Raw genomic sequence first — 72,089 nt, 5'->3', positions numbered from 1 at the left:
ACTTAGATGACTGTCAGCAGCCATAAGAGGCACCCATCCCCCCACCTTTGGTTTTAGCAGACAGTTTTACACTTAAAAGGAAGTTTATTTCTTTAAGCCTTAAAGGTAAATCTTTTTGCTTGAATTTTTAGCAGGAAGAACTTAACTGTCTCTTACTGAATAAGTAATGATTCAATACATCTTAATCAGAGTATATGTCCTTCAGAGTCTGAGGGTCTTGTGAAATTTCACCTGCAGCCCATTTGTAATATCAGTTTGACAAAGTTCAGCACTTGTTTGGTACCATCAAAAATGCAGACTCATTTCATCATCATTTCCCTTATGCTTCCTCTGAAGGACATAAAGTTACCAGCCCAGATCTCTTGTCTGGTTTAAACAGGTATCAGATGTATAATTCCTCACAGCAGTTACACTCATTATTTACTACCTCCTTTCTTGTATGGTCTGATACAGTACCCAGTCACTGTTGATCAATGGGAATGTTTTTATACTGTCTTCCTACATAATTTACATGGAGCTTGGCATCTTTGGCCCCGGTTTTCCATGACAATGGAAATATCTGTTCAAGTGCAGACTACTGCACTACTCTACTCTCTTTCTGCCTAAGAAACTTTAGTTTTCTTCTCCGAGGAGCTAATTTGTTAATAAGTTCAGCCAGCCATTCTTATTCGATGCAAAATAATTAATCCTCCAAAAGCATTTCTTCACAACATTGAAGGATTTTATCAGATCATCTCCATTTTTATGGGGAGTTTTGCTGGGAGTCTGGTGACTGGCAGAAGACATCAGCATACCATGGATATGGTCACCAGCAACTTCTGAATCCAAAGTCCTGTAACAGAAGCTGAGAGCTCGGCAGCCCAAAACCTTCTCTGAAAAATAGCCAGTTCTGTACAGCAAATGAAAAGCCAAGAGCTTCAGTAGAGGAGAGTAATAGATTTTCTTCTTCGTGAACATTATCATCCTGTAAAATGTCCCTCAGGACTGATTCTGTGGGTATGAACAAGAGGCTTAAAAAGACAAATTTTGCCATGCAAGTGAATAATCTGTCACTCACCTTCCTTCAGTTTTACTGCGGCTAGTGGGCCTCATATGGGTTCTGCTGGCATGTGATGTAAGGTTCTGATAACTTTGAGTAGATTTTTTTAAAAGGCTGGATAATTTCATGCAATCATTAACCACCTCTTGCTGCTTGGCATGCTGAAATAATAAGGGTAATTGAATATCACACTTCTGGGTGTAAGCTAATTGCCTGCAGGACTCTGGAAGGATGTTTCTTCCCTGTATACCACATAGCATAATTGGATAGGTAATAGGCATTATGGGAGCCTTCCACCTTCCTCAAGAATATCAGTGCAGGAGGCAAAATGTCACATTAGATGAACAAATGATTTAATCCAGTATGGTGAGCCCTCTGCTCCAATGGTGCCATGGTGAGCAACCAGTTGGATCGCAGGATATGCACCTGCCATTGTGTAATGAGGTCCTGAGTAACCTGGGTCATGATTTTTAACCTGAAATGCCAGCAAAAGCCCCAAACTTCTCTAAGTGCTCATTTCTATGGCAACCTCCATATAAAGTATTGTTCAGTTGTGAATTAATATGTATTTATGCTTAAATGAGAACCAGGAGTGACTATTCCTGGTTTTACAAGCACACCATCCCCTGAATCCCTTTAATCTTCTCTGTGTGCTGCTGAATGTCAGGTAATGGAGAGGCACAGTGTGAGCTCAATTAGTTTAAAATCTTATCAGTGTAATTGGGCAGGATGAGCTGTATTAGCTTGCCAAATAGGACTCAACACTTTGAAGTTATTTACTCAATTTTATATTCTTCCCAATGCAATTAATTGCATAACCATTAGCAACTAATATTAATTAATTAACAGGGTTCCAAAATAATTGTATGTGATAGACATCACCAAATGAGTCCTCTGAGATGACTGGAATGTAGGGAAGGGGATTGCTATCATGAATACCAAATCTCCTCAGCAGATTGACTCACCTAAAAATCATGTTCAGGAATGATTGGAAAAATGGCCAATGCTAAAGACAACTCTGGAGCATGTGCTGCCACACACATGGTCTCAGCATGGACGTGTGGAGTGTTATTTAATCAGAATAACCTTGGTGAAAACGGGACTTTCAAAAAGCTATGTACAAGAGTGACCTCACTACTTTCATCTGCCTTAAACAAACAGCATTTCACTGACTTCAACAAATTTCTGTCCTTCAAGCTCTTTTTTTCTAGCTAAACATTCTTCCCTACAATTTCAACTAATTGGGCTGAAATCTTTCCATGTAACAAGCCATTTATTTGGGGATTTTTTTGCCAAGAAGCCCTGCCTGTGCTTGTCAGCACACCACTGATCTGTTTCCTTCCCTGCACCACCAGAATAGCCTCCGTCCGAGGAAAGCAAGCACACTGAAGGTGTGTTCTGGGCTGCTGTGCTTGCTGCTCTGTTTTCTTGCAGACAGCAATGCAGACGCTACACAAAATTACATCACTGCCCATCCAGGTGCTGAATTAAAATTCCAGAATATTGTTGCTATTATGCCATTAAAAGTGCCATCATTTATAGCAGTTGTAAACCCTGAACGCCTGTGGTTATCTCAGGTCCTGAACCACCTTACTAGCTAGAACAGGCTGTTATGATCCTGACCAATTTTCTGACATGTGTCCGTCGTGCGTTAGCAGGGTACTGCTGTTATGATCAAAATTTTCAGGACCAAGTCTTCATTTGACATTCCTGACTTGGGCTATCTAGGGAGCCTGTGTTTAGGTGGGATGAGTATGTGAGCTGGGCTCCATCAGTACCCACTGATTTTCTGCAAGGACATGAGCACCTCTCAGACTCAGAAAGCATATTGTATGTAAGAAAATTCAGAAGCAACTAGAAATTAGTGGGGTTTGATCAAAATACTAGCTACAGGGTGTGATAGGTAGACCAGATACCTTCCACATGATACCTGTAATACAAATAGGCTTAAAACAGGTAAGGGATGAGATGAAGTGAGATTTATTTTCAGAAAATTATATTAGTTGAATATTCATTTTTAGCTACACTTTTATCTGAAGGTCCCTTGCTGTTTCTGCTGGATTCTGCTTTGCTTCTGTCCTTCACTGTGGGACAGTGTTGTTATACACAATTAAACACATTTCCAATTTGTGCTCCTGAGACTGTGGCAGCTGTACTTCAATAAAGGGTGAAGACAGACCAGATGGATAGAAGGTGAAGTGCTGTCAGTCCTTTGGGATGGAAGATGCCACAGAAATGCAAACAGAACCTAGAGTCTATAAGGGAAAATAATGTCCTGACAGTCTGATGAAAGACTAACCCAGAACCCCCTTGTCCTCCCAAAAAATTAAGATCTGGGAAGATTGATATAAGTGCACTGTCAAGTACTTCATCTTTTTTATCCTTTTTTAGCTTTTTTTTTTTTTTTATGAGAAACCGTACCAATCTAATCTGAATGAGGAAAGTCACCTTCCCTGATGCTCAGTTTCATTTCCTCAAGCAATAGAAATGAAAATGAAAATTCCATTTTAAAAACATGAAAAGGGGAACATTCTCGTGAAGGTAGAAAAAAAATCTTCAACAGCCCCACTTATAAAACTTTAAAACTATCACTTATATCCTTAAAAAATGAAGCCCTACGAGTCAGGCTGTTGAAACCCATATGTGGGTGCTACTTTTTTTTTTTTTCTCAGAGACCAAAAGAAACTGCAGTGACTTAAAAATTCAGTAAATGTATAACAGGGGAACACTTGGGAAGGAGAGAGGGGAGACAGAGATGAAGTCCAGTTAATTTGGAAGACACTTTAAGAAAAGAATACGAACACTGTTACAACAGTTCTTCTGGGACTCCCAGTCCTGCACATTATTCAGTAATGAAAGAAGGTGCTGATGTGTAGATCAACATTTAAATCCATCACACTTTTGGCAAAGCATCTTAATCTTTACTTCTCACTTTTTACAATGTATCTATTTCACTTGTGTCTGCTCCTATTTCTTATAGGCCAGATGTTGCACATCCAAAGCAGTGCTAAGTCCTGTGAGATCAATGAAACTTTTAACCTGAACTACAAAGCAGGATATCATTATGTTTCCATGTGTTAATCTTTATGGTCCTGAGCAAAGCAACCACCTGTGGCAGGGTATGAATTCCCTGATCCCAGCAGTAAGCAACTCTTCACCTCGCCAGTTCTAGCCAAGCCAGAAGTAATGAATTGTGTGAATATCTGCTCCCCTGTCAGGTTTACAGATCGGCCCTTTGTGTATATATTACAGCAAAGATTTCCAGTCAGCCAGCTTGACATTATTCTACGAATTGACTGTGAAATGATACAGATAAAGGGCAGTATGCCCAGGAATAACCGATTCAAGCTTGGCGAATACTGACTGAAACAGAATATTTCAGATTATGAGGGGCTTGCTTGGATTTTTCCATAAGCACCTGAGACACACTCACCATTTGCATTCCCAATATCCCCACCTGCTTTACAGACATGCCACCCAGCCCCAGCAGCAAGAGGAGCTCATTGCACTGGCTGCTCTGTAGACAAAGAGCTGAAAAAATTGCCCTTGCCCAAAACTATACAAAGAAATATGGGTTTCTACAGGTACACGTTTTTACCCAGTTTTGGAGAGGTAAAAGGAACAAAGGAAATAAATCCTGGCTTGCTGAGGTCTGTGACCTGAAATCTCCAGGGAGAGAGGATGAGCAATGATGGAGGAAACCTGCTCTCACACACGTGGTGCCTTGGGGCCACGTAGCCCTGGCACAGTCTGCTCCATCAAGTGAGACCAAGACAAAGGTGCTTTTAGGTGGGTCTCTCAGGAACTTGCCCTTTCCACAGCAAAGTGTTTTCCCTGCAAAATGTTAACGGAGCTCCCTGGGCTCTCTTGTCAAGATGTCCCTGTTAGAGAGTTAATCACGGAATTTATGTGAGATATGAGGTAAATTGTAGGGGAGGTTCATCCTACCTCCTCTTCATAGTAACTTACAGATGTTAGAATGTGAAATATTGCAACATGAGAATGTATTATTCCCTTAGGAGTATCTCGGGGGGAAGTAGAAGAGAATATGGCTGAATTTAAGGAAATTTCCCAGTTACAATGTGGCCACTTGCAGGGTAAATGGCTGCTCTTTGCCAAGTGCAAAAGCATTATGATACAGCATAGAAGAACAAGCCTATGGCAAAGGCAAACTGTAAGCACCGCAGAAGGTATTATTAATAAAAGGATCTTCTGTGGATTTCTGTATTTCCCCCATATCATGTATATTTTTCAGTCAGCAAGACACAGGACAAAACAAAAACCCCAAAACCCAGCATTTCGTGTTTGGGCCCATATGTGGACAGCAGACTTTGATGACTAGGTGGGCAACAGACTTTTTTATTAGGATCCCACAAACACCAGGATCTGTAAAGCTAAAGCCTTTTTCCCCCTACTTTCTTGGGTATGCTGGGAACATTTTGACAGAGTTGCTAAACCATACACACACAGGTGTTTGCATAGTTCCTTCTCCTGGTGTGCTTTCCCTCACTTTCCAGGTCTCTCATTTCCTTTTCAAGCTGGTTTCTCCAGATATCCTATTTTTATAAAATTAAATAACAACTGTTCTTTGCATTTCTCTTTGCCTGTCTGCCCAGACAGGCAGTGGGCTGGCTTGGTGGGCAGGCAGAAGGTCTGGGCTCTCCCCTGCTCTCTGCAACCTGCTGGCAGGAGGCTGAGCAGGATTTCATCGCGATATCCCAAACACATTTTGTGACGACTCTCAAAACCTTCCTCATATAAGAAGGTTCGTGTGGGTTTTTTTTTTAAGCATTAGTCTGTCTCTGGTTTTGTGCCAGGCCGCAACAGCTGACATTTCTATAAACTCTGCCTAACGCTAATCCCCGCGGACAGATGTAGGGGCACGCTGTGGTGAGCGAGGGGCTCCCTATGCTGGCTTTGCTCTTGTTTTCTCCGTTCCTTTTTCTCCCTGAGGGCAAGACGTGCCCCAGGCGAGGAGTCTGGACTGCCAGTGCCCACAACACCACTGCAGTGGGCACTCACCAGCTTGGGCCCAGGGTATTTAAAGATTGTTTATAGCTCTGCAGTGAGGGGTCGGTCTCTGCTGTGAGACTGCCCTCAAATCTGCTCCCCTGGCACATGGGCACTGCCCACCAGGAGGGCACAGCCCGTCTGTGCACAATGGAGCTCTCCCAGACTGCAGTGAACTCCGACAGCAACCGAAAAATCATCCCTCACCTTGACATCCACTTTCAGGTCATGATTTTCTATGTCCTGTTTTTCATGAATATATTTCCTGAGGGACTTCAGCCTAGTTCAGAATTCCCCACTGTGGCACAAGCTGTTTGAGGGCAGCAGATGAAGAGTGTGGGAAAGGCTACAAAGGCATGTGCCCTTTCTCTTTCCTTTTCTTCTTTCCCCCGTCACTACCATTTTTAGAAAACCACCAGTAAACTGGGTTTCCTACGACTGCTCTGCAACTATAGTTTTCCCCTTTAAATTTTTATTTAAATTGTTTGGTCATTTGGGGAAAAGAAGAAAAAGACAACAGGAAAATCAAATTCTTTACATTATGAACCTATGATGTTTCTCCATTCTGAACTATAGCTTTTGCTGGCAGTATTTGGTTATCTTATACGGGCTAAGAGGAAGAAAGGAAACACTTCCCATTTGGTGAGCAGCACCCAACCTTCCCTCTTCTCCTTTTTTTTTCTTTCTTTCTAGCAAATGTTTGCTAGCTATTGAATAAAACAGGGATTGCACATACACACATTTTTTTGTCTCTGATGACAGTTGACAGCCTCAGAAGGAGCCGAGATCCAAAAACCCCCTTAGTTTCTGGGGTGCCAGCAATGCCAGCAGGGAGCACTTCCACATCTTCTGTACATCAGCCACCAGGGATGGGATTTACAACGCTGAAGACACTTCAGACAGTTTAGGCTTCAGAGCACAAATATCATTTACTAGCTGTGGGTATCTTAAATGCTGATGTGAGCATATGCCACCACTTCTCTCATTTCTTCTGAAATATCAGGGATTATTATGATATCTTTGGCATAATAGCCTACTCATAAGAACGCTTGCTTTGGAAATGAGCATAAAATCTGCAAGTTGATTTACCACTAAGCTCTAGGCTAGGCTGCAGTATGGTGGGATCAAGTCACCTACTCCCCCCCAGCTCCAGCATCACACCTGAGCTGTGTCAGCCTGCAAGAACATATCTGAATTTTCATTGGGCCAGAGAAAGGAAAAGCACAACAGAGATGGTGGTGGTGGGATCTAAAGACAAGGACGCTCATGGTTGACAAGGAGTTTGGTGGTGTCCTTCCTGCTCTCCAGGATGTTTCTGGCTTGTTAAGGCTCTATAACATAAATTTCCTTCACATGCTATACAACTCAGTGTCTAGGGCCACATCCTGGGAGGCATGGTCTGAAACATTTTGGGCAGAGCAGTGAATTAAGCCTAGGGTCCCATTTTCTAGGCCAATATTTTAAGCCCTGGATAATCATGATAAGCACTACAGCTGTCACCCCCTCCCCACCACCCTGAAAGACAAGGGTGAGTTAGCAACTTCATTACAAAGGAGAGGTGTCTCCTCCGGGAACGATGCGATGCTCCGTGTCCCAGGTGGCCAGAGGTGTTTACCTGAAGTTGTCCCAAGCTAGGCGTAGGCATCAGATTTGCATCTGCCCTCTGATTTTCTTTTAGGTGTCTCCAGGTGACTCCTCGGTCAGCATGCAGGTGGCATATGGCGGCTGGGACACCCGATAATATAGCTTCATCTGGTCCCTAAAACTTACGTGGTTTGATTCAGTTTTCAGCTGTAATAAAAAGAAGAAAGCTTATTAAGAAACTTCTTGCTGCCTGCTCTGCAGTTGAGGTACTACAACTGCTGTAGGTCACATATACTGAGAAATAAAGCTCTGGGGAAAGGGATGGGGATTGGGACAAGGACTTTAGGAGGCATTAATCAGAAACATGCTTGGGCACATACATGAGGACTCTCATTCCTTTAAGTTATCCTTCATTACTTCTAGGTCTTTTATCTATGCATATATGCATCAGGATTTTTATAAATAAAATAATTCACCAGAATTACAGTAGTGCAAGCACCAAAGGAGCCACACAGCAATGCTAATGTAATGATTGCTTTCATTTTGTGGTTTAATCCCTCAGAAGCACCATTTGGTTCCTGCAGGATTTTTGTATCATCAGGCCTCTGTGAGACGGCCAGATGAGTGCTGGTGCTTACTTTCCTCTTTGTGCTGGTGGCTTCTGACCAGGGGCAGTGAACAAATGGAAATCAGAGGTAAGCAAGAGTTAAAAGAATGAAACCTATGTGGGAATGGCATGCACACTTTATTTAATACCTTAATAAACCAGAAGGTTTTTGTGGCAGCAGATAACAAACAGGGATAGAGGGAAAAAGTTTGTCTCAAGGAAAGCAGAGGTTTAGAAGTGACCTTTGAAATGTCTACACCTAAACAAAGGCTCAGAGCAGGGAGTTCCACTTTAAAACAGAACAAAATGAGTTTAGCTCCGCAGCAATACTGTTGGAGCCCTCATGGTCAGCAAAGCATTTGCAGATGAGCTTGTGTTTATGTTTGGGATAAGGTTTTGTTTATTCCCATTGGACTTCATCAAGTGTTTAATATTCTGTTATGTATGTGCTTAACAGAGCACATGCTTCTCTGATGGAAAAGGTGGAGAAGAGATTAATTACACTCCGCTCCAACTCTTTCAGTACAAAAACTAGGGGATACGAAATGCACTGCAAAACAAACAAAATAATGTGGCTATTCCTCCAGCGTGTATCAGACTTGTGGAGTCAGAGGCCACTGTGAATGCTTGAAGCTTATGCCCACAGGAGACTGTGCAAGGACTTGAATAGAGATATATTACAGATTAATAAACAGAGAAATTACACCAGCTCTGGAAATCCCTTGAGCTACAAATGGTCAGATCCTGGGGCAGCAGAGTACCCTCTGTGTTTGCCCTGGTCTAACTCTGCCCTTGGCTTCTGCTTGCAGCCACCGTCCAAGTCAGGGTGTCAGGGGGTGAACCCTCAGTGTGATCTCGTGCAGCCATGGCCTACGGGAAAACAACGTTATTAGCCTCCTTTTAGACAGAAGCCAAGATTAAGTCTCAGACCCTATTTCCAGGATAGCCCCAGGATGCAACTCATGTTTTCAAGCTAAGCAAACAAGCTAGGCCTAGGGATCACCCCAGAAGTCAGAAAAGAAATCTTATTCTTACAAGCCCCTGGGAGACACCATGTATAAATCAAACCAACCTCCAGCTGTTGGCAATCTGCTGTCACCGGCTGTCCTCACTGAGCCACCCACTGACCTGTCGAAGCTCCACCGCCAAACAGAGGTCCACGGGCTTCTGCCACCTCCCCTCCAGGACGGACAAGTGGAGGACAGAGCAAACTCAACGCAGCCCACTTACCGTGAGGCACTTCAAAACGCCTCTCAGAAGTCACTAGGCTGTAAAATGCCAAGGCACCGCTGGTAAAGAGGGCTGCTTGTCTTAGCATTTGTGCTGGGTTAACCATTAAAAAATTTGACTCAATATTTTATGAAATCAAACAGCAGAATAGCCTTGAGCTCGGTTCTGTCAGGGTCAGGTAGCCCCTTACAGCCCTACTTGTCACTTGCTACCAGGAGCAATCGGCTCCTGCGCAGCTGAGGCATTCTGCAGGGCGCAGAACTGCTGCTGGCGACAGCCGGGAACACTGGCTGGGGGAACTGCAGTACAGGACATGAGCAGAGGGGAATGATAACCAATGGTTATCAGTCAACAGCTTCAACACATCCATGCCAAAACCTAGGCAATGAAAGAACTAGATATAGAAAAATACAAAAATAAACAGAGAACCCTTCATAGGAAACTGCTGTAGCTCTGATATCTGGTATGCAGCTCCAAAGGGCTCTGCATGAGGCACACATCAGAATTTAGTAGTATTTGTGTGCTGAAGAGACTAAAAGACCATTCACAACCATTGCAAGTTGCCAAGTGTTCTTCAAGACTAGCTCTCTTCACCGAAGGAAAAGGAAACACTTAAGGGTTTCCTGAGTAGCAACTGGTGTGGGAAAAAACAACGCATTAGTTCAAATTATGTCTAAGGACTGATGGAAAAATCATGCCTAACTGTAGTTTTCAGATTCTTAAGCAGGGAGATTTCTATCTACCTATCTGCTATGATTTCTGCACATCTCCTGGAGGTGATCCAGAGCCATGCAGAATCATTACACGGTTTTGGGCTTCTCCCCACCGGGTTCAAGCACTATGAAGGAATAGGTGAAAAGAAGGAGCTGTGGCACTGCAGTAAGTACAGCATTGCTCTCATATTTGGCAAATCTGGAATGAGCAGTTACCACGATAGGGTAAGGAAGCCCACAGAGAATAAAAATTGCACAAGTCAAAGAATTTCCCTCAAAATTTCTGTAGTATTTGAGTCTGTTTCAAATGGGAGGAGAAGCAGGGGCAGAAAGCAAGCGGAAAAGTAGAGGAGTAAATGTGTACAGACTACAGAAATGTGTACAGGTTAGAGAAAATCACACTCATGCATAACATGACAGAAATATTGCTAAAAACTGCAGGCTCTCCCCAAGACACTGCAGAGCTCATTTGCATTTCCAGCCATTAAGTATCTGACACATACTGATTCATCCTTTTAATTTGCAGTCTTGAAAACTCTGATCTTTGGTAGGCTTGCTCTTCATTTTCTTTCTTTTCCAAGCAGACGTGTGGCACATGAACACAGATGCTCAGACAAGTCTGCTGATGTGCACAACACTGTTGTCAGGTACTGTATTTGCAGTGAAGTTTCAACACTTATTATCACCCGTTCCCTTGAAAACCAAAGGCACTTCACTTTACTGCCTTACACAGCTTGTTTGAGTCACAGTCATGTAACAAGCAAGTGTCCTTATCCTTCTCTAAGGGCTCACAACTCATGGCATTTGCTGGGGGCATTTTGGTTGCAGCAATGTACCATTTTGGAACTTGTCTCATCAAAAATCAAGGTAGAGAATGCAGCAAAGCACTTAGGCACCAAGTGTAAAATTTGCAACTTGAAATCCCCAGGACTATTCTTGCACTTAAATTTCCACAAGCGGTAAGTGCTTTGTTAGATCATTTTCTATCTAAAGGAGATGTCCCCTGAGAAGAGCTTTTCAGATCACAGAAGGAGACTCAGCAGATCGTCTGCCCAAACCCACAGCTAAAAAAAGGGAGGAAAGGTATGTTGATGTGTGTAAACATGTCTTCTGTTTGATTTAAACAACTTTTCCCAAATCATTTTCTCTCTTGCCTTGTCAAATGAAAAGTAGATAGTAGCAGGATAAATATTCTGGTAACTACTGCATTTCTCACCAGTGTTTGTTTTACAGGAGTGGGGTTTTTAACACAAATTTGCACACGGTGAACCCTGGATCTTCACAGCAGCACAAAAACCATAACAGTTTCAGAAACAGTGTCAAACCTAGCTATTTTTTATATTTTCTGTGCTACCCAAGCATAGGTTTTAGTTTGGAACATAAGACAGTAGTTGAATAAAAAGAAGATAACTGCACATTCTAAGCTCAGTAATGCCCCAACAAACCAGGATGATCATCATTAAAAGCACAGAAATTACCCTGGATACATATAATTTATATCAATTTCTGGTATGATTCCTTGTGGGCTTGTTTTTTTTTTCTTTTTAAATCAGGGTGCCACTGAAAGACACCTTGAAATTACTGCTCTTCAGGAAACAAAATAAAACCATGTTTACAGCTAAAATTAAGTTATTGATTCCAGTTCCATAAGCAGAGCTCAGCATTTTCCGAAGTGTACTCAACTCATGTTCCCAGCAATCAAGAGAGACCTAATCAAATTTTTTCCTCTCAAAAATAATGATCTCGGCAGATTTTGTCAAATAGCTTGCCAGGCTTTGCTGTTCCTGTGGATATTGTGTGCTTTCGGTGATCGCTGGGTGCTGAGACGTATTTGTGTCTCACTGCCGCAGTTCCTCGGTCCCTCTGCTCGTGTCTGCTAACTGCTGAATGAGAGATTTCCAAGTGCGCTGAAAGAAGAGTGACGGTGTGACTGCGGCGGTCGCACCGCTGCCTCCAGGGAGCAAGCCGTGCTCGCACCTCACCTCTGAGCCTTTGCTCTGAGTCCTGCCTATTTCCCAGCCGCTCTTGGTTCCCCCAGCTCTGCCGGAACTGCCTGCCTTCCGTGGCCTCAGCCCGCGTCCCAAGCCCTCGCTCTCTCCTCTGCTTCCTTCCATCTGACATGAGACCACTGGAAGGAAGGCCACCTGGCCACTTGCTCTGCCTCATCTCAGCAGACCACTCCTTTCTGCAGTTCATATATGTTCCTACTCCTGCTTCTAAATCTTTCACTGGTGGTCTAGTATATCTAGTCACTGCCTTATGAAATGTTTTGTAGTCCTTTGCATGAGAATTACTGCAGAATAATGCATTTATTTTACCGTTTAGGAAGAGTGGAAGATATCAGAAATTCAGAGCAGCATTTTCTATTTTAGTTGCCCATAGTTGGGTATCTAAATTAAGTTAAATTTAAAAAACCCCAAACCTAAAACCACACCACAAATGAGATTTTCAGTGGTGCTGAGAACACCCTATCATGATTGCTTTCGTTATTCTCTGAAGAGGGCACTTGGATGGAAAGTGCCATGTAAGGCAGCAAGAAAACTACAATAAGTCTGACTGGAGATGACGGCATCTGTTCATGCATCCTTATTTCCCAGTGAGTAAGATATCCCAGTTGGGAAGAAGATATCCCAGTTGGGAAGAAGGCCAGATCAGAGTCCTGGTTCTTATCGCTAGGCTGTGTGTTGCCTGTGAGTGCCATCAAACTGCGATGCTCACACACATGCCAGGAAAGTGTGTTGGGGACATGGACAAGTAATTCCCAGTGAAATTCAAGCCGACCATTTAGACCATATTAACATGGAGTTTCAAAGTACTTGAAATAGTGTCTGATCAAGTGCTCACAGGCATCCACACTGCCACTGTGGGTCAAGGCATTGAGAAGAGCAGTTGTCCCATCCAATTACTGGCAGAGGACTGAGGTTGAGCATCCTTTGTGTCATGTTAAGAAACAGAATAACTCAAGTATTCTTGAGAATAATTAAATAATCCATTTCACCTGCAGGGGCTAACTGGTGTCAAGGCCACTGCTACTCACAGTTGCAATTTCCCATTCTGGCACTCTGGCTCTTCACACAGGTGTTGCGGGGCAAAAGACCTCCAAGAGGCTTCAGCAGGACACGTGTGAAGAGAAAGACTCCATCAAGACATACATCTGTTTAGATTTCCATCTGGAGCATATTTTAAGAGGTGCCTTCCCATTAGTTCATCTAAAGCATAGCCTTATCGATCCTATTTCAGAACAACACATCTCTATGCAAGGAATTTATATGACTGCCAAACCACAGTGCATCAGCAACCACTTTTGTGCTCATAAATCTTCACCGGCTTGAGTACACTCCATGAGTTAGTTGCCCAAGAGAGGGTATCCAACTGGTCTGTGTTCTTGAGAGCTTACCCTTCCACATTTCTTTCTTTATACAGCTAAATATTGTAACTGCTTTTTAAGCCTAAATAGTTTGGTGCTACCCCTTTACTTGGTCAGTGAACTTTAAATACCAGCTATACTTCTATCTAACACATTGATTATATTTTCAAGTGAGTTGCAGTGTTTGCTATCCCACTACTAAATATTTTTCCCTTTGACATTAGCTAGGATTATACTTTAGATATTTTTGCCTTTCTCCAAATACAATCTTTATATTCATTTCTTAACCTCTGTGCTTATGTATTTTATTGAATTTTTGAAGATTGGATTCATTTTCAGCATTTGATTTGTTGCAGTGACTTCGGGCTGGCTGCCCAACTTAACCATGGCTGCTACCCTTGGATGATAGCCTGACTGTTAATTATTTCCCTGCTGAAACTGCATTAGCACAAAACAAATTTTGTTATAATGACATTAAGTAAAGACCACAGAAACCTGCCCAGCATTAGCATTTTTTTCTTGGCAGCTGTTTTATGCTTTTTCCTCACATCACCTAAATCAAGAATGAGATATCATTTAATATTTTACCAGCTCATGAATAAACAGGCCTTCTATTTTCCTTGATGTAAATATAACAACATCAGCATTGAAGTAATTATCAAATCACAGACATTATCCTGCAATCTTTATAAATTCAATCTCCCAAATAAGACAACATGTTAAAGCACAAAAATGTTGAATTATATAGGGCTAAGGTTCACAGTGTCACCATCCTTGGTTTACAGGGTATAACAGTTCTTACTTCCTTATCCCCAGACAAGCCTTGATATGTAAAAAAGTTTTAATAAAATACTTAGCACTCATCTTTACAAATATGTCAATTTTTAGCCACAAAACCATTTCTAAACCAGTCAAGACTGGAATGAAGGATCTTGAGGTGAAAGGGTGGAACAAGAGGAAAATATGTCTCATTAAGAATGAACACCCTATAGATTCACTATGTAGCATAACTGAAGGGCCAACAACATGTATTTTGGTTGCTTATATCACAACCATGCAATTATGCTAATATACGGTAATGTCATTGCCCTTGAAAAAAACGCTTTTCTCTGTTAATTTAGGAAGAAGATTGATTATGAAGTCATATGGTTTGGTCTTGCTGTTGGTGATGTCATTGTGCTGCTGAGCAACCGAGAAAGGATTAATTCCTTTATACGTCCACCATTCCAAAGTCTGCTCCCTCAGAGCAGCCCCTTTCCCTTTAAGCTACATCCATGTGGAAAATAAAACACTTTTTTTTCCCAGCAGAGTATTTTTAAAGAAACAACCGTAGAGGTGTTTATCTACCACTGAGAGTGTAAACAGTTAGAGTTGGAGAGAGTCATCTATATCCTGTCCTCTGCTACATTAATCCAATTCCATTTTAGCTAAGGGCAGCCTGATGTTCATTATCCTTCAGGAAGGTAGGGCTTGCTTGCCAAATATATGCTTTTGTGGTACTTATTATGCTTCTAAGTATTTCTTCATAGTTTTCTGTTGCACAGTCCCTCTGTATTTTTTTAAAGAATCTTTTTTTTTTTTTTTTAACTTTACCATTGGTTTGAAACCTCTCACTGCAATTTAATGATGAAGAAGAAAAGAAGCAACAGGGTAATACAGTTATGGCAAATGTTTTTGACTACTTCAAATCAATATTTTTTTTCTCAATTACAGACTAGTAAAGTCAGTTGGTTTTATAAATCAGAATTCAAAAAGGCCATCATAGTAGGTAATGGAGCAAGTCTGACTTTTTGCATTCTTGTTTTAAATAGGGATTTTCTTACCTGCTCCTGCATGGCCTACAGCCTATCTTTTTCCTTTATCTTTGCCCAAGACAGCTTGGCTGGCAGTCTCAAATTTTAATTGACCCTGGAGCAGAGACACTGTTTACACATGTTTTTGCACAGCACACACAACTCAGTTGCCAGGTGTCAGACTTTCCAACTACTCCAGAGTACAGCCTGGTATAAAGCCTGAAGTCCAAGCCACATCCAGAGTGTCACTGTGCTTGGTGCTGTACAAACAGAGAGGGAAGACCATAAATTTACAACCTAAGTAACTAGAGCAGACAAGTGCCAAAGGGACCAAAGATCGAAGTGTGAAATAACAAGTAAGGAGTAAGGGAGAAAGGAAGGTATTCAACAGTCGTGCCAGCCCAGTCTCCTTTCACCAGGCTGCATTGCCTACCTAAAAATGTCATGCAGAAGATTCTCATTAGTACTTTTGTGATGTCAAAAGGAAAAATATTCATGAAACTATAGCCCTCAAAGCCCAACCCATCCCTCAAGGGGCTGTGTTTGCTATAAAATCACTTATAAGAGTTAGGATTGCTTAGCTCCTTCATGTACATAGCCCTGGGAAAGAATATATGCTATTGTTTGGCCTAATAATGACACTGAGATACTCTAAGTACCTGGAGTTATAAATGTTTCCATTTCATGCAGCAAATTCTACTTTCTTCTTTAATTTAACAGAGGTAAAAACCTGGCTGTAACAGGGCAGAGAATACTGATGCTCACACCAGCAGAAAAGCATTTTCCCCAACTGATGCTTTTCAGTGATGAGTTATCAGAAATTTTCTACCTGGTTCCCATTATAGCGTGTGTATTATTTTGGCTTCTTGGCCCCACTTTAAAATAACCATTACTGTTTATCTGTTTCTAGTTCTTTCTATAGGAGTTGTTCTTCTCTAAATTTTGTGGCACTTTTATGACTAAAATAGCAAGGAAATATACAAGTCTACAAACAACAGACTGTCTTCATCCTTTCATTCAAATTGCATCAAGAGGCTACTCTGTGGAAAGAGCTAATGAACCAATCAGCATAAGAACATACTACAAATTGGAATGGTAATAGATAATCTCTTGATGTAGATTTATTGTGTAATTATACAGTTGGAGAAATGCAATATTTTTATATGATTGCTTTTTCTGTTGCTGTAGCCTTTTGCAAGGATCTCTAGCATTTAAATTCCTAGTTGCATTCAAAAGACAAGGCTTTGAATGAATGTTACTCAACAGGGTGGTCTTCAATGAGGCAGGCAGGAAGGTGGCAATGAGGAAAAAAAAATGCTACAAATAGGTACAAAGGGAGTGCAAGCCATGGAATCTCTGCATTCTTTGTTAACATGATGTTGGCGGGTTGTTTTCATGCAGTTCATCGGCTAACACAATCTGTCTATGATATAGTCCCCCAGCAGTTCAGCAGACAAGCACACTGAAATGACCATAAGCAATGAATCAACCCCTGGCTGAAATGACAACAAACAACAATTAACAACCCCTTGCTAGGGCTTCCTTGAATCTGTAGCTTCTGTATCATTTGAATTCCTGCCCTACTCATGAAGCACCAGTCTGCTTCCATTGCCGATATCATCAGAATTAGGAAATAACCGATACAGCACAGTTATACTTACTTAGTCATATACTTACTTGTTTGTGCCATGTTATGCGCTGTTCAGTCCCAAGAACCCTGAAAGAGAAATATAGTTAGCTGTGAAAGAAGAACCAAACCCACAAGTACGTGTCCCAACATATATTACAAGTTGCATCTGATGGCAAAACTTAAGTGAGTTCTACTCTCTACTTCCTATGCCATCCTCTTCCTCTCAGCGCTTGATTTTGAGAGGCAAGCAGTAGCAAGAGCCCACCATTTTTATCTGAAACTGAGTCAAAACAAGGTAACTCCTGGGTGGTCAGCTGGAGCTCCGCACCTTCACACAAGAGCCCCACAGCCAGGCAGCAGCGCTGACACCCTCCCTCTGCTCTCTGCATCGGGCTAGGAGAAGAAACCCTTTTTTTTGTCTTTGGAGGTACCAGAGGTGCCATATCATCCACACACCTTGGCTGTGCTGGTTTTTGAGATTTCCACCTCAACAGCCCATCAAAACTGACACAGCATAGCAGACAAGAAATGGGCTGTTACCATTAAAGTGTCTGGTCCCACCTCTATATAGAAATATCAGTCATGACCCTTTTTGCTACTCATGAAATTGGGCACCAAAGACATATGACAAAATGGGCTGCTAGAATTGTCGTTATGTTTTTATTTAATGGAGAACTTATCCATTTTCTAAACAGGCAGTGTCATTTTGAAAAATCAGACACGAAGTAATGATCAAAACCACAAATACAGAATAACTTAAATAAACTTTTTTCCTTTTGAAGATGATTGAAGTATAGGATAAATAAAATATATTCTATTATTCTGGACAGTCTCTATAAACAGTTCATATCTAATAGTTTCTTCATTAAGTATTCAGATAATCAAAATACATCAGCTAAAGTACTCTGGCACTGACTGGGTCTTTAGAGGAACAAGTTGGCTGGAAAAAAATGAGATTTCACTGAAGAATAAACCTATAGAAATTAGGTTTCTTACTGTTTCTGCATCCTTAATCCTCTGTTCCTTAGGAAATGTTTTCTCTCCCTTCTCTCTTGGACTTAACCTACAGCAAATTGGTTTTACCTGAGCAGGGCTGGAAGCTGTTGATGCCACTGCTTAGTTTAGCTAAGGGACTAAGCAGTGCTGAAGAACATTAGGAATCATCCATAAAGCCAACAGGGATAGCCCAGCATTAGCTTCAGTCGGTTAATCTACCATCTGTGAACACCCACACACTGCTTGCACAAGGAGAGACCTTTGCTATAGTGAAGAAATTAATCTAGGTCAACAACACAGAGGCTGTGGTGTCAATCATGCGCAGAGGCTTATCATATAGTTGCTATAGGTCCTGTTTTAGCCCAGTGGTTACTGCTGAGATTGACTTGGCACCTAGGGAGCCCAGTGTACAGGGCTGCATGGACCAGAATGTATCTTTGACTTTGAGATCTCACAGCCTAGAATAGTGTAATAAATAGTAGTCCTTCCCTGCAACAGAGTAAGGCTGCAGTAAGTGGAGCTGTTTCCTCTCTTCATCCCACACCCTAGCATAACCCCAATGTCATAAAAGAATATAGTTGTAACTCATAATATTTAACATTAATGAGATAGGCAAAGAGAGCAAATTTTAGCTCACTGCATTAGACATTAGCTTTTTGTTTAAACACTTCAATAACATACACTCCACTTAAAATAATTGAGCAGCTTTGACAATGATCAGCTCCAACCTAACCCAAACCTTAATCCAGTCAGCTTTTGTATCTGTTTTTCTGAGATGCCTTCTCTTTCTTGTCACCGAAATATTGCCAACTCTATTTCACCTCACATCTTATTTAGTGTCTACCCTAAAACCTCTAGTTCCTGTAGGCAAGTAGTTAAAAGAAAATCTTAGTTTCCCTTTGCAGAGTTTCTAGGTCTCATACTTGCAGCAAAAGGCTTGAAAACGTGAATCATATGAGCTTAAAGAAAGCAAATACAAAACCCTCAAAGGCAGTTTTTTAACAAAATTCTCACAACTTTTATGACAAGCTTATAATCTGAAGAGGAGAGGCAGGAGTCCGACTCATGATTTCCAAGTCCTTAGGGTTCAAATGTAAGGATTCCTCTTCACCTTCCTTTTTGGCTTCTGCTTTTCTACTCTTGTATTTTGCATGAAGAACGAAGATGCCCAAATTTCTGGTAGAAATCATCTTCAGCACGATTCAGAGCTTCCTCGTCTATGTAGACAGCTGGTCTCCGAGATGCCAAAAAGTACTGCACTTTCCGCAGGCTCCATCCCTTCACGTACTTCAGCCAGCCACTGACAGCAGCTGTAGACCTGCCAACGCCAGCGTTGCAATGAACGTAGACAGTGTGTCCATTCTCCAGTAGCCCGTGCAAGAGGCAGACAGCTTGCGGCAACATCTGTATTCTTCCTAAGGTCAAAAACAAGGCACGTTCATTTGCATTTGAGAAAGCTAGGTTCACAGTTGAGATTTTGTCTGTACAGCCTGATGAACCATGAATCATAATGGCAAACCTGACATAATTGGGGAGTTTTCTTTTTTTTTTTTTTTTTTTTTCCAAAAGACCTTCTACCCTAACTTTGTTTTTTCTTGCAACATAGATTCGGATCACACAAAATTTGTAAAACACCCCAAGTCTTCTCTAAATCCACATTCTGATTAACATTGGATGTGTGTGGCATATTCGTTTTCACAGGAACTGAGACAAGTCAGCAAATTACATCAAACAGCACATCTTATGTAGCATTAAAGTTAGCAGGCCAAAAATGAAATGGTTATTAGTACTAGAGGCTTGTGAAGCTACCTACGTACCGCTGCTTTCCAAAACATTGTAGTGAAGGCCATTATGTCAATAATAAGGAGGGGGGGGAGAGCAGAAGAGTATTTTCCTGTACAACTTAATATGCTATGATTTAATTGTGTACTATGCATGTGGTTAAACAACACAGAACAGCCTTTCTCACTCCCAAAGGGATGAATATACCATATTTCCTGATGCCTTTCTCCCTGTTACCCTGGGAACTGAAGCTGCAAACATCAGAGCCTAACTTTTCCTCGTGGCACAAATGAGCACTGACATTAAGCCCTTTCAAATCCCTTTTTTAAGGTCTCCTGTCTTCCCCGATGTCCTATTACTGATATGACAGTTCTCTCTTTGTGGCAGCAGTATTTCACTCTATTGAAAGCACTCTCTTCTGCTGGTAGGCTACTCACTTGAAAACATGCACACTTTCTAACCCACTGGTTGGAAACAAGATTTTGAACTGAGCATTGCAACGGAGGAATTAAAATAATAATATATGCTACAACAGCAGGTGCCATGGGTATTCTAAATTAATTACAAATAATTATATAAATGACTCTATGGAGATTCATCAGACTGGGATACTATAGTTAAAGAAAAACTGTTTCTTGGGGGAAGGGAATAGCAGAGGCAGACATACAGCACTGCCTCTCCATTTTTAACCAGCAAGGAGGGCAAGCTGTCCTGCTGTGCAAGCTTGCAGTCTTCCACCTACACAGCATATTTTCATTATGCAGGCTGAATTCAAGCTGAAAGCAAAAACAGTCAAGCAGTTATCGATGTCGGACGGCTTTAAACTCAAATACACATGTACTGCCAGACACAAAGTACTTTAGATGGCCTCTCTGCCTACAAGAAAATGTGAATAATTTGTTAGAGACAACACACAGAGAAATTATACCTTGTGTGTTAGCTATATTTTTACGCAAAATTTACACAGAAAAAAAAGAAAAACCAGTTACAAAAGTGACAGATTAGTAACTCAAACAGTTTGTTACTATTAATGTACTGCAAGAGCGGCCTGAGCATTACCTTCAGTGCTCATGTCTGGGGTTGGCATCCAGACATAGGCAAGACCTTCCTCTTTATACAGTTTCATGAGGATTTCGGGGCTCATGGGTTCTGGGTAGCGGTTGCAGCCCCAGGAATTCTGAACAATGTCCCATTCGGTCTGGAAGTTCATCACAGCCGTAACACCCAGCTCGTGCTTCAGCTTCACGGTTACATGCTCCAGCTGCCGAGGGCAACTTCCTAGCCAGATGTTTGGCAGAATTCTAGCATTGAGAAAACATTGCAGTGGAATTGATTAAAATATCTTAACACGGAAACTGCCAAGTTCAGTGGTGTTCCAGCTCCAACCGGCTTAGCACCATCACACGAACACTGCTAAGCGCAGCCTTTTCATGTCACGCAGTAAGCAGCTTCTTATTTCATTACAGTTGAGTTGGTAATTTTTGATGCTGGGGATCAAGTTCCTAACCTACTGCAAAGAGCAGACAGTCTAAGAAAAAATTCACAGCATAATTAGTAGCACAGGTCTCCAAGGCATCCATCATTAAGCTTGCAGTAGAAGCTTACTAACATCACAGATTAGAATAAGACAACTCTGAAGCAATTTGCACAAAAAAACCCAGATCTAAAAGATTCACATGATCCAGATCTGAATTACTTAGTAATAAGTCAAACACATATAACTCTTCCAGCTTTGTAGCTACCACTATAATGAGGAAAGTAGACAGAAAAAAAACCCCAACTTAAACTACCCTTCTGTAAGGAAACTCAAAAATGAATGAGTGATTTTCTTCTCATTTTTCTCTGCTCTTGTGGAATCTAGTGAGAACCAAATGCAGAATTACAATACATGTCTAGCTTCCCTCAAGGCGCGAAGAACCAGAAATTTTGGAAGAAAACTCGAGCGATATGTGTAAGATGGATAAACAACCATATTTCTGGTACTTATCTAAATCAAACTTTAAGACTTCTATGGTCGTCACATTGTTAATTATCATAAAACTATTGTATGTCTCAACAGATTTTGACATAAATATAAACTGAATATTAAGAAGTTTGTTTTCAAATTACAATATTTTAATCTGCACATGCAATTAAACTGATGGTATCTACAATGGATTATTTACATGCACAAATTATTAGTGATCTACTTTGATTTTTTTTTTTTGTTTGCATAAACTTCTATTTTGAATATGCAATCCACAAACTACACAAAATATCCCTGCAGTTGAACAAACAACTGCAAAAATTATTAACTGAAAAAAAATGAAGCCACTCTACGGCAAAAGCAAGATCCTCAAACCCAAAATGTCTGCCATGCATTTCTTATGTTTTTTTCCAATTTTAATCTCAGAGACAAATAAAAAAAGTTTTATGTTTATTCAGGAGCAGTTACTCCTATAAACAGCCCTTAAACCATCAGGTAGCTATTTCTATTCCACTATCACAGTAATAAGTACTTACTAGTGTTTAATTAAGACCTGTAATTGACAGTGATTAAATCCTGCTATGTTATTACTGAAAGATTGTCAAAGAGAAAAATTCAAATCCAGGACCCACTTTCTATTATTGTCTCCTGTATTTCAGCTGCATCCACAGTGAGTTACATACCAGCCACACAAACAGAGTCTTTGGCCTTAACAACCCCTGTTTCAGTGAGACAACACGCTTGATCTCAGTATACGGTAACTGAGTCCACTTTAGACAAATGTGTTCCATAGCAAATAGCCATTTCAACCATGAGATTGTTTGAAGACATTTGATTTAGCTGATATTTCACATCCATGTTCTGGTCTAGACTGCGGTGAGAGTATTTCCCACTGCTAGTAGAGAATGCATTTGTTCCTAAGCAGCAAGCAAGTTTAACCCAAAATTTCAGAAATTAAGATTCACACCTTTGGCACTTTTCTCACACTCCTGAATGCTACCTTATAAAGGAGAGAAGACATGGAAAGAAAGAAGTTCTAATACACAGGCTCTGGATTTCTTAAGCTACAAATTGAATTCAGTTCATATATTAAGAAATATCAATCCTTGGTCAACACTGGCTTCCACAGCAACCTGAAGGAAATGTAATAAAGTGCAACAATTGTGTATTACCATTATGTTCAAGGCACAATCCCACATAGTGCTACAGGAAGGGAGCTTCTCAAAACTACCCAAAATCCAGCACAACCAGCTCGAGCATTCCCACTGGCCAGAGGGGTTTGCAAAGGTCCATGGCAACAATTGCTTCACTGCCCCACTTCCCATGTGCCAGCCCCACAGCAAACCCCATCCTAACCTGAAAGGGTGGCCGCTGTCAGACTTCTGCCACAGGAATCCGCTGCAATGATTACAGCACTTCAAGGCGGCGAATGTAAGAGAAAGTGCCCTAACAGATGCTGATGAATGGCTGGAGATGAGCAATACCCACAAAACTCCATAGTCGGAAAAGAAAAGGGGCAATATCACTAATACCTTGTGACAGCATGAGGATATTCTTTCAAGAACAAGAACATTAGCATCCTTCCTTCATGAGCTTTCCTGGAGACTCATGCACATGTAATTCTCTCGATATTTTGGGAAACATCTAATACAATAAGTTACCTTGACAGCAGAGCAAAACTGTGTTTTCTAGCATTTGATTGAATCAGGAATGACTGAAGAGTTCCTGAGGTAAATAAAACTCTGGGTAGTCCTCTTGCTTACAGAGAAATCAATACTTTATAATTTTTTCCCCAATGATTATTTAGTGGGCAAACATCACAGCTGCGCTATCTACAAGACCACTGGGATATACATCACTTGTTTATTTTGTTCTTGTAGCCTAAAGGGTCTTGTCCATGAAAAGACCTCCTGTATTGCACAATAATAATTGCATTTACAGAACAATTGGATGGGTTTACCAAGTTTTTATCACTGTCTTTCCCTGTAATTAACCAAACTAGTGGTGGCATTCAGAGAATGACCAAACCAACATATTTAGGACAGCCAATTCTTGTGAACTATTTTTCTAATCAGGTCCTAGATTTTAGCCTTTGAGAGGATCAAGCTGCAGCCTTGACCTTGGTCTTCAAGCCCCTTATTTACCCACCTCCAAATAACTGTAATGTCTTGGTCTTGCCAGACAAGGCTTAACCACTCTTTTACCGGGAAAACACTCCATGCAGAAAACACTACTGCAGAGCTGTCTTATTGGCCAATTTACATCAAAGTTCTGGGATAATTCTACTGCATAGTACCTATATTTCCATTTGCCTTTATCTGGTTCATACCTTGACTTTGTCTTACATCAGAAGGAAAGAATGAAAGGGTCAGTGCACATGCGAGTACAGAAACTGATGGCGAGTTTAGCAGCTGTATTTTATATATTGGTTTTTGATAGCCCTACTGAGGGCTTAATTATGCTGAGGACCAGGGAAATGTACATATTAAACAAAGCAGGAATGTGGTAATTTCATTTTTACATCTCTTTCCTTAATAATGTGACTTTTAGTTTTCCTTTTCCAGTGTGGCCTTTCTTCTTTAAATTGCCACTGTACCTCAGTAGGTAGCTAGATTTTAGCCACAAGACTGTTTGGCATGAGAAAGAGACGTCTTTTACTTTCCCCCTCTCAACTGTCATGTAATAGTGCTCTCAGCTCTCTGACAGCTGCTGCCTTCCAGCTCACATGGGGTTGTTTTCCAGCAGCAGCTTAAGTGATGCCTAAATACAGTTCAAAAAACATTTAGGGATTATGTGTGATCAATAAACCTATAATCTTTCCAGCCATTAACCCCTGTCATATTCGCCAAATATCACAACAGGATGGTGTTCTAACAAAATTATACTTAGAATTCTGCTTTAAGATAAAAATGGCACTTTTTCATTGCACATGTTAACTCCCTGTGTTACTAAGGTCAGTAAACCATGCTTGGTCCCAGAAGACATGGTCGATTCAGTCAGAGGCAGTTTATCAATGAAGAAATCACCTAGAGTAACATGAAAAATATTCAGCTAACTTCTGAGATTAAGACTTGTAGATTGTCTAAAAGCCCTTTAAAGCTACTTTCTGCAAAGTTACTTTCCACGCACCCTATGCTTCAGTTCTCCATTAGTAATATGGAGATAATGTTTATCTAGCTTAAGGGGACTTTGGGGGATTAAATGAATGAATGAATGTGAGAAGCTTGAATTTGTGGTAACAAGGACTAAATGTTAGGCAGGTGTCTGCTCAGTTTACTTGATTTACGAGCCCAGACTGAAGGCTGATGTGTTAAAAACCTGCCGTTTCACTTGTAAACTGAGAAAATCAACAACGATTTATCATTACCAGGGAATAAATATGGAACACCCTGAAATCACTTGTATGGTTATTTTCCAGCTGTCATCACACTTAAATTATTTTTAATGATGCAGATATATATTGCACTTGGTTGCTTCCCCCCAGGACCCTGCACAGCCTAGATTAAATTATAACAATTCACTATGAATGCATCTGAAACAACAAACGCATTCCATTTAATCAATGCATATGCAAATAGTCTTCCCATCTTTAAGGAGCAAATGAGTCTGAGGCAATGAAAGATTAGCATTCTGGTACTTTTGTTTTTATTGGTGCAGATTGTAATTTTCAGGCTAGAGGAAATGTTCCCAAAGCGTGATGCACTGTACGTTTCAGTCTTAGACCTCCACAGACAGTACAAACCCAACCCAGCAACTGTAGCTGTAGGGATCTGATTCACAGGGAGGGTGACTTGCCCTTGGGGAAAATACCAGGTTACTGCCTCGGGTGGTCAGCTCCTCCTCCAGATGTCTACCCTGCTTCTTAGGCAGCTCCTGTGTTACTTTTGTTGATAATGGGAAACGGGCAACAAATTTAAATTTCTTTAAAATGCTGAGCTGTAAGCTGGGATGACTCAGGTACTGTTTCCACATCTGTTCAATCATCAGTGTACTAGGAACAGGCATCTTACAATCTCTCCTAAAATCAGTCAACCCTTCTGAGGAGTCACAGTTCTTGCAGAAAAGGGTAGGATTCAAGCCTTTGGGGAACACGTTTCATCAGAACTTCTATCAGGTACAATATTTCAGATGTCCTTTTATCCCTATAGTTGCCAGCTTTAATCAAGAAAGAGGACTTTGCCAAACTAAGGGAAAATACTCAGGTATTTTTCATTGGTTATTGGCAACAGAGTGATCCATCAACCGTGCCATTTGTTTATATCAGTAATATTTTTGACCAAGGTCCAGTGCATTATTTTAAATGAAAAGTGATGGATTGATTCATCCTTCAGCACCAGGTTAAGATGTAGCCTGCTGTTGAAGCTTGTAATTCACTTCAGTTGTCTGCACCAGTCTTCCTTAGATCCTGCTAAGCATCTGATGACAGCAAGGTTAAGTGCTAATTTATACATATAACAAGACAGACCAATTTAGCTGAAATGACAAACAAAATAATGATTAAATCAGCTGTGTCCCTTTATGATGAGGGTGGTGAAACACTGGCACAGGTACAGAGAGATGGTAGATGCCCCATCCCTGGAAACATTCAAGGTCAGGCTGGACGGGGCTTTGAGCAACCTGATCTAACTGAAGATGTCCCTGCTCATTGCAGGGGGGTTGGACTAGATGAGCTTTAAAGGTCCCTTCCAACCCAAACTATTCTATGATGCTGTGATTCTATTTCCTAAAGGTGTAGCATGCAACTGCAGCTATGTGTAACTTGCAGCAATATTTATCCTCCATTCCCAGAAGAGCAACATATATAATTCAATCTATTTACCCCCAGCATTTTATGATGCTTATATGCATACGAAGTGTTTTTTGTACTGATGTAGTGCTATTACCCTGACACCACTACAAGCAAGCAGCCCAAGGGGATTGTAGGCCTGAAGTACAACTCAGTTAGAAATGTTTTTTTGCAGCACTGTAACTACTGGAGACTGGTTCCAATTATAGCACATTCCCATTTCCTCACCTGATGGCACTGGAGCAGGAACTGGTTCAGAATTTTTTTATAAAGTGGATTTTTAATGGAAAACGATCTGTCTGAACCAAAGGCTTGCATTGAAACTTTCTACTTTTAACCAAATTTAAACTACTTCGAAGACCAAATGTCTGATGAGAAATAAAGGGAGACAGAGGGATGGCAGCAGAAAACTCCTGCCTCTCTTTCTCTCGTTTGACACAAAAGAGATTTCCAAAAGTATTGCTTTGGGCATATTCAAAATGAGAATATAGGAAATCCTACCAGCTGTAGCTGAGATGCTCTTTTGTCTTTTCTCTACCCTCTGCCTTGTGACAAGGCACATCACTTTAAATGGTGATACCACTGAATTATGATGACCCAGAACTATCATCCTGTATGTGCTCCTTCTTTTGCCACCGGCATCCTTTTAACAATATATAGCAGCTTATTCTTAGGTACATGCATGCCTTCCCTGAAGTACCAAACTAGACATCTCTCTTCTGGGCCTTCCTTGTTCTTTTCTCCTGAACCTGTGACAGTGAAAATACTAAGAGCACTTGCTAGAAATCAGATGACGTTCCTGTACCTTTGTCAGAGCAACCTAGAAACATGACTTAGATTGCTATCTAATGTCCTGAAATGCGTTTACAGAGAAAGATTTTCAAATGACCAAATTCTGCTCTCCAGTGGAAGATCTGAACACTTTCAAATATTGCTTGATATGTAGAAAGCACACTGATGACTATCCTCACCTTCAGAAATATTTTCCTAATGTCCAATATGACTAGTGCAGTCACAGGTCACAGTGACATCTTCTTGTGTCCATAATGGACACAAAGAACAGATTATTCCCTTCCACTCCGCAAAATCCTTTTAACTATCTGAAAATAACTAACGCACACCCCCACAGCCTTGTATTCTTCACACACACACACACACACACACACACACACATTGCTTGTCATATATTCAAAGCATCTGATTATTCTTGTTTGCCTTTGGACTCTCCAGCTGGTCAACATCTTTCTTAAGATGTTATGCCCAGTGCTGGAAAGAGATCTTACCGTTTCTGAGAAGAACTGAAGATTAGTTACTTCTTGTGCCTCAAAGCCTATATCCCTCTTTATAGTTCCCTGACTGTCCTTTTTACAGCATGACACTGTTGACCTATATTCAACATGGAACTCTGTTTTCAAGTTAAGATCTCTCACAGGAGACAAGCCTACTCAAGGAGAAAGTAAAATCTGCCCCAAACAGAATTAAAGATTTTATTAGTTACAACTGCCAGTGGTATCAAATAAAACTAAATGAATATGTAGCAAAGGAGCAGATGAGATTCACAGTTGATGAATGCATCTCAGTAATACATCTTAGAATAAATAATCTCAGCCACTCACACACATCACTGGGTTTTAAGCTGACTATAATAAATTAGAAAGGGAAACAGTACATGCTTGCGGTAATGCTTGGTGAAAGTGTTGCTTTATAGAGAGGTCAAAGTGGTAATATTAGTCTGTACAAAAAAGTGAACTGAAAATAACAGAAAATTTATAGTAACCCTCTAAAAATCAATGATCCCGTTCTGTGCACTCAAACTTTGAACTTTCTATTAACTATTTTATTGTATCAAAAAAGATACAGTAAAATGAAAACATTCCAAATACAGTAGATACTAGCTATTTCTTGTGAAAATACTTTCATATGAGGGCAGACTATGAATTGAGCATTTTTAAGAGGGAGTTGGATGACTGCTTAAAGATAAAATATATGGGAGGGGGAAATCAACTGGGTCTATCTACATAAAACAGGTAAAGAATCTCAACTTCCACATAGTTTCACCTATAAAGCAACTACCAAGAGATGAGAAAAATAGCAGATGTTTTTTATTCTTGCATCTTCCTCCAAAATACTGACAACATAAGCAGATATCAAAACAGCAGAGTCCCTGGATTGGTCTTGTACAAGAATTCTGGTTTCATTACATTCTCTTTAAATGAAGGACAGAGAGATCTCTCAGCAAAATGCCTCCTTGCCAATGAAATAATAATGTAGAATGGAGGGGTTACGACACTGACATTTCATTGCACAGGGCACGTGGGTAAATGGCTGTGGTCTTAATCTCTTCTCCTGCTGACTTACTGATAAAGTCTCCTTGCAGAAGACAAGCTGATGGAGGCTTTGTGATGAGAGGCTTGACTTAAGTAGGATTGACTGAACACAGTCTGATACACTCAATTGCCCAGCACGCAGACAAGCACAAAGGGCCAGAGTAGGAGAGCAAGGTTTGATGATACTATGGTCTAACTCACAGAACACCAAGATCTAATAGCCAGGCTTAATAAGATCACTTTTATCAATAAAGATTAAATAAATAGCCATAACCTTAGCAGAAGTCATCAGAGAAAAGTGTTGATTAATGATAAAACTATATCCTACTGAAACAACAAGGCTGCAGACCTTGTAAAAACTACTTATATTTTTGAACAAAAAATTGCTTTTACCTAACTGTGAAGTGTAGAAGGAGCACAAGTCATTGCTTATAAATTTGTTCTGCTTTACCACTGAAAGAGTGCAGTTTATTGTGAAGTTAAGAATTTTACCTCAGGGCTTTAAATGAGGAGAATTAAATAGACTCCAATGTAGTTCCAAGGTGGTTTTTTTTCTTCTTCTACTTATTTGGCACTGTGATGAAAAGTAATTAAGCTCTGGCAAATTTCCTTCTTAGATGTAATTTGGACTACTTATCTAGCCTCTCACATGGGAGCAGACTTGGCAACTAAAAAGAAACACCTGCTTTTATCACTTTAGAACAACACTTTGTCAGCTTAGCAATATGCGAAGTTTCTCAAGCCCTTGAATTCTGAGTGTTATGCTTAATAGTATCTTATTTATTCCATGTTCTCAAATTTATGCATGAATGTGGCATCAAACTACCTCATTTGCTGATATGCAGAGCAAATAAGCCATTAAGATTTGACCTCAAGCTGACAATGAGCTAAAATGAAAACAGGTAAGAATAACATCAAACCAGTAACTGAAATATAAGGTTACCCAGACATTCAGCTACAAAGCAGTTCCAGTATTACAGTGCCCTCCGCTTCTGCTGTCTTAGAAGGAGATTTCCATAGCATCAGCTTGATGGCACAAAAGGGCTTGGTTGTCCCCCCTTCACCCATCAATCTGCATTTACAGCAGGTGTTATGATGCACTCTTCAGGTTATGAGACAAGGAGCAATCATGCTAATCCCTAAGCACACCACAGCTCTCCTCCTCATTCATAACCTTCTGGTGGATTCTGACCCTGGGGAGGCCTGTAGGCGATGTCTGCTTTAGGGATTGTCCTTGCTTTGAGTGCACAAGGGATGCAGAATAAGAAGGATCCACATGAGTAGAATTAAAGTCAGTCACGTAAGAGAAGTTTCGTCTAGATGGATCCACAACGCTTTCTGTTTATGGCCCATTTTCCCCTTCCATAGTGATCTCAAACATTCCCTTACAAGGAGCATAAGAGCTTTATTAGAAGAAACTCACAAAAACATCTCATATGGACAGCTGCAGAGATCAAGGGCATTTCTAATCCAATACCCTGCCACAGCAGGGAACGTATTTGATGAAAACACCTAGACAACTGGGAAGTAAACCACATCCTATGCTGTAAAAATGACAATAATGCTTGGATAAATAAGCAGTAGCACTATGGCTGAGAATCACAAAATAATCCTTCTGTTGTATTCAGTACTGGTAGACCATCATCAGGAGGAATGGGAAGAAGGAAGAGAAACACCTGGAGAGCCCAGCAGAGAGTACCAGAACAATCAGAGATCTAGAAGATGAGTTTTCAGAGAAAAGACTGAAAGAACCAAGGTTAATATCAAAATGAAAATATGAAGTTCCAACCTCAGCCACTCCGTAATTCTGGGAAAAAGAATAGGAGTTTCCAAGCATATACGAGATGGCTATAAAGGGGCAGGATACTAATTTGTTCTCCAAGTCTGCTGTGGAGAGGACAAGAAATGAACTTAAATTGTGCTAGGGAGACTTAAATTGAGATTAGGAAAGCTTTTTAATGGTGGAAATAGTGAGGTAATTGAATGGAAGAGTAACAGGGCTGTAGAGTCTCATCACTGAGATGAGATCATATTTAAGATCAGGCTGGATAAACCTAGAATGATTTAAATGTAATTGAGACTAAGTTACAGCAAGGAAATGGACAGGATGCTTTTTGAGGTCTCTTTGAGCCAATGATCTATGATACTATAATCATAAACTTTAATTTTCATCTCTGGGATCACTACCTATACTAATTTATCAAGCTTCACCTTGAAATAATTTAGGTTCCTTGTCCTCCCTGCCCTATTTGAAAGGTCATTCCAGATTCAGACATCATTCCTCTGATGTCAGAAACCTTGTTCTAATTTACATTCTAAATTCATTCAGAAGCAATTCATATCCATTTGATCTTAAAGCAGGTTCAATTTCAATAATTCTTCTTCCTCTTTTGTACTAATTCCTGAATGTCTTTTACAAATAGTAATATATCCTCTTTCCCAGCCTTCATTTAACTATGGTGTCTATCTCAGACACCAGAAGTAGTCAAGCTATGGTAGCACGGAGTTCCTTGCAAGCCAATTTATTTTGCTCCAACTCCAGCATCATAAAAGCTACACAGCCTGTGGAAAATGCCCTCATTCATTCCAAGTTAGCTCACGTATCTCTGCTTTTCCTCAGTTTGTGATGAAGGCATATCTAGGAACCCCTGACACAGAAACAAAAAAAGAATGTTACATCATTTTGTATTTTAAATAGGTTTGTGTGATAAAGGCATATCTAGGAACCCCTGACACGGAAACAAAAAAGGAATGTTACATCATTTTGTATTTTAAATAGGTTTGCAAAATCAAATTTGCTATTCCCATTCCTCCTGTGATACAAAGAGGATGTAAAGTTCTCCTAACAAGAAACCTTGGGGATTCTTTTTGTGGGATATTTCCTGACTACAAAGTTCCTGTGAAGAAGGCAATACAAAAGAGGCAGTGTATCCCCATTAATGGGGATTGCACCATTACCACAAAGGTCAATTACTGATAGATGAGATAAACCAGCCTGGTACAGCTGATCTCTTCCATGCCAGGATTAGAACATGTTTTAGACTTGCCCCCGCCTTGGGAAGTGGAAGTGCAAAAGGGATTGTAAACCATCTTTGTTCTTCTAACACAACAGCAGATCAAATTTACCTAATTTTGTCTCTAGGATAAGTGTGCATGTTCCAATAAATTCAAGGAATTGCTCTCTTTAAGCTTGCAGTACATTTGGATCTATACAGGGGAAAAAAACCCCACACCAAACTCTTCTCCCCTCTCATTCACCTCACTCCATTAAAAAGCTTAAAGCCAATGAATTTATATCTTACACATTTTTTATAATCTATTTTATCTCTACTCTAGATATGATCTAAAATAACTCGGTCACACAAGACTTTATGTACATGGCCAGAACTAAATTGTGGAAGATAAAATTTTATCCTCCCTGTATTCAAAGTGAAATATCTTATGTCATATTTCACTATGTATTTCTACTGTGAAGGTACGAGAGTAATCATTCATAAGCACACCAATACCTTGTGGGACAGGCTGTCCAGATCTAGCCTTATAGGATTTAGTCAGATCTTATTTCCAAACATACCTGCAAGGTTTCTACTGAGGCCTAAGGAACACACTGCATGCAGCAGAAAGCAGGATTTGCCTTTGTAGGGAATGACTCTTCTCGTACTTTCATTTGTATAAACATTATCTGAAGCAAACTATGTGCCAATTACAAAAAATACAGCCTGAGAAGAGAATCAGGTTCCAAGGCTTGTACTGAACAACCTGGAAAGGACTCCTCCATCGGCTTGTGAGGATTAATACTTAAATGCTCCAATTATAGAATCTTGTCTCATGCAACCATGGTTGCCAATGGTTACTTCCTACATATGTCTCCGTTAGGTTGCCAACATTCCCATTTGTTTCAAATTAGAACAAATACTCGGAAACACAAGAACAACAGGCTGCTAAACTAAGCCAGATCGTAATGAGCCATGAATATCTTGGCATTAGGAATGAGAATTTCTAACATTAATGCTTAGCAAAGGGAATGATGCCACCGCTGGCACCTTTAAGGTAAAGCATCTTAACAAAATTGACTTAAACCGCTACAGATGAACTTTAAGTTAATGCCTGAGAAGTGTCTTCTTTCAGAGCTTACTGATTAGCAGCTGTGTAGAAATCTAGACTACAAAAATAATGAAAGATAAATCCACTTTTCAAAATGCCGCGTTTCAGATCCAATGGAAATGCTTTCCAATGCTTCAGAAACAAGCACATAGTCATGAAAACTACATTATTGCAAAGCACAGTTTATTGCAAGGTGGCCTTGTGATCCACACGGCAGCTTACGCACACGTACAAAATGCTGGAATCCCCTCAGAACCGCAACAGTCAGAGGAAGCAGCGCATCCGTCCCGAGCGGTACCATCCAAATACAAAGGGCTTGATGGGCTCTGTATCTGTGTTCATTCCAGTCAAGATATTTATCCAGAATTTCTAAACCCGCATCAGTTCATTTATCGTAATTGTAAAGAGGGACAGACACATTCTAAAGTATCACAGGCTGGGGAACATCATTTTAGAAATATTGAGAAAAACTGAACCAATGCATCACCACAGTCAGTTACATAAATATCTAAAATAACGTGTTCCCACAACAAAGTCAAATCAAAGGGACAACAGCTGCATGGTGCTACCATAATAAAATTGTCAGAAAACTTCATTTTAGCTAAAATACCTGGTTCCTAGACTATAAACACAAAATTAATAACCCTGGTGGATGAGTTGCCAACCTCAAAGGTTGAGGCTGAGACTGTAATGGAGCTACTGAGAGGCCCCAGGAGGACCTGTATAAGTCGTCTTAACACAAAACTGCAAAGCATAGTGGGATCTCTTGAAGACGTCTTAGATGTCAAAAGGGAAAAAAATCATTTGACTTAAATTCTATGAACGAGCAATGCTGCAGGTTTTATTGGAGCCCAAAGATTGACAAGAATTACCAAGGGTTGTCTATGTTTTTTTAAACTGCTTTTTTTTCAGATTTCTTTCTTTTCCTAGCAATATCATTCCACCTGCTTGGAAATTGAAATTGCAGGCATTTGAACAAATATATTAAAGTGATCTACTGTTACTAAAGTTTATGTAAATGTGTTTACATTCTCGGCTGAAGCTTGACTTTGTAAATTTGTAAAGCATTACTCATACTGGATAGCCTCATTACCCAGCCTGCAAATATATTTGAGAAGCTTTTTCCTCCTTTCATCTCACCAGATCGAAGCAACTCAGTATTACAGGAAGCTGAGCAATTCAGTTGTTTGCAGTGAAAGCTGTAGTTAATGCTGTGTTTGGGAATGGTCTGCAACCCTTCAAGCTGGCAGCTGGACTGCAGAAAGAAGGAACACTAAAGAAATTATTTTATTAGGGAAGCTGCATATCCTCCTTATCAGATCTTCACCTTGGGAAAGTGAAAGCACTGGGTATAGCTGTTCTGAAGAGTTTTGAAAAGGCAGTACTGGAGAAGCTAGATAAACTAAAAAAATAATTAAAAAACAAAAGCTCTAGAAGCCCACCAACATCCACACATATATAGTAGCGCCTAGCATCCCGCCCCTGAACTGGAAGACAGAGCCATGGAGAGTCTTGCTGCGGGCCCATGGCTGATGACTGGACTTTCTGCATGAATGCTACCATCCTATTCCTCCTGCTCTTCACACAATTACTTTAAATTGTAGGTAGGTAGGTAGATGGAAGGAAAGGAAAGGGGAAAGGAAAGGGGAAAGGAAAGGGGAAAGGAAAGGGGAAAGGAAAGGGGAAAGGAAAGGGGAAAGGAAAGGGGAAAGGAAAGGGGAAAGGAAAGGGGAAAGGAAAGGGGAAAGGAAAGGGGAAAGGAAAGGGGAAAGGAAAGGGGAAAGGAAAGGGGAAAGGAAAGGGGAAAGGAAAGGGGAAAGGAAAGGGGAAAGGAAAGGGGAAAGGAAAGGGGAAAGGAAAGGGGAAAGGAAAGGGGAAAGGAAAGGGGAAAGGAAAGGGGAAAGGAAAGGGGAAAGGAAAGGGGAAAGGAAAGGGGAAAGGAAAGGGGAAAGGAAAGGGGAAAGGAAAGGGGAAAGGAAAGGGGAAAGGAAAGGGGAAAGGAAAGGGGAAAGGAAAGGGGAAAGGAAAGGGGAAAGGAAAGGGGAAAGGAAAGGGGAAAGGAAAGGGGAAAGGAAAGGGGAAAGGAAAGGGGAAAGGAAAGGGGAAAGGAAAGGGGAAAGGAAAGGGGAAAGGAAAGGGGAAAGGAAAGGGGAAAGGAAAGGGGAAAGGAAAGGGGAAAGGAAAGGGGAAAGGAAAGGGGAAAGGAAAGGGGAAAGGAAAGGGGAAAGGAAAGGGGAAAGGAAAGGGGAAAGGAAAGGGGAAAGGAAAGGGGAAAGGAAAGGGGAAAGGAAAGGGGAAAGGAAAGGGGAAGCTTCTACTTCATTATTGATTTTATCTATATTCTACATTCTCTTGTCTCTGTATTAAAACTGAAATGCATATTTCCACTTTTTCCTCTTCTTGCATGCTTAAAATCATCTTTTCTATTACTAGGTTTTTCACATCAAAGAAAAGACATTTCATTTAAACTTACAAACCATGGTGTCTATTGAACCAATAAAGAGGAAATTCTTATTTCTTAAACTTGGCAATGTCTATGACATTTGACTCCATTTATATCATACTTCACAAGAAGACATACATTAAACTTCTGAACAACAGCAGGGATTATGTACCTGACTCCCTGAAATTAAATTTCCCAAACTACAAGCATTAACGGAGGGAACAAGAGATTTTCAGTTCAGCCTCTTAATATGTTCCCTGGAAAGACAAATGCAGTTCATTTCTTTGTTTTTTGTTTTTTCTTGCAGAGAGAAAATTATATATGCGAAAATACAGCAGCAATTTGATAATCTCTATTTACTCTTGGGAAATAAAATACTTATGTTTCTGAGACAAACTTCAAAGAAACTAGAGCTACATTCAAGTTGCCTTTCTAATAAATCATTTTTTATCCTTTAAATAGGACTCTCCATATTTTTATATGAAGGAGCTTTTTGAAAATTATCTTGTAAATATCTAGAGCATTTAAGCATGAAAACTTGCATTTATATCTCTCAGCATTTATAAAAATTATTGAAGATAGAGGTAGAAGTCATAACAATAGTTTCAGCTTGCTACTGTTTTTAATGAAGTACCTTTTACATTTTTCCCATTTCATTTCAGTTGAAACAATTATGCAGTTGTTTATTTCAGATTTTTCTGACTTACAGGTTACCTGTTGCAGAAATACAGTATACACTGAGCAAGCAAACACCAAACCAGCTGGTAGTAATAAACTATCTGATGGTGTCACCTTTCACATTTGGGGACAGAAAATTCCCTTGTTTTGAGGGGTTTTTTTCCTGTAAGAGTCAGCTGCAGGCTGGCTGGGCTAACCTGCCCTAGGAGTTGTGCCTGCAAAAACCAATGGGAAGGGTAGGCAGAGGGGGGCTACGCTGCAAACACAAGTCCCTGGTTCAATGGTTTCACCTGTTATAAATTATGGAGTTCTCTTAGTGAAGTTCTTCTGATAGCAACCAAATATCTAAATTCGCTCCCTCCTGGTAAATTAAATAGCAATAAGGTTGAGTACACAATCTCTGCTCTTGAAAAAGAGCTTCTGCTACCTTTAGGTAAACTATATTAAGAAATGCCAGTGATTACAGGGCACCTAATAAATGCACGTAAAAGCTAAGAAGAAATAAATACCTGCGAGACAACTGGAACACCATCTTTGGTGAAAGAGTGATGCTGCCTCTTCCCCGTCATCCCAGCTGTGAGCTAAATTGCCTGGGATTTCACAATCTCAGTCAATTTTGTTCACAGCCGGCAACAGCGGCAAATTGCTTTCCAATAGAGACAGAACTTTACTCTCTCGCTGATGCCTGAATGTTAAAGAGTAAAGAGGCAGGAAAAATGGCTGAAGACCTCCAGAAGAAATACAGACAAGGGACAGGGAGGCAGAGTAGAACAGAAAGAGAAATTAGAAGCAACAATAGTTTTTGCTCCCTAACAGTGATACCCCACAAAAAATTTGTATTTACTAGACTAGCAACATTTGTCTGTTATATCCCACAGAGAAAAACAGAACAAATAAGTATGTTTAGTCCTCAAGGTTTTTCCATGGCGGGTTCCCGGTCTTCCTCTGGTTTTTGCTCCCAGAATGACACAGAACTGTAAGTTTTTCTTAAGAAGTAAGGAAATCATTTGGCGCAGTGCCACACCTATGAAAAGATCCATTTTAAAGAGCAACAGTGGTTTTAAGCAAATACTCCCCATTACCAGCCAGCTGATGAAAGCTGTTCATCTTGCCGTCAACAGCCAGTCTCTTCTTGCTGCCATTTTATTAATGAAATACTCATTCCTGAACAACCACCCCTCTAAATAAATGTCAATCAAACGCCTATTCCAAATGCCACATATGAATGGCAGAATGGTAAAGAAAAATTCAGGAGAAAGCCCAGCTAAAACTCACAAGACTATGCAGACAGCACACAAAGCTCCCTTTTAGCTTGTTGAGTCCTGTTGCCCGCTCCTTGTTTAGAAATTACTTGCTTAAATTACTAGGTCTTTTTTGCTGAACCTTCATTTCAAGTTTTCTTCTAAAGCACCTTGCAAGCCACAAGCTCCTGGTATGTGAATGAAAGCCAGAAGCAGCAGCCAGTCTTTGCAGCTTTCTCTCCCTCTGCTGTCTCACAACACTCAGTCCAACTCAGCTATGCACATCCTACCAGGTTTTTAAAATTATTCTCAAGAATTTTTTAAATTTGCCAGATTCACTGAGCTGACTAGAAGCACATTGAGCCATGCTCAATGTACTTCATGTGTATAATTTACACATATAAATTATTTGGTTTCCAGAGGAACGACACCTCTAATAAGTGCCGCCCTGCAGAGTTTTGTGCCAATGTGGTGTTACAAGCACCAAGACTCCTGCTGTGGTCCCATTCCTCTTCCTGCTGCCACGCACACGCTGATGGTCCATAGAGCCCAGCCCAGCCCCACAACAGATGAAATTACAGTAGCTTCTGAGATGGAAGTCCATTAAGAGCTTTGTTGCTGCAAAAGCTCTCTTTTTTCCTCGGGGCCATTACTGCTCAGGACTTTTAGCAATACTATCAGGAAGCTATTGCATATCCATACCACTGCCCTAGCCATCAAAATTTAGGGACACCAACTGGTTCTTCCTCAGCTGAGCCACAGGGCAGTTTGAAGGGCCTTGATGTTACATCTGAGTATGATTCAGGCTGTGATTAGGGGAACACCCCCCACACACACACTTTTCCAAATGTGTAACATCCAAAAGATTTCCTTTTTCTTTGCAGGGATAAGGAACAGAAAGAACTTCACAACCCTGCTTTCCTTCCTGAGGAGTATAACAAAGGGAAACAAGATGTAGTGAAGGTGCCATGGAAGACATTTCTTTCTAGTACAGGTGAGTGCTAGGCATTACTCTGGGGGATTCAGTAATTTCTGAACTGTGAAAATATTCTGTGTTTCATTAGAAATAGTTTGGTTTTCATCAAAAGTGAAATCCACATATCAATGTGATTTGCCCTTATTGGCTATCAAGAATTATTCTAATCGCTCTATAACCTAAGGCAATGTAAAATTCCACATTAGATCACTTAAACTGTTATGCTGTTTAGACTATATATATAAACTGTTAAAAAATATTAATTTATCAATAATGCTGACAACATATCTTGTGGCTTTATAGAAAGAGAAAACACTCAGAAAAGCTGGTGAATATCAATGCCTGCCATTTGAAAAATCGCTGACATAAAAGTATTAATAGTTCACAAGTTTGCTAGTTTTCAGTCCCACTTGCTGCAAAAATCATCCCCTCCCCCAATTTTATCGTATTTACAGAGATAATATACCATTCAGCAGCCATTACTTCAACAGTGTCATCCCAACATAGACAGTATTTTGTGTCTCTCAGCCACTACAGTATGCAACAAACCCGGCAGCATGCTGGCTAGTAGCCATTCATCAGATTTAACAGACCAGTCACTGTAGGTAGAAGTAATACTGGGACTTCAAACACTGATGATAGCCATGCAAAAATCTTTAACCTAAAAGCTCTGTGATTTTTTTCTTCTGGCAAGATTTACATCACCCATTCTCATGCCAGATTTTGCTTGTTACTATGGCACTCACAAGAAATGCGATTAGAAATGAGTAGCTGACGTCCAGGAGTTCCCATTTCAAGCCCCTTTCGAGGTGGTAGGTCACGGCGAGGGAACTGGAGCTGTGCTGACAACAGCTATTTGCTAATACTCAGAAAACCAAAATGACTGAAAAGTGAGGTCCCGTGACCCAGCTCATCCCCAGCATTACACGGGTACCATGGTTTGTGGCTGCACTGCTGGCACATCCTGACTGTATTTCTGTTCACACTTCATGGGACTGGGATTTGTAGCTAACTCTCCGATAGCCTGGCTGAGGTTATCCCAGCCAGGTGCCATCCTGCCCATGCAAAAATCACAAAACTTAGAAAAGCAGAATCAGTTTTCAAGTTTTTAAGCCATTTTTTAGGGAGGGCACAGTGTGGGGAGTTCATGAAAGGAGAAACTTTTTGTTTGGATGGGCAACAAACGTGGAAGAAAAATGTATTTGTTACCCAACACAGAGATACATCCAAATGAAATAAATGTAAACAAATAAGGGCTTTAAAAACTGATAAAATTCTGACCTCATAATTTGTTTGTCTTCTCACTCTTGCTTTTACTTCCTCACACTCGCTCTTAATTTTCAAGAACTTAAATAAAAAATTGCTTACAAGTCACTTCTTATGCGGATTTGAAACCCATTTTCTTCACAGCAGAGACTAGCAAAAGCATTTCACAGGTTCAGTTGAGGGTGATATAGAAAAATAAATGAAGATACACAAGGGGCAAAACAAAGAATTAATCTTTAAATCATTCCATAAAAGATGATTCCCATTGGTAAGTAAACAATGGTTCTAACTTAGACTAGTTTAAGACTATAGCTTAGTATAATAAAACAATATTCAAATGAGTGGTCAAATGTCCTAGTTTATGGGATAAACACATCACAAAATGTGGCTTAGAATATTTTCATTATTTAATGTATAAAATGGTCAGATAACTTTACAGTTAGACCCCAAAGTACTGAAATCAAAGGCCAAACTCCTATTAAGTATTTTTAATCAGGATTATTTTACTAGAATACAATTGAAGACTTTTGTTCCAGAGCTTATTATTTTGTATTCTTTTCTCTAATACCACAAGTATTCATTCTTTAGGCATAGGGGACAGCTAGCTCTCAGCTTTTAATGTTAATTATGGTAATCTCTGTAGACATCATCACTTCTCTTAATTCATAACATAGGCATAAAAGTATCAGTTCGGCTTTCTACCACAGTAGCATAGTTCGCTGCACTCTAGGGGGTTTTTGTGACAGATTCCTCTTTAAAGCTTTTTTTATAATTCAGTAATAAAAAAATTACTTCAGAATTACACTCAAAACAGAAAGGTATTTTATTTTGCGAATGAATTAAAACCAATAAGTCAGAAGAGAACTTAAAGAGTAAAAATAAATAAAAGCGCTCTCTCTTGCATTTTTTTCCAGTTGCATAATTCAAAGGTAATTCTGACTTCCTGCTGAACCGAGATGGACATTATTGATTAATACAGGCTAGGGATGGGATACAAGATCAAGATGAAGACACCTAGCCCTGCTTACCTACAAATGGGTGTCTCTAGGCACAGCAATGCTCAATGCATTGCCTAAGGACAGCTTCCCACTGACATAGGAGACATCCTGTAGCATCTGGAACATCTGGATGGGGCTCACAGATATGGCCAAGGAGCTGTAAGAAACCACGCTCCTGTAGTGCAGCAGCTGGAGGCCAGGCAGGAGACTTTAGAGCATCTCCAGTGACACCAGACATCAACATTCAAGTAACCAGACAGGATGTTTAATGTCTCATTACAAATCAATAGAGATCTCAGCAGCAGCGTCAGTGGAGTTTAGAGACCAATTCAATTCTTCAGTTCACTCTAAAGTAGACATCTAGTCACCAGTGAGTTGAATTGCTCTTTATAGACATACAAATATAGTGGTCTTAATCTCAAGCTGAGTCCTACCGCAGATGTCTTTAAGTATATCTTTACATTCATCAATCCCAGCGGTGTTCTAACATTCAAATAGCAGTTACTGTGCCTCATATGACCCAAACAAGTTAACAGAAGTTACATTATTTCCCTTCTCCAGCGATCCTCACGCAAAAATGTATTCAACCAGCTTCTTGTCTTCCACCCCAATTAAAGATGCATATCAATCAAGTAAACGCTTATTTTCTTCACAGGACAATTACTACAGACAAAAGGAAACTCAGTGCTCAGCAGCAGAATACTGCTTTAGTGCCTCCAGAAGGTAAACAAGAAGCATCTGGATTTTGCCCTGGATCATTACTCATCCACTCACCTATCTACCTTAATATTTTAGCACAAATCCGGAGCACACATTTTATGTGACTCTCCCGATCATTCCCACTTAACACTTACCTTAGGTTATAACCTACATTACTACAGCAGTGTTGAAGGAAACTGTCTTGCCAAGAAGCTACAAAGCATTTGTATTGACTACGGCATAAATTAAGTTTAATTTGCAACCATCAAGAAACAAATGAACAAAAATAGTATTTCCAAGCACAAGGGTTTCTTTTCTTTTGATTTATTCTGTCTTACAGAAAACATTAGGGACATAAACACTGATGATAGCAACACGTTCGTTCGTCAACTTCACAATTTCTTGGATTATATCCAGTCACAGGAACATCCCACTTGCTCCACAAACATGCAATATTAATATTTAATGGCCTTAATATTAAAGTGCAAAAAAGCTACCATAAAAACTGTACCCCAAAAAATTGTTGTCAGGACCCACGGCTACTCTCATGTAGTGACTCCTCCAATACATTCTTTTACATTTTAAACTGACTGGGCATTTTCCTGTAAAATGTTTAGCAGCCATAACAATATTTCAGTCACAGATTAGCTGTCATTGTCTGAGGAATTAATTTACAGGATCCAGTTTAGCTGCCTTTTACATGCATGTCGTGGTTTAACCCCAGCCAGCAACTAAACACCACGCAGCCGCTCACCCACTTCCCCCCCCACCCAGTGGGATGGGGGAGAAAATCAGGAAAAGAAGTAAAACTCCTGGGTTGAGATAAGAACGGTTTAATAGAACAGAAAAGAAGAAACTAATAATGATAATGATAACACTAATAAAATGACAACAGTAGTAATAAAAGGATTGAAATGTACAAATGATGCGCAGGGCAATTGCTCACCACCCGCCGACCGACACCCAGCCAGTCCCCGAGCGGCGATTCCCTGCCCCCCCCTTCCCAGTTCCTAAACTAGATGGGACATCCCATGGTATGGAATACACCGTTGGCCAGTTTGGGTCAGGTGCCCTGGCTGGGCATGAGAAGCTGAAAAATCCTTGACTATAGTCTAAACACTACTGAGCAACAACTGCAAACATCAGTGTTATCAACATTCTTCACATACTGAACTCAAAACATAGCACTGCACCAGCTACTAGGAAGACAGTTAACTCTATCCCAGCTGAAACCAGGACAATGCAAAGCTTTGCAAAAGCATGCAAAGTATGTAAAAGATATTTTTCTTCATCAGATTTAGGAGATATGACCTACAAAAAGCACACACAATGAATAAAATTACAGTTATGAAGACAGTAAATTTGAAGTGCACATTAGTAAAAATTAGACACCATAGATGGCATCAAAGTAAATGTCCTAAAATGAAGAGGTGGTGGTCATACGTCATATTCGAATGAGTAGGCAAAAACTATGGGAACTCACTATTTGGCAGGGGTGGATTTGGGAACCTAAAATTAGTCTGAAAATAGAAAACTGTAACTAGATAGCTTTTCCTCTTGGTGATACTCATTCCCATAGCACCTAATACTGCCATCAAGCATCATTGTCTCCAACATATTACTTAAGGATTTTGTAATTTCAGCTGTCACTCCCTGTCTCACTCTTATGCAATGCCTTTCTTCTGAGAATTGCAGAGGGGTTTATGTAAATAAGGCATATAACAGCTGTGAATTAGGAAGTTCCACCTTTCACAGACGGAACTGAAACGGAGCTAACACGCCCCAGATTTACAAATTTTCTGAAGTAATCTTCTCCCAGAAAAATTACAATAACTCTAATTTGCTTTTGAAAATTACAGGGTCCCAAGTGTCCTAACTCTTCTGCAATTTGAAGGCATCTTATTGCAGTAATATCTAACATGAAAGAGAAAGGGACTGTTATTTTCTCCTGAATCAGATTTCAGTGATATGTGTCATTACTCGTCCAAAACAAGCGAACACTAACACCACAGAGGTATCAGTCATGACTCTGTAGCTGCAGGCAAGCTCTAGTTCACACTCAAAAAAAAAAAAAATTAATTCCAATCCTGCTGTGCTTAAAAAACACATCACATACTCTCCAACCTGAATGACCAACACAATGTGAGTTCTCTAAATATGAGTTTAAACATAAATTCACTGATTTATGAGCAAACACATCTATACTGAATAAGAAAAATCTGATTCCTCAGAGCATTGCCATCAGCCTCAGTATTATTCAGACCGATTTTTGGCAGCAGCAGGAAGCAGGCTCTTCTGACCCTCCTGCAGCACCTTTAAAGTTGAGGCACATGTTTTATGAAGAAGCAAGGTGGTAACGAAGCTCAGAGCAACTGTTTCTAATTGTTGTGATTAAACAAAGGACAAGTAAAATCAGTCCCAGGGCTCACGTGGGAGGCCATTTTGACAGAGATAAACACAGGGAAGGGGCTCATGTCGGAAGTTTTCATTGATAAATCACTTCTCTCCAGCCGCTGCCGTTCTGTAAAGAACCTACAGCTGGTGACAGGACGTGGAATTTGTGCTCATAAAGCTCCCCGCAGCAGTGCTGCCTCCGTTACAGTGTGCAAAAAAGGAACCTTAGCTGGATAACTATGATCCGACCATACACTGAGCTTTTAACCCTACAGGCAGAGGGACTGGCTCTTTGCTTCTGTTTTTTTGTTGTTGGTTTTGTTGGTTTTTTTTTCTTTTTGGTGATATTAATCTCCCTAGTACTCTTCTGAATCAATAAATCCATTACAAAATAAAGGCATTTTCATCAGCTCACTTCAGCTGCTCTGCCAAAACCCAAAATCTTAATCAGCCAGTATTTTTGGGCTGCTTTGTTATAACCAGCAGAATGGTGAATCCGCTCCCAACTGTTAATAATTAAAAAGTCATTTAAGGCTGCATATCTTCAAAGTATTAAAAATAATTATGCAACAGGACTGTTATGGGGTACGCTCACTTAAAATAGCTCAAAGAAATGAGATAAGAATTACTGAAGATGTACATATAAGGTTGCCTTGCAATGAAGGTATGTGTGTGTGAGAGGGCAACAGAGAAGGAGATTGTCCTCTGGAAAAGACTACACAACTCAGAAAATTTTCTTCAAATATTCTTTAGGGGAATCTGCAGCTTTTTACCTAATCTTGGAAACACATAGTCACGCAGATAAGGCAGCATTAAATGGATCACTGCTGCCTCTGGAAAGGAAGATAAGTTAGTCTTTGGTACTTAGATATTCGCTTTCTGACAGCTGTTCTTCTTTCTCACAAACTTCCTCTGCCAAGCAAAGATTATTTGGGATTGACAAGTCTGTGCTTTGGAATAAACAAGATCTTTTCCTTGATAGGACGCTGGATACAGATGCTTAAGATACAGATAACAGTATAGTCTGTCAGGCATATTATACAGCTTGAGGGGGTCTCAGGAAAAAGGTACCAAGCCACACGAATGTGTACATATGCCTAACAGCGTTTATGAATCCGTGCTATTCCAAAAGATAGCAACAGAAGGAAATCTTCACCTCATACACTGCAACTCTGACAAGAAAAAGACAATTCTGCTTCCTCCCCTGTGGGAGGGTGGAGACAGAAGAGTAGAAAGAGGAGGCAAGACGGTGAGGTTGGCATCGCTGAAACGGTAGTCTGGAGAAATTCACACAAAGCAATGCTAAGACCTAATGAAAGTAGGAGGTGGTTTAATTTCTTCAAAAAATACATATCCCTTTGGGATCACTAACTGCTCCATAACCAACACCAGCTGCACGTGGCATATCAGGGCTGCCAGCATTCACGCAACCACTATCAATCAACACACTTGCTGCCACATCCATGACTGGAGATGTGGAAAAAAGTTACAAATGGTCCCCAAATTCCTCAGTGCCACTGTGTTAACCACGAGTGCTAAGGCTGCTGCTCTAAATGGAGCCTGTGCTTTATCTGCAGCCCTAAAGGGCAGATACCCCTCTTCTCTTTAAGCTTCATTGTCTCCTAATTCAGGCCAGGATGCTTCACTGGTGAGTCGCTGGACTCAAGTGAACAGCACAGAATTACAAACATTTTAAGACTTCTCTAAGTTTTAGTATTTTTTTTAAATGCATTCACAGAAGCAGAAGTCATCTATAACAGCTGTCACTAATTGCAGTTGCTGCCGCACATGAACGATAACGCAACACCCTAAAGTTCTGGTGCTGGAATATATTCTTTTTGTTTCCCAGGACATGTTTGTCAGCAAAATAATCCCAAACCAAACACATTACATATTACATGCATGTTTACATGTGTATTTGGACAAGCATTTGAAAATGACAGTTCCTCATAAATGTATCCATAAATTACCACTAGTCATTTTCAGATATGATGCAGCTTAACACACCTGTACAGGCTGCAAGTATCCTTGAACTCCGAATCTCTCCTTTTCATTGCCAAAAGTGACATTTAATTGCAAAGAGGCATTGAATCTTTGTTAAACTTTACTGTTACATCCATACTACCATTCACCACTTCAAATTCAAAGTTTGCTGACATTATGTCAGTACAGATTTTCCATTTGAATACTTGACACCAGCCAAGCCCTGCACTTTTCTTTTACCTGGAGTAATGGATAGCTTGATGTCCTGCAATATTAAAATAGAAGTCAGTTGTATGTTTCATCTCATCAGTATGTCCAGAGACTTCAATCCAGTGTGCTATTGGGAGACAGTAAACTCCATCTACTATGTTGCTCTGGTTGTAAACACAACTTCGATCATGATGGGGCCCATTACCTAGAACAGAAGAAAGGACAATTGCAGGCTGTGCATCTGGAAAATCTTCCGAAAGATTTGCAGGAGACGTGAACTGAGTATTTAAGGCCAGCAGTGGTGTTTGCTGTGGTTCAAACCACATTTCTCATAACACATTATTAACACCTGAAATAGTTGTTTCAGAAGCACTGCCACAAAGCAAATGTTCAGCATTAAAATAAATTTTTGCAAATTATTGCAAAAAAAAAAACCATTAAAGCTGTATAACACTCCCAAATCATCAACTGTGGCACTTAAAATTTCAAGAATAATTAAGTTCCTCATTTGGCGCCTGATAATATGTGACCTCGGCATCCAACGTTTCTGCTGTGTGACCTCCCTCTGGGGGGTCCGGCTTGCTGCAGCCCAAGGTGTAGCTCTGACACAGCACAGCAGCGTCGCCTTGCCTCCGGCTTACTTCTAACGAAATTGCTGAGCTACAAGAAAGACCCTGGAGAAAGCACAGAGTACAGCCATGCAAGAACAGAAAGGTAAAACCTAAAATTGCAAACAAAGGTAGGACTGGTGACACTGGATTTGTTACCACCTTAAGGATTCAAGAGGAAAAACCACCAACGCGGAAAGGCATCAAATCCCGAAGAAGAAAAGCAAGCAGGTTGCAGACAGCAACCTGGCAGCAAGGAAGACGTGTTTCAGGGAGAAGTGGCCGGGGGTCCTCCTCCACCTCACTCACAGCCCCCTGGCCAGCAAAGACCCTTCAGGTCTCCTGCGTGGGACAGGACGCACGCTGGCACCTAGCCTAGGAGCTCATTAAATCCTGTCTTTTACGTTTGCTAGCCGATAAACAATCACTTCGTACTCTTCAGATGTACATGTCCTGCTTACAGAGTCTGTTCATACACAGTAAAAGTTGCCCAAAGTGACCCAGAGAGAGAGAGATGGTCGCATCTGCAATGGTGAGTGATCACAATTACCTAAAACGGCCCTGTCTAAAGTGAGAATATTTTCTTATGGTTTCCACTATCTAATATCCATTACCCCTTCTTCTTCTCTTACAGCAGTAGTGTGAGCTTTAGTACAGAAAACCAATTTTTAATACCATGCCAGAGTAAGCAACTTGAATTGAACCGAGTCGTGTCATCAATGAAAAGGTTATCTAGCTTCCAAAAATTCTGTACATGCATATTCTCCCCCCCCCCCAATTTTTACATACTTACTGTAATACTAATTGCCATGTAGGAATTATTGTGCAGATTAGAAGTGACCTAGTCTGTGGCTTGCTTTTAATGTAAGCCTGTTACACTTATACAATATTAATGATGTTAGAACATTTCTGAGTAAAATTACACCCAAAGGAATATCTTAAAATTTCACACTGCACGTAAATGCATGACCAGCTTCCAAGCACCACATTTAGGTAAATTTGCTAGAGCAAGAGAATTTTGGGAGATGTATTAATGCAATGATTAGAGAATAAGACTAACATTTAATACTAAAGCTCAAACAATCTCCTTATTTCCAGATGACATGCAGCACATTTTATCATAATTGTGAAATATTATTATTTACCCAAAAAAAGAAAAACCTAGGCAGAAAACTATTTTTCTTTCTATATTGCTGAACCATTATGCATCATATGCAATGGCAGGACATAGCTTTTGATCAGTAAGGGGAACAAGATCAGTATATAGCTCCTGAAGCTACAAATCTTGCCACTACATTTTTCTCTCACATTTCTAATTGTTTACACATTCATACCACTTTTTAACAATATTTGAAGACTGCAGTACACATCAACCAATACAACAGCGTAACAAAACCTATGGATGTTTATGACGCTTAACTGACTTCACGTATTCAGCAAAATCTTTACAACCACAGATAACACATCTCGCCTTCCCCATTTTACTCTCTGAGAACTGTCTGCAGCGATGCACATCCCCACGGTCCTGCCCTGCCACCACAAGGCTGTGTCCCATCCTGACCCCCACCCAGCCGGGGCAGATGTCCCCTCCCAGCCTCAGCCCCGTCCCCAGGAGGTGCCCGATACCGGGGCTGGGACTGGGACTGCCCCGGGGCACCCAGCTGCCTGCAGCCAGCCCCACGGGGCATCCCTGCAGCCCTCCGTCCGGGGGAGCCCTCACTGCACCCCAGCAGTTTTGAACCACGTTCTCAGGACCTCTGGCTCTTTTGCTGCTCCCAGCCCTCTTTCTCCTTGCACGCAGGTGCCCTTGTACCCACTCTGGCTCCCGCAAGGACTGCCCCTTCCATTGCTCACAGCTGTTCCTCCTCTCCCACCAGGGTTTCTGCACTAATTTTTGTAATCACAATCTATGAGCTCTCCCTCCTGCTTCATTTCTTCTTTCCGCAAGGTGTGAGTCAGTCCACAAAGACACCAAAGCCTCAGTCTTCGTCTCCATGTTCCCAGTTGGACCACTACATGCTTCCTACTTTCCCATTTCCGACTGCTGCAGCTTGAGGTGCATGTGCTTCTGTCATTTGCCAGTTTTACTGTCCATCCTCCTTCTCCTCCAGCTTTAATTCTTGCTCTTTTTTTCCTTCTTTCTCTATCATCTGCCTTCTTAAATGGCAGTAACCTCCTTACCTTGTAACCTTTTCACCTTCACTGTTATTCATTCCCTTACCTAGCCTACAAACACACGTGAAAGCAGGGCCAAGAGTAAATTGCCACGAGGCATTTGCTTCATTTGTTCCCTCAGTTTTTATCAAATCTCAGTCTGAAAAGCTTCCTTCTCCAATTGTTATTTATTGTTGTTGATTTTTCTGCACCACTCAACCTCACCTTCCCGCTGTGGCCTACAGTCAAACAGGAATCTCAAAAGGTATGTTTCTGTCTTGGCTGGAATACTCAGGTAAACAATAACAGCTTGCATTTGTGACACTTTTCATGAGAATTGCATAGCTCTTTACTACTCCATACGTTATATACTGATCTATGAATTAACAACCCTGTTATTGAAATATGATATCTGTGCAACACAGTGTATATGAATATATATTCAACATATATATATTCATTTGCGCATGTATATATTCATGTATTTGTTGAATATGTATTCAATAAATAGAGTGATATAATTTTAGACAGGAAGGGCAGAGTGCTACGATCTCCAAGAAATACAAATTTAGAGAACAGTATGATCACACTGAACTGTGTTCAGGCAGCTGAATTCCCTATTCCCCCTGCAAGAGTTATGAAAGAAGGCAATTACCACAAATGATCAGGATCTCACTACCCAAGTAATATCCAAATGATACACAGGTGTTTTTCACTACAGTTTGCCTCACAAGACGCATTTAACAAGTAAGTTTCAGAAGAAGAGAAAATTTTTCTATCAGGTCACATCATGCTTCTGCTAGCACAGTTTGTCAGAGGAAAACCATAATATTTTGATTGCCATAAAACAACAATGCAAGGAAACAGTCTCAGAAGTAGAGCCAGGTGACAAGTCTGGAGGAGTAACGTAGAACTCATTGATAATTTAGAGCTGCTAGATTGAATTCTCTCAACTTTATCTTCCAGAGTCATTTAATACAAAAATAAAAGTCAGCCAATGAAACCAGCTTTCATTCAAGGTAACTGATCATAACCCATGTTTTAAATAGAAAACAATTAGCATCACTTACATGCTCTGTTACATATTTGCAGAATGTATACAGCTAGGAAAATGGCCACAGCTTGGGTGATGAGCAGAAATAATTTGCTGGATAACCCTCAGTCCTTCCTTTTCCACCCCTATTTTTTTAAAACTTTTCTCATGACTTTCCTCTGGCTGAGGCAAGGTGCATCAACCTCATGGTGCGAGGTATGTTCAGGCAAAACGTGCCTTAGTTCCATCTTAGCCCCTTAGCTCTGCTTAGGGAGCAGAATCCTTGCATCTCATCTGTGGCAGACTTACGGACAAGCCAGCCCAAGACTTCTCACAAGCGCTGGAAGAGCTCACACCAAGAACAAAATAGCTTTCAGAGGCAGGATAAAAATCTGACGCACTAAGTGAAACACTCTCCCCTCCCTCACCACGACAGGCCAGGCAAAGTCCTTTCTGGGTTTGGATCCCTGGAGCACGGAGACTTTCCCAAGCCCAGGACAGCGAGCTGGGCAGGGTGTTCGCTACAGGCAGTGACCGACAGCCCCCCGGATCAAAGACAACCTCTTCCTCGCTCTTCCTCTCGAGTCCAGGGCTGTTGGGTAGTTTGGGAGGAAACAGCACGTGATAAAGGCAGTGGGACCAAGCTCAGCAGAATCTGACTCTTCTCGGTGCATGAGAAGCATGTTGCTGCCCTTTCTAATTTCTTACCTTCTGCTCAGGCACCAGAGAGAAGAGACAGCGGCCGGTGCAGACAGAAGCGCCCCGAGACTGCCTGTGCGCAGGGTCTGGATGTGCCTGCTCACGTCCAAAGCTGCTCATACCCACACCAACTTCCTACTCCACTTAAACCTTAAGCCTGTCCTACCCCACAACTCACCATTATCTGCTTTATCTGAAAGACCACCGCACCTTTGTATTTTCTAAGTAACTTCACTAAGAATTCAGATGCAGCAGCCCTTCCCCACAGAAACTACGCTCAGCTTTGTCGCTCGCTTCTCAAATGCACAAAGCATTTCATAAAGTTACCAAAACTTAAGGCCCAAGTGCTGAAGTTTAGTTTCTGCACCTGAAGCTTGGAAAGGCCCCCACCTACATGCTGGGAAGGCGATCCTGACTGTGCTGGGCAACCACATCTGCCAGGATGTCTCTACGTCACCGTCTGGCACGGCACAAACAGAGAAGGGCACATTCTGAGGGCACAGAGAATCCCTTCTCTCGTGAGGGCACACAGCAGAAGCCCCAGGGGAGCTGCGAGGCAAATTCTCACCAAAAGGAACCCTTGGGTGCATAAATTGTTCGTGTAAATACATCTGTCCCCTTACACTGACTAGTCTCCCCACGCTTACCCAAACATTGGATGAAGACTTCAAGATACTTTGAATAACCACACCACACTCCCCCTCTCCGATTCCACCAGTCCCCAGAGTGGGAATTCATCACAACTCCCATTTAAACACTCCGCTCAGGCACAGCAGTTGTGCACCTCCTCACCAGCATTTGCGAGACGAGCTCCAATCTCAGAACTCACACATTACTCACAGCACAAAACACCAGACCACTGGGTAGGCTTCCAGGTACTTTTAATATGAAATAAACTATTATTTGGGGGAAATTTGTATTATTTTTTTTTTATAGTCAAGAAAACATTGTGCAGTCTCAAAGATTTGCAGGAATTTTAACAGCATTTCAACTTTTCTGTTCCTAGAGCCAGTAGTAAGGCAAAGAAAATCAAATCTGTTTTCCACTCGCCTGTTCATCTTTGCAGAAAACAACCACAAATGCCCTTTGAGAAAGGGCAATACACAACAGGAAACACATGTTTTTATAGCTCAAACCACTTCTACATTAGTATTTTTCTTCATCTTGTTTTTATTCATCTTGTTCCAAGTGGCAGAACATCGGTTTAATCATTTATTTTTGGGAGGCAAATACACAATCATTTGAAAACCTGTAAAATTCAACCATAAAAAAGGGTAAGTTAAGTATCTGAACAGTACTGATCCTCTTGTTAATTGATCACGTAGACTTTCCTAATCAAAGAACAAAAGGAATTTGGAAGAGTTTATTAGAAGATACAGGTCCTAGTTTGACCGCTAGGGTAGTGCTCTTTTTCCTTCAATAAGGTCCAGAATGGGGACTTATGGCTCCTGGTTTAGTGCATATGAAGGATGATCAAAGCGCCATATGAAGGCAGCTGGCTGCACAAACAACCAAACAAAAGATTAAAACCAAAGATCTCCACATAACTGATAAATGGCAGTAGCAAAAGACGGAGACAAGAACAAAACAAAGGAAAAAGAGATGATGATAAAGTAAGGAAAATATGTCCAAAGATCAAGGACTGAAAGAAGATAAGTGGGGACCAGAAGAGGATCTTCTGAAATTCAATCTAATCACATACAATAACAGAATACAAAGGAAAACCTTCAGTTACTATTTTATTACAGCTGTACTGAAGAGATGAAAAAAGTATAATCCAATAGTCTGCCAAAGGCACAGACTCATCTTGACACAGAGGACAACTGCACACAGATTGCATAATGTTCTGGAACAGCCAGACTAGTGAAATTATCAGCTTGATCTTAAAAAATAATGAGCAAAATCTGGGTCAATGAAATTTCTCAGCACCATTAAGTGTGGTGCATAAAAATAACCATGAATGAATGAAAAAAATAAGATTGCCTCTTCCACTGCCTCGGCAGAGCTCTTTGCAGCAAAGCCACTTAGTGTACTGCTCAGCCACAGCTCTCCCAGCTACCACCTTGTTGCATACCTTGCTGGAAGTTTTAATTTTTTTCTGTTTTTTCCTGTGTGAGGGAAGGTATGTAGAAACTCCAGGGCACAGCAGCGGCCATAGAGGTGCCGTTTATCTCATCCCTGCCTTAGCCAAATCCTACACCACAGGCGTACGACTTCCAAACCTCCAAACCCCAGCAAGGTCAGCATGTTCCTCAGTTCACTGCAACTTTTGAAAAACCACAGGGCTACGTGGGTGACGTTAGATACGCACATTAGCTTCAATGGCAGCTAAAAAACTCCAAACAGCAAGCAGCCAAGGCAATTTTCAGATCACCTACTTACAGATCAGTAAGAGCAAAGACTTACTTTTTTAATCTGCCATAAATTTTGCATGAACCAGCAGGCTTTACGTGTCAAGTCAAAATTTTAAGTAAGCCTAAATATTATAAATAATTACATTTGCAATACTAAATGAGGTCCTTTAACAAGGTAAATGAACATCTTGAGTTCATGCTTAGAAACTCCCCTGGAAGAGTTTAATAACATCATAAGCACTATCAACACTCCGGGGGCAGAAGAACAGGGAGGGGTTGAGGAATAGAAGATTTAAAAAAAAAAAAAAAAAGTAACGGAACAACAGGAGCTAAAGGAAACATACAAAAAAATAAATCTCTGAAATGAAGGATTTAAGATGAAGTATTTCGAGCTTCCTTATCTTTCCTACCAACATTACAACAAAGAAAAACCTCAAGTCCTATTTTGGACACAATTCTCACAGTTATCCAAACGTGCTACTGCATGGTGTCATTATCAGACATTACTCTAATTGAACTTCCTTCACTACACTTCAAATATTCAAATTTACTTATCCTTCACACCAGATTCTGATGTTAAGGTCTCCCTACTGCCTAACTGTCTGAATGAAATTCAATCTCCGATATCCTGAAATAGGATCTGTCCCAATCCCACCAAGGCTGAATTGCTATTGACTGTTAAAAACCAGAGCGGGGGAGGGCTGAATTCCCCTCACTGGAACTGAGCGAGGTCAGGGATTTTGGCAGGTTTGAGTCTGGCACAGGCTCTTAGTCTGGAGTCCCACCTTCCTGAAGTCTCAGCAAAGCCCCCGAATAGCTACCCTTTGGTTTTACACCTCTGACAAACAGCACCAAACACAACATTTGAATTCTCTATGTCAGGTACTAACCCTTATTTGTATGCTTAATAGAAGTATGCCTACTCTGCTTTTTAATGCTACTTTTTTCTGCTGTCAGTAAACCATCTTTCCTTTAGATTCTGAAAACAGTAAATGAATTTATTGTTTTACTTGAATACCTAATATTTCTATACAACAAAATTGTTAATTCGCCACACCTAGTTCACTAACTCCTTCTCCATGACGAGTTTGATTTTCAGAAATGTTTCCTTGCATTTGCCAGCCCCAAAGAGATATCCAAAAAGCAGACGACTATTTCTATCATACCCAGCATGTTTATTTTCTACCAGACTTAAAGCGGGCTGTTTCAAATTCTCATTTGGTAGGGCTGATACATACAACCAAGGAAACAAGTTTTAAGTCTATTAAAAACCAGGCTGAATTTGAGGTTTTTTTAGTCTATTAGTCTACTCCTAAGAGAATTCTTTTTATGGATTTTTTTTTTTTAATTATGCCAGAATTAGAACTAAGGGGTTTACAAGAAAGCCCTCCTCAGCACTTAATGCTGTTAATCAACAAGGCTTTTTTTGGTTTTAAATCAGAGATGAGAAAATAAGAGTTTTCAAAGGCAACTTTCAGAAACATGTTTTATTCTTCTCTCTAGGTCTGCTTAGGCACAGGTGTTTCTCAGTGGGAGCTGCTACCGTACTAAGAGTTTTTAACCAAATGCCCAGTCTAATGATGTAGATTAGGCCAGAGAAAAGCAACTAAAAGGGAATTCAGCTCATGTAAAAAAGAGGTTCTTTCTCAGACAGATGGTGGAAATAATAAAGGGAATGCAGATGATAGAATAATGGCTGATAGCAACAAAATGTATAATGTAATACAGTCTTCCTAACTGCTTTGAAACTCTCTATGGTATTGTACTGTGTATTACTGACTGTTAATTTCTACCATACCAGAAAACTGAACTACAGGCAGGAAACAAACTACATCAAAATAGTAACCACAGTAAAATCTTAACCGAAGTATCATCCCAGTTACTTATTGCCTCTCAGTGCTTCTCACCACTGAAAAGAAATTCTTGATCCATATTGCATGCTGCTGTCACTTGGAAGTGAGGGCAGGGAGTGAAGTGTGGGGTGGGAAAAATGGTAAATAAATCAAGAATTTGCATAAACAATGCATTTATTGCAACTTTACCATTATAACCACAAATGCTTTAATTACGCTCTCACAGCAGTCAGAGCTGGCCCCCAATTATCTCTGCAGGTACGATATGACACATACCTGCCAAATCCAGAGGAACGCATGTGTACATACTTATTTTTATTCTCTTAATTTTGCAGTTTCATGGGCCCCTCTCCCTTGTTTTATTGATCTCCAGTAGTCTGCTCAGTCTAAGCTGGTTAATGCTGACACACAGATAGGAAGTAATGACAAACTTGCTACCAATTAGTTCTACCATAATCCATGCTAAACTAAGTATGTGTCTTGAGGGGGCTGAAGAACAAAAACACCAGGAACTATTGTGCTTTGTAAACAAAAGTTTCTCTCCATTCATTAAAGAGGTATTGGGTAGTAGATTTCAAAGTTACCCGCTTTTACTCATAAAGTTTCCTCACATGTGGAACGTGTTAAGGCATCCAGCATTGTCCAGAAAGCAACAGCGTTGCACAAACAAAATGCATATTATGAACAATTATTCAACTACCAACATCCAATCGTGGTTTATGTTCCTTCCTAGTCCCTCCCTACTTCAGAACAAGACTGGGATGGGGGAAGCAGGTAAAGCCCTGGATTATTTTCAAAAGCAGAACGGATTACACTAAATACTGATGAAATGTGCAAGTAGCTGCAAGAAACCAGGCAGTCGCTGGCTATACACAGGTAAAATGGCGACACCCAGTGGGAACAACACTATATAAAATATCTGCATTAAAAGAGATATGAAGAAACGTTACCCTCTCCAGGTTTGGGGATTTTTTCTTTTCTTTTAATAACAGAACTGCTACCTAATTTGGGGATCTGTAGATTAGCTTTGGGAAAGAAAGAAAAAGAGATGCATCTCAGTTACAGAAAAATAACGTTGTGTCCAACTGTACTTCTCCAGAATGGCCTCAAAGAATTTTTACATTGCTTTTATCCTGCTATGGCTTAGCCCCAAATATTTTTTATTCTGTTCCAATCTCTCCAACTCAAAAGGTGATTAGGTATTAACTTCCCACACAGCCCTTAAAGAACCTCCCTCATTAAAATAAGAAATTATACCTAGTTTGTTCCACGAAGTTGAGGCCAACAAGTCTGATTGGTTTAGGTTTCAACACACTGCCGCTTTAAAAATGAATTTTAATGTGCCCTACCATCACCAACGTTTTCAGCCAATCAGGTGCTCAACTCTTGAAAGCTATGAGCAAATTTTACTTCTGATATTTTCACTAATTACATTATGGTCTTATGAAAACCTTTATTACTCCATAAATGTACCAGGCTTTGTGAACTACCATCAGAAGTGTACAATGTCCAACAGGTGGCTTAAACTGTAACTAACAAGCTCACAGGAGCATGAACTGGAAATGTTGGAAGGCCAACGTACCTAGGCACAGGCTATGCAACTTGACTGTTTCTAAATCGAACTGTGTTGCATTGTTTGCTTTGGGCCCCCAAGAAACCACAAAGAACAACAGCAGCATGTAAGTGCAAACAAGACACCTCCTCTTCTCTCCTCCCCACCTCCCCAAAACTAGAGATGGGGTTTTTTGGAAGGAATCAGGTGCTGCTCACCTGTACAAATTACTAAAAGGTAGGTTGATGGTGCTTTTCAGCTTTAACTGGCAATACTGTATCCGTTAAGCTTCAGGCAAGCACCAACTACATCAAACTAATGGTTATGTGAAAATGGATCAACATTTTAGAATATTAGCTTATAATTTTTATATATATTTCTTCCCCTTCTCAAAGCATAAGGTTTCAATAGACTGTATTCCATCATCTCAGAATACAGTTTGGGGCATACCCTTAGTAACTCCTCTGTCCTTTTATAGAACATGTATCTTCTACAGCACCAACAGTTTATTTAGACCAGAGTAAAGGGGAAAAAAGGCATAGATGAGTGTTCAAGCATAAATTCACAAAAATAAATTCAAGCATAAGTTTCATCTTGTATTTATTTAGTTTTTACAGGAGGCACAATATACTTTTACTTTCCAAGCTGAAAGACACATAAACAAACCCAGTTCTGAAGAATCTACATCAAAAGCAAAGTACACAGAAAGACACATAGGATGCAGTTGGAGGTGTGGGGGGGAAGTTATATACACTCATTTATTTTTTCTAACAGGTAAACCTATTCCCAGGTTCTAAAGCTCAACATAACCAACCTGTTTTCCACAGATACTGTAACACAGTTAAAAACTCTCCTGGGTAACAGGCCCTCCAGACGAGCTCACAGCAGGCAAGTAACACACCATCCCTGTAGAAACCTCACTTGGGCCAGAGCGCATACAGAAATCATGTGATTTGAGCCAGAAGAGCCCAACAGCTTTAAGCGACAGGCCAGGGATGCAGGCTGGCATCATCTCCCTAGGATAGCAGAGGTAAGCATCTGACCCTTCAGGAGCACAAGAGAAGCCTCCTCTCCCACCTCATCCTCCTAGAGAGGGGAACTAGTTCCCTCCAGACACGAGCAACAAGCCAGCAACCCTCCCACAGGCCAAGTCTTGCCTGAAGGTTTCCTACCAGACTACCTGGCAGAACCCAAAGGCCACAGAACACCAGCTCATGACTTTGACTCTTCCAGCCCACAGAAATAAATACCCTTACTTTATCCTTCACTTTCCCAACTGCATTGGAATGCCTGTAAGGATGAACTAAACTTAAAACATATGATACAACATGTACTGTAGTATTGTAAAAAATAATATGCCTTACTAGTGGAATTCTCACATGAAGCATACCGACACAAAAACTGGGAGTAATTTTCTTAAATATAGCACATTATTTCACATCCAATATATGTAAACATCTGACATCCATAATTGGACAGGAGTTTCTGTGGTTACAGATGAATGCCCCAACTCATAAATTTAGAGCAAGTATCATTCTGCACCTTTCTCTATCCCTCATGACTATGTCTTCAAAATTCCAGATGTTGTGTAACTGCTAAATGTCTCCCAAAGCACATTTTTAATTCTAAACACATAGGATACTAAGCATTTGCTTATCACCAAAAAAAAGTTTTGTTCTTTTTTTAAAAAAGGTAGTTGTCTTTTCAAACTGTGATTTTTACAGGAATAAACAGATGACAGCCAAAACTTTCATTGATCTACAGTTGGAAAAAAGAAATCATTAAAACAAAAGACATAAAAGACTGCAAGATATTGCTTAATTATTGGATAGAAAAACATCCTTAAGCTCCCTTCATGTAATACAATAAATTTCAGGCTTTAAGCAAATTTAGTTCTTCCTGGTAAATAACAACTTAGAAAAAAATGATTGATATGAATGAGTAATTAAAAAACCCCTCCACATTTGGATGATATGCCCACTTGTTTTCTGTCATTCTAGCTAAGCAATAAGCTCAAACTGCTGAGCATCCAAAATGAGAAGAACAGAATCCCACACAGGTTAATCCTAAAACTGCATCAGCAGCACCACTGCCAAAACAGAATATGTTTATTACTCAACGGACTACATTTACTCAATGCACTCCCAGGTCTGGACAAATACCTTGAGGTATCATTACTTCCAAACTAGACAGTAACCACCACCTTACAGTTGCAGATTCTCTAGAGACTGGAACACTCTATTATTATTTCTATATTCTGTGTGTGGTGAGGACCTCTTTATATACCCATATGACTGGCATATCATGTACAACTTGGCACCTTCAAAAGAGACCCAATTCTGCTTCCTTGGACAGATGCAAAGATTTTTATTCCATAAATTCACTTTTCCTGCATTTCTGCAAAAGAAAAACATGGTTAAAGCAGGCAGAAGGTACTATTTATTTTAGCTGCTAAAGAAAACAATTACATGGTGTAAATAGTACTTCATGATGTAAACTTCTATGAATGTACTATTAACATGTAGTCTTTTATTAGTATAAAGAAGAAAAACCAAATGCAACAGTTATGACGACATGCATGTTTTAGTCTTATGTGACAGAACAGCAGTTTAAAAGTGTGATATGTGTTCTTAATACGGGTGAAGAGCAACTGCTCTACAATGTGTTATTTTGGTATATGGATTATAAAACTATTTTATCAGTTAAAAAAAAACCCTCACAAATTACCTAGTCATCTGTTTTCCTTTCACCAAGTCCGATCCATTCCTCAGTGACAAAAGGTACATTTAGCGCTTTATTTGACTTGGCATACAATTTAATGAGTGTTCTCTCTTATTTAAGATATTTAAATATACCAGAACAGCACATGGGAACTGACTAAAGTTATTCAACATTTGACAACACGGAACAGGAGAAGTTCATGGTGGAAGTACTACTGAGACAGCAAGAAGACTGGAAAAGTCGTGACAGAACTCGTCCCTATTTTGTTTTTTCGTCAGCAATTCCAACGGTAAAATTTACCAGCCTGAAAATGCCACGGTGACATTTCAGCTTCCTGAAATACAAGTAACAAATCACACCTCCTTAACGGGCAAGTAAGAAGTTCTGAATTCTTTACTTCTGGGGAGAGAAAGAACACAACACATCAGGACAAGGGATGCCTGAAGCAAGCAAGAAATAACGGACCCACCTCACAGAACTTTCACCAGCCCAGAAGAGAGCCTTCCTTCCGCGCTCACCCTCCCCCGCCGCACGGTCACAAACCGCTTTCGTTAGCGAGCGCTCGCGTCATGTCACGACAGCCCAGGAGGTTCGACCTGCGAGCGCAGGTCAGGCTTCCCCGGGCGGGAGGCGGCCGCCGGCAGCGCCGAGCTCCGGCTGGGGCCCGGCTGGAGCGGGACAGCCCGGCTGGAGCGGGACAGCCCTCCCGGCCGACGCTGCGGCGCTCCGGGAGGGAGGCGGAGCCGCCGCCGAGCCCTCAAGGAGCGGAGCTCCCGCCGCTGCCCCGTCCCTCCAGGCCCACCCGAGGGCCGGGCGGGCGGCCGGGCCGACCCCGCTCCGCTCCCACCAGCCTCCCGGCCCGCCCGTTACCTTCCCAGAGGAGTTCGCCGCCCTGCCGCCGGAGGAACTTGTACCAGAAGGGGCTGGCGGCGTCCTCGTCCGGCAGCGCCACCTCCGCCAGCCACAGCGCCGGCTCCTGGGCGGGCAGCGGGGCGGTCGGCCGGGCCGGCTGCATGGGCAGGGCGCGCTGCGGGTCCCACCCGCCCAGCTCCGGCCGAGAGCCGGCCACCAGCAGCGACCCGCCGCCCTCCGTCATGCGGGCCGGCAGCACCACGCCGAAACGGAAGAGCATGGCGGCGGCTGTGCGGGGGGACTCCGCCCGTAGGCCGCGCCGCACGTCCGGCGGGGGCGGGGCGGGAGGCGGGAAGCGCGAGCGGCCCCTCGTCCCGGCAGGGCTTGGCCCGGGCTGTGAGGGGAGGGCTCGCGGCCTGCCCGCCCGCCCGCCCGCGGCGGAGGAGGCCTCCCTCCCAGAGCGGGGGCTGGGAGCGCATAGCCTCCTAAAATTGGGGTTGGGAGCGCATAGCCTCCTAAAATTAGGGCTGGGGCGGAGAGTCGCCTCTGCCGGTAAATACTAGGGTTTCCAGGCGCGTTATGTATACGGGCTTTGGCAAGCGAGCGTTACTGCTTTGTTAAATGAAGCTACTGCGATTTCTCCTGACAGCCCGGACTTCACCGAGCGCAGCAAACGCATCACTGAATGACTGCCGTACGCGCAGCGTCACGAACAAAGTTTAGCCGCAGATAGCACTTGAGCCTCCGTCATGTTGGTGTCTTCTCTGCAGACGGGCAGGTAGTCGTGGTGAGGCCAGAAATGCGGCAATCTGGGGGAGATAGAAAGCCTTTTAAAAAATGCTCCCAACTGTGGGCAGTCTGTTTTGCCCTTCTGGCTGTAATTTGGCAACTCCTACATGTAGCAATATTCAGGGCTTGCAAAGAATGACTGAGAAAGAGGATGCAATCCAACCATTTAAAGGGCGCTCCTCTGAATACACCCATTTCAGAAGCGGTTAAAGGACAGAAACGGAGGAGTGGTAACTTTATTTAGGTCAAGTTCTGGGAACAGGATGGAGGCCTTTCAATGAGTCAAAAGAAATCCTGCCTCAAAAGATGGCTGCTTGTTTCCTGTGTTCAGGGGCAATGACATGCTGAAGTGTTTGCGCTGCCAAATTTAAGAGTGCTTTAGCTCATTTTCACTGATCCTCATTGAACTTGTGTAAGCAACACACCACCACTTCTCCAGACGTAACCAAAGCTAAGGCAATTCTGGCTGTCCTCCATGCATTTCTGCTAGCACCAGCCCTCGCTGTAGCACTGCTGCCTTTGTGGAACAGAGCATTACGTTTTAATCTTTGCCTTTGCTCAACCTTGCAGTCGAGTAACCCATAACCTATCTCATAATTGTGTCTTTCAAATATCTACCCCTTTACCATACACCTGCATTTTAGAATCATGGGCAATACAGAATGTAACAATGAACTTTGGGGTTTTATCCCAAAGTTCAAGCTTGACAGTAGCCCTAAAAAGCACCCCAGCATATTGTGTCTATGTAAAACTGTATGCTTCTGTTCGTTCCAGTCACAGCCCCAGCTAAGAAACTGCAGGATCCAACAATAGATCTGATGTAGTTTAGTTCCTGGCTGTTGTCTAAGCCCCAATGTAAAGAGAAACCAGCAACACAAGTATCTTCAGACAAACCTTAACTTCTTTGTGCCTGTAAGTACCGAGTCCTCCTCTTAGACCTGTAAGCCATGTGGAACAATAAAAAAATTGTTCTTTAGACTCTGATGTGCCAAATACTAGCTTTAAAAATAATCAGTCTATTTCTTCTCGAGGCTCTGCCTTAATCCATTTTGTGCCTGTCAATATTGGGTGTTAGATTAAGGTTAAAGATGACAGAAAGCGACAAACTTGACTTCCTGCTCTTTCCTCAAAACCCCTACTTCAGATTAGGGTTAGCACAGAGAGGTCAAACAAGAAAGGCTGAAAAACTGGATTTATTGCTGGATCCTGCAAGACTGAAATAACAACTAGAACTGGAGATTGGCTTGGGACTTGGAAGTCCCATGGCTTGGGTTAGTGGGAATAGGAGAGCAATTTTTATTGATGAAATTATGGACTGAGCGAGGGCTGTAGACAGGATAAAATGGATTCTAGTTAGATCTGAGACTGGTGAGCTATAGGTACCATAAGGTTTGGGTTTAAGCTCAGAAGCAAAGACAAATGTGTGGTTTTTCCATTGCTAGATTCGCATGGTCCATGGATTTGTCATCTCCTAAACTGGAATTTTAGCTAAAGCAGGGGGTGGGGTGGTGGTGTTACATTTACTGTTACTGTTTGGGCTTGCAGTTCATGAAGTACTTCCACTGTTGGGCCATTGCCATAACCCTAAATTTAGTTTTAAGTGTCACCCTAACCTCCTAAGGAATTAACAATAAACTAGTTTCCTTTGCCAAAATGACTCCTTATCCTAGAATTGCCTTAAAAGCCTTCCCTATAATCCGGTCATCTTTTACTGCCACAAAATTTCATTTTTTTTCCTACATTTTTCCTCATTAAGTCCTCATTCCAACTTGGCAAGCCTTACAGGTCCCATCAAAAAGCTTTGGCATAAAGGGGCCAAAACCCTAATAATCAAATTGCTTTTAATTGTCCCAGAAACTATTGTTAACCGTTCATTCCCATAGGAACAAACTACTATCTTAGTGGTCTGTCTGAATTGTAATAATGTTGTGCCTTTGTGTCCTTAACAGCTGTTTAGGATCTAGCAATATACTTAACCTACAGCATCTACCAAGTGGAAGCCTCGATTTACTCAACTCTAACAGTAAACTAGCAACACAGTGGATGCTTAGTGCCAAATTTATTTTAAAACCTTCGATTTATTGTCACTGGTACCATCCCAGGTGTTTGTCAGTGCTGACTGTGTTTCTAACTGACTAAATGGGAAGAATTGTTTGAAAAAGACAGATTATTTTTCCACAGCATTAGTATCCAAGAAGGGGCTCTAGAGATCACAATCTCTGCAAGAATCAATTGCTTTGTGGGATTTCTCCTAAATTGTACTGATAGGTCTAGCCTTATGTAATTTCCAGCTCATTAGCTTTTATGTGTGGTTTATTATCCAAAATTTGTGCAGGTGGTGGAGATTTCACAGGAGGAATCACCGAGGCTCTGTACCAACTTAACATCAACAGTTGCGTCTTCAGTTTCTGCCTAATTGCTGTAGCTAAAAGGGTTCTAAGGGGACGTGTGAATGTCCAGAAATTGGAGCTGTGATTACATTTACGTACAGGTAAAACACGTTTAAAGGCACTTTCTGTTGCTGTGCACTAAACTTTTGCAGAGTCACAAATCTAACTTTCTACATAGGGCCCTATTGAAATACTAAGGCTGAAATTCTGTGTTCATACTAATCCCATTGCTGTGGATGATTAACCAGGCAGGAGAGGTATGTTTATGGTTTTCTTATGCAACAGAAGTCCCTCTTATTTCTTACACTGTCTCTTCCTGGCATAAAATTCTTCTGGTATTTTTGTGAACTCAGAGTTTTGAACCATTTGTTAAAATTCAGGAAACTTGGGCAAAGTATTACTGGCTGAAATTATAATAAAGAAACTAATTAAGAAGTTTGACAGTATACAGCAGACCAAAATTCAACTTTTCAAGTGGAAAGTCATATTTTTCTTCACAATTTTCTTATTTGAAAAGCGTCTACTAGGTATAGAAACAGCACACAGTTATCTGAACAACCTGAACACTACTAAAATGACAGATGAACTTAATACTTCCATGCAGGGGTAGCCTGTGTCTGTAGCATACATGTTCTTTACTAATTACAAACTTTTACACCAGGGGCCAGTTTGCTGCTTGGCACAGCTTTATCTGTTGTTGCTGTACAGTGATCTCAAATGATAATACTTCCAAGTAGGGAAATCTGTAGTGAAGTCGGAGTTTGAAAAACAAAACCAAAACACAAATACTGAAAGGATCTGGCTGGAGAAGGGAGGGGAGTGGGGGGGTGTCTCTGATTGCGAGTCATGGGTGATGTTTAGATTAGCTCTGCTCCTTCCTAGACTAGCCTTTCTTCCCTTTTTAGGTCATTTTCTTTCTTGTAAAGATACGGAGAAAGTGTTACTGCAATTTCCAAATGTTTGTGCTAATTATAGAAAAGAGAAAGGCAGGACCCTGTACAGTCTTGCTTGTAAAAGGGAAAACATTTATATTATGTGGTAAGCTGATTTAGAAGTATTGGTGATTTGGGTAAAATGTTCGTTGCTGAAAAATTTAGACAGCCTGTTTCTTCAAAGAGAATGAACTAAATAAAGATAAATTATTTGCATTAGACTAGTTAAGACAACTGTTTTAAGAGAAAATTACGTTGATTAATAATCTAAGCAGTGATCTGTGGATCCAAAATCTTCTAACTTAAGTCTAACTGTCCTTCTCATGATAATACTGATAGAAGTTTGAACTAACACTTTCACTGTTTATTCTGATTTCACAGGACAGCAGCTAAGAAAAGGAAAGCTGAGATTTTACCTTTCTAGTCTGAAGGCTGAAAGAAGACTAAGCAATTTAAGAACCTGTTACCAGATAAGCACTGCTATTCTTATTTTTTAGTTTTAGGTGCTGTGTCAGAGCAGTGATAACTGCATGAGCTGTTTTAGCTGCTGAGTCCTAGGAGCAGCCTTTTATGCAGACTAAGTTACACAAGTTCTGGCATGACAGACCATTTTAGGAGTTGTGTTGGAAAATTATATTGTAATAATAGGTAGGATACTACAGGAGATTATTTTCACTTTTGCACTGGGTTTTGTATAGCATATTTCCTTAAAAAAAATAGTTTGTTATTTTTAGAAGTAACTAGGCAGCATAAATACACGGTAACATCACAGTAAACATTACGGCAACATATCCAGGAATAACTGTTCTGGTAGGTTTGTTTTTTTCAAAATCCAATAAAAATATAAAGCCATCTCTGCATCGTCCCCAGCTGCAAATGTTTTGAGAGCTGGAGGAAGTCCCAATGTATTTCAGCAGAGGGCCCTTTCAGCATGCCGTATCAGCCTCATCGATGCCCAGATATCAACAAATACAGCAAACAAGCCCAGCACACAGCTGCCTTCCTGCTTCGAAGCGACCCACACAATTCTTGGAGGGACGCTCCAGGCCAGCCTTGCATATCTGTGGAGCGTCTGCACCACGGTAATAATATGTCCCCAGGCAAACCGAGGGTTCTGGCAGCCTTAACAGCAATGTGACTCTTCTGCCTGGCAGAGGGACAGGAGAGAGGCCAAGGATATACTCAGAGGGCTTGTGTAAACTCCTATAGGAGAGTAAAGATTTGATGACTGCAAAGTCACTTGAGCTTCTTAAGTGAAAACCAGTATGTAACAGTAAATCATTACAATGCCAACTCATTATAAGGTACATTGTTTGAAACCAGCCTCTTACTGCCAATGGTATATCAAGTTTCTTGTTAAAATACCTACCTCGGCGGGGGGTGAGGGGGAAAGTGTTTCAGCCCTTTTGAAACAAGGCACAGTGTAAAAACAAAACACTTGACTGTATGGAATACTAAAACTTTATTCCATTAATTAGGATAGTACAATCTGACCCAAAATTGATGTGCAATATGACAGATGAATTTTTAAGTAGAAGAATGTGCCTTTTTTGTGGACACTTACATAATCCTTCCACTTCCAAAAGCAGATGCACACAGACCCCAGTAACTGTGCTCCAGTCTAATGCACCATCTGTAACTGGAGTATGGTTTCAGTGTGCTTAGGACCCCCATCAAATTACTGCTTGATAGAACGTTCCTGTACATTATACACCTGTGACCATTTTAAGAAAAAATTACTGTTTAGTTTTCATTATGCAGACATTTTTCTTGCAAGTGTTTTAGGTATGGCCAACAATATTTCAGAAAGTCATACACAGCGTTAGAGGGCATAACATTTGGCACAGTCTTTAAGATCACAGCATCACTTAAGTATTAGAAGTTATGCCTAATTTGCTATCTTCAGAATATAAATTACTAAATTACTGATCCTGAATCCAGGAACAATAAAAATCCAGTTGCTGTTGTGTAAAAGGTGAGAAAATGCACTTGTTAGTTTGCAAAGCAAACATGGGAAAGAAAGTGAAGAAAAGTTTCTTCTCAATATGCTCTTAAGCAATACATTTCTAGCTCCAAAGCTGACTGGAACTTGAAGTACAGCATTAAAACCCAGAAGTCTTGGAGAAAAGTCTTCTGACTGGATTTTAAGGAAGTTAGAAATAGAACCATTTAATTGTATAGTAATTAAACACCTTTGTTCCCTTTACTCTTTTTAAAAAAAGTAAGCAAACACAAACTGAGGGATGCTACCCTGCAAGTCATGACCTGTATAACAGGAAAGGGAACAGAGGATGAAATGTGGAGATGATTATTCATTTGAGTATACAATTCTCAGTGGTTACTATATGCTTCTCATAATACAAGAAATCCAACTTATTGGTGACTGACCTTACCAATCAATTTCTTTCTCCAGATATATTAAAAAATGGTAACAACTTAAAGCCTTTTTCTTAGACTGAAACTGGGTTAAAAAAAAAATCCAGAAGTGGTCTTTAGATAAACAAATTATCTTTAAGGTCTAGGTAAAGTGGCAGCAGAAAGAAAAAAAATAATCCAGAAACCACCCTGCTTCCTACCTGACAGTCCCACTACACACAAAAATAAGAAGAGGTTGTATCATCAGCCAAATCTAATAAAGTAGTACATTTAATGCTCAAGTGTGTAATAGCATATGGAGTATCTACTCCATTATCTTCTTTTCTTGTATGACTATGTTGCTGTATCACTGTATCAATCCAATACTTTGCTGCTGCTTCCTCATCTTCTTGGTTTCATGCATTTACCAATTTTTCAGCTGCACATTTCTTGTTTCTCTTTTAAAGGAACTTTATTTCAGATTATTTGGCAAGCTTCCCTGAATTCACTTACCTGACACACAAATAATCCTTGCTGAGGAACAAACACTGTTTTCATCCAGCCGTAAAGAAACCCTTGAAAATAGGAATTGCAGTCTAGAATGAGAGTGTAAACAGCCTGCAGCTTAGCAACCTTCCACAGGTCATGGCAACAGCTCGCAGCCAAGAGCCAGATGATGTGTATGACATACTTTGGAGACTAGATCATAGATGGGGCACTCCTACTACTTAATTTGGTGTGTGTATGTTGCTGTGTACCATAGTGACCTGTTTCCACTTGAGCTTGAGTTGTCCCACAAATGCCTTCCCATTAGCACAGCCAGTCCCTCAAGGTAACCCCAACACAGAAGCCACAGCTGGCTACTGAAAAGCTGTACCTGGCCCCTAAGTCACCAGCTGACCACTTCCTGGTTTTTTCTTCACCTGTTTTGAAGGAATAACAGTTTGGAGATCAGCCCAAAAATAGATCAGTCATGTTAATGAACAATATTACAATAGCCTTTGAAGTACAGTATGTACTTCAAATAGTCTCCTTGTAGAGTGACACTTGCATTACACATGTATATTACATCGTCTTGAGCAGCTGTGAGCACACTTCCATTTTCAAATGACATTGTCTTTCTCAGTACTTTTTGCTCCTTACTGCATGAAGATAGAATTATACAAGCTGTCTGAAACTTCCTATGTCTTCTCCCGCCAAAGTGGTGTTAAGTTTACTGAAAAAAGGCACCTAGATCTAATTGTCCTACTTACAGATTCCTTCTTGGTTTACTTGTATAAATCAAGTCATCTGCACATTCACATAGGCACAATATTCTCAAGCTAAGATCATTATGGAAGGCTTAGTGCTATACAAAATATTGTTGCCAAAAGCCTTTCCTACTCCGAGATAAACCTAAATAGAAAAGTTCATAGATTCACAGATTAGTAACAGGCACTAATTTGGCCAAAATTGAATAGTTCTTGAGTATGTCGCTCATGACCTCAAATTCCAGGTAAGTGGAATTATTTTCTTAAATTATCAATTAGTTTTTGCTTTATAGCAAACTCCTTGTCTGGGAAACTTGTAGAATAAATCCTGATCTGATCTCTCACTTTTCAGGTTCCTACTCATAAAACAATGAAATGGAGTTTTTAAAAATATATTTATATATGAATTGTTGGAACTAGTTTGCATCGAACTAGTTCCATACAAACTTCAAGCCCTCTTTGAGTTCCTGCCAGCCAACCAACCCTTCTTTGTAGTGTGCAGTAGTTCTTTAATGTAGTACAATATCATGTTCCAAGTTCTCAAGAACGTGATCTTGTTTAAAAACCAGTTCTTTACACTGCATACATTTATGAGTATTTTTAACTTATTACTGATTACAGCTATCCCAATGGTTAAAATATTCTTAAGGAGGAAAAGGGGAAGGGAATAGAAATATTAGAGCGGCCTGATGACCAGTCTGGACAGACAGGGGCAACACAGTAAAGCACTTGATGAGCAGCTACTAGATGTCCTTTGAAGCATCCACATTTCAAGTTACAAACTGAAAGCAACAATTAAGCTCTGTACTTTCAGTTCTACTGTAAGTATGAAGATGCAAAAAAATAACTTTTTTTTACCTTAGTGATCAATGATACTGATACTGTAACTTTTCACTACCCTGACTGCATTAAATGGCACAAAAAATAAACTGTATCCTTCAGCATTTCGAAAAGATCTAGGTGTGATAACTCAGTCTATTGCTTCCATAATCAGAACTTCTGAGAGTATCTATCCTGACCTAGTGAATACGACTGGTGCTATTGCACAGTTCCTCCTCACCAGGAACAGCACTATATTAAGTGAGGTACTGACTGTGTGTTCCAAATAACAGACCACTTACTTTACATTTGCTTTCTGAATTACCACATTTTCAGCTATACACCCATTTCTTTCAAATTACATGGATTCTATCAATATATAATAACCAACAAGCTAAAATAATTAACAGGGTTTTCTTCAACTGTATTTCTAAGAAGTGATTATGCACACAAAAGGCATATTTAATATTTGCATGTTGATTTGCATATTCTTCTTAGTAACTGTCTGCAGGTACTTGTTTGTCTGTTAATCTATCATTCTACTGTGGGACAGGAGTTAGAAGTCTGGCAAAGTTATCAATGTCAATACCTTTAAAAAAAAAAAAACAAACCCCAAAAAACAAGCCTGTTGCCACGTGTGACCAGTTGAATAATCCATGCTACAGCATGCTCACAGCCAAGCACTGGAGGTGAGATGGCAGTCACAGACCTATCCAGTCATACACAACCACTATCTGAAGGAGAACAACTTCAGTATTATTTTATTCCAGAAAGATCCTATACTGAACAAGCACAAGACTTACATCTTTTTAGACATAATACTGCAAAAGCTGAGCCCACCATTGTTTGCCTGCCAAAGTAACTGAGCCAAGGTGGCATATTCTGTTGGAACAACTAAATTAGATTTATCTTCTCATGCTTTTCCTTTTAGTATTTTTAAGGAGAGAGCACAAATCAGTATTCATATCATTCTGGTCTCCATGTCTTTGTAGGGAAAGTTAAACCAATCTGTCTTACCAAATGAGGTTCTCTGACATTTTTAAGCACTAAACCTTAAAAGGTAGGTGTTTCTTTCTTCATATTTAAAAAGCATAAAATAAAAACCACTGACTGTTAGTGCCTTCACTTACTCATAGAAAGATTCATAATAACTCCAGCAAAAGCATTCCAATTTGGAAGCCTAAGGCTAAGACTTTAATTATTAGAGGTAACAGATAAACCAGTACCCTCTATTGATTTTATCAGCATAGAAAGAATTAAGTCACTCTGGAAACACATCTTCCATTTTCTATGCTTTTAAGCCATATATTTGGGTATTTAACATTGGTGCAAGTTTCAACTTAAGACTTTATGAAAATAAAACTAATTGCTGTTTCTAAAGCTATTAAATAATGCTCTTTAATATAATTTAGGCTAGTATGACTGCAAATTAGGAGTCTCACTGGGGACAGCCAGTGGGATATTATTTTTAGAACAATGCAAGGAAAATAACAGAAATTAAGAAAAAAGGCAATAGTGCAAAGAAACTGTTCACTGTCTGTACTACATAGACTTCAAGAGCAGCTAATAATTTTTGTGCTGCCACTCTCAGCCATGCTTTTTGCAAAGCTCAATGGATTTCATTAAAGTTCACATACAATCAGCTCAAAATTTAAAGGGGATAATTAAACTTCAGCTCCTGATTTGGATAGGATATAAATTTTTTTTTGAACAGCGCAATTCTTCTCTGCCTCTCAGAAATGCTTGCAAATATAACAACTTTTTCTTTAAGGACATGTCCTCAACCAGAGAACTATAGAAGGGAAAGCTACTGAATTGTTACTTGACAGCTGACTAGAGTGATGGATGAATTGCACATTATCACCCAGAAGAGCTTATTTCAGACTTGGAGAATGAGTACTTTGTTCTAAAATTGAGACATATTTTAAGCAGCAACCACTATGACCGGGATTAGAACAGTCTGAAAATTGCATGGAAGTCAACTGAATCCACTCATTTCCCCACAAACACCTCTTTTATGTAAATTTAGTAATAGTGTTATCATACACCAGAACATGAATATGTACAACACGTATATCCCTGTAGCTAACAAACTTGACTGTTCTACTGAGAACAAAAATACTAAAAAATCTGTGAAAAGTTGTATTTACATAACAAACCCAGCTGGCATCACTTTTCACTCCAGTGCTTCTGAGTCAGATAAACAAGTTTCTGGCAGTCTTTCCTAAGTAAACATGTTCTGTTAAGGTTTCTGCCCATACCACTACAGAATGAGTGGCTTTATATTACATTTATTATTCTCTATTTATTAATACTTGTTTTGCAGTGGCATATCTTTGTTCAAACATTACTACCTGCATAAATTCAAGGAAATAGAAACCAACATGTTTGATACATTGATCCAACTAAACACAAAATGAACTCTGCATGAATTTCACAGAATTACTGTAGTCATAGCTTTACCATCTCAATTCATTTCAATGTGATCACATCTAGACAATCCATAGGGAGCAACAGTGATTTTTTTTTTTTCTCCTCACCCAAGTTGCATTATGGATGAGTTTGTCAGAACATCCCCTTGAAGCCTAACAGCAACTTTAAAGGTCTCTGATACTGGCATCAAACAGTGTTTTGAAAAAAAAAAAAATCATTACTTCTATTGTTAATCCCACTTACATCGATGCAAAAACCCAATAGAGTAGCATTTAATGTCACAGAGGGCAACATAAGTGACAGTAAATCTGCTGGGAGAGTGCATTTGGCAATGATGGGATCACTGACAGTACAGGCTAGATGTTGGCTCCTAGCATATCCCGAGGCAATTCCTCAATCAAATTATTTGTGAAGTAATATGTCATTAGCTGAGTTACAGTAAATGACCAGATAAATTCTCTCAATCTGTTCCAGCTGCAAAGTATAACACATCTGCTAACACTACCATGATGTCTCAGCTGACTAATGGGCAACTCATTATATTGCAGTAGCTGGCAATTATAAGCTATGTGGTCACATGTGTCTGGCAGCAGGTAACTCCCTTCTCATGGGTGAGTCCCCAGCTAATGATGTGCAACTGGTAGTGTTCTCCATACCTTCTCCAGTGTCTCCTCAGCTTAGTTTCAGCTTGAGCACAACTCTCAAATTTTACCTCTGTGAATGCAAGTCACTCTAACCTGATACACTGCATCAAACTTTGAAGAAAAACATTCTCATATAATCCTCACGTAACCATCAGGTTCCTGCTCAAGATCCAAAGTAGCACAGCACACTTCAGTTGGCCAGTAGTTAACTTCTCCCTGAGCTCTGTCAGGTCACCACAACTGCCAGGGAACACCCAACCACTTTGTGTGTTGTTCTCAGTAACTACCAGAATTAACACTAAGTTGTTCATCCAACTTCTGAACTTTAAGCCGCTCTTAACTGACAAACAGAATATTCCAAAGGCAGGCTGTACCCTAACTCTCTCAAACCTACTTTTCCTGAGAGTATACCTGTGGTCAGAGCAAAATTAAAGACCAGTTACAATTTATCTTGACTAATTGTCAAAGCATAAATTATGCCATATTCTCCACCTATTTTGAATATTTCTTACTGACATTTTATTTCACCTATGGATGTTCTGTCCAACCTTGTTTAACACACCTAGATACGAGGTAACTATTCCATACAGGTTTCTCTGTGTTATTCTGGGAGTGCTTAATGTAGTGGAATAATTTAACATCATTCATTCTATGAGGAGAGAAAGGTGAAAGCAACAGAGAACTCAGAAGCAGCTCTCACAGTGATTAAAACACGAGAAACTGCCTTATTATTGAATGTTCATTCTCTACTTAATTTGGAGACAAGACAAACTGGATCTTCCACATTGAAATGCCCTAACCATTCAGCTGTTACTCTGAACATCTCGCT

General features: G+C 40.5%; 1 protein-coding gene across 3 annotated transcripts; it reads right to left on the bottom strand.

The window, feature by feature from the left end:
• Positions 1 to 17,619: 17,619 nt before the first annotated feature.
• EPM2A (EPM2A glucan phosphatase, laforin) lies at positions 17,620 to 71,775 on the bottom strand. 3 transcript variants are annotated; one of them, XM_075036041.1, is made up of 4 exons: positions 66,628 to 71,775; positions 59,667 to 60,457; positions 20,811 to 21,052; positions 17,620 to 19,384 (listed from the first exon to the last, which is right to left on the bottom strand). In XM_075036041.1, exons 2-4 carry the CDS (start codon positions 60,125 to 60,127, stop codon positions 19,104 to 19,106), a joined length of 984 nt encoding a protein of 327 aa, XP_074892142.1. In that variant the 5' UTR covers positions 60,128 to 60,457; positions 66,628 to 71,775; the 3' UTR covers positions 17,620 to 19,103. The 3 variants fall into 3 exon arrangements, with proteins under 3 accessions (XP_074892142.1, XP_074892143.1, XP_074892144.1); XM_075036042.1 differs by lacking the exon at positions 66,628 to 71,775 and adding an exon at positions 45,853 to 46,027 and having other exon boundaries at positions 59,667 to 60,067; XM_075036043.1 differs by lacking the exon at positions 66,628 to 71,775 and adding an exon at positions 45,853 to 46,027 and having other exon boundaries at positions 59,266 to 59,809.
• Between the last annotated feature and the right edge of the window lie 314 nt (positions 71,776 to 72,089).

This window comes from Buteo buteo, chromosome 9, assembly GCF_964188355.1.
Source record: "Buteo buteo chromosome 9, bButBut1.hap1.1, whole genome shotgun sequence".
In the NCBI taxonomy this organism is placed as follows: domain Eukaryota; kingdom Metazoa; phylum Chordata; class Aves; order Accipitriformes; family Accipitridae; genus Buteo; species Buteo buteo.
The sequence above is the reverse complement of the archived record's forward strand: the minus strand, read 5'-3'. Positions and strand labels throughout refer to the sequence as shown.

Bases quoted from the DNA above. Each gene is read 5' to 3' on its own strand.
- EPM2A (XM_075036041.1), bottom strand. From the start codon at position 60,127: ATGCGCTCCCAGCCCCCGCTCTGGGAGGGAGGCCTCCTCCGCCGCGGG. The intron at 21,053-59,666 runs GTAACGGGCGGG...TCTCAATGCTAG, and splicing joins CGGCGAACTCCTCTGGGAAG to AATTCTGCCAAACATCTGGC. The intron at 19,385-20,810 runs GTAATGCTCAGG...TTTTGACCTTAG, and splicing joins CCCAGACATGAGCACTGAAG to GAAGAATACAGATGTTGCCG.